Source organism: Oncorhynchus mykiss, chromosome 12, assembly GCF_057628025.1.
Source record: "Oncorhynchus mykiss isolate SJ-2025 chromosome 12, ASM5762802v1, whole genome shotgun sequence".
Taxonomy (NCBI): domain Eukaryota; kingdom Metazoa; phylum Chordata; class Actinopteri; order Salmoniformes; family Salmonidae; genus Oncorhynchus; species Oncorhynchus mykiss.
In genome coordinates, this window is record NC_143033.1 from 21,843,334 (window position 1) to 21,915,422 (window position 72,089).

The 72,089-nt window shown below is 42.5% G+C and overlaps 1 protein-coding gene across 1 annotated transcript; it reads right to left on the reverse strand.

Annotated features, from left to right (window-relative positions):
- Positions 1-22,036: 22,036 nt before the first annotated feature.
- Positions 22,037-59,863, reverse strand: LOC110537169 (reticulon-4 receptor). The gene is made up of 2 exons (XM_021623006.3): positions 58,700-59,863; positions 22,037-24,886 (listed from the first exon to the last, which is right to left on the reverse strand). Exons 1-2 carry the CDS (start codon positions 58,719-58,721, stop codon positions 23,496-23,498), a joined length of 1,413 nt encoding a protein of 470 aa, XP_021478681.1. The 5' UTR covers positions 58,722-59,863; the 3' UTR covers positions 22,037-23,495.
- Between the last annotated feature and the right edge of the window lie 12,226 nt (positions 59,864-72,089).

Below are 72,089 nucleotides of genomic sequence, written 5' to 3' on the forward strand. Positions count from 1 at the left end.
ATTCAAAACTCGCCACGAGCCCTCGCAAGTGCAGCAATTCGGAGTGCCATAAGTGATTCCTTAGCATTGAGTTTGGGCACCAGAGAGAGGTTGGTCACCCTGTCCCCTTCAGTGAGAATAAATGAAAAAGGAATGGCTTCAACTCCTGTGGTCGGGCAGCCGCTAACGGTGCCCCTGGTGTGAAAAATGCCACAGCAAGACATTTTCAATGCTTTCATATCGTAAAGAGAAGACTGCTGGAAGTCCCATGAGTGGAATCCAGTAATGAAGAGGCTCTTCCTCTCCTGCTCCTGCTATTGAGATGAGTCACAGTGTCTTTGGTGCTGAGAGGGTTGGAGAAGTCAATGATGAATCAGGATGCTGCAATTAAATTACCATAAATACGGAATTAATTTTTGCCTCAACAGCATGTTCCTTTCTTATTAGTTAGACATTGGTTCAGGTTTTTGTTAGGGTTAAAGAAACGTTTATTTTCCTCTAACAAATGTTGCTGCAACAGTTCACAGTTAATAATGGACTGAAAATTGACTTGGTAAGAATACTTACCAAGTTGTTATGTGTGTATAAAATGTGCAAATGTATTCTCATACTCAACTTTTGGTTGTCTTGGTTTTCATACTAGTAGGCTATGTTGGGCCATCTAGCATCCCACTTGGCACAGACTTCAGTTCAACATCTAGTTTTGATTTACATTTGATTAAGTTATCAACTAACGTGAATTCGACATTAAATCAACAGAAATGTGAACCATGTCATAGGATTTAGGTTATCATATGGGTGAAAAAATGATAACAATTCCTGAAACGTCTTCACGTTGATGACCAATCAGTTTTCCACATTGATTCAAAGTCGCCACCTATATTTTTTGTTGTTGAAATTACATGGATTTTTGTGCCAAGTGGGAGGATTCTTCTTTCACATGGATTTTAGCTGTGAAGTTCCACTGGAAGCTAGTTCAGGTGCAGGATCTTAATTTGAGCCAGTTTGCTACAGCAAGAAAATGTTCCTGCAGCAACAGGAAATGTGAATTATTATGTGGATTCTAATTAGTGGACATTTTTATATGGGTTGAAACATGACATTTCTAAGTGGAAAAGACACACTTCAGAAGCTTAAATGTTTAAATGTCCTGCATTGCAGGAAAGTTATCCTGCAACAGAGTGATCAAATTAAGATCCTACATCTGGATGTCTCTGAATGCGGTTACAGCTGTTGCATAATGGAAGCTGCTTTATTTCTTTACCCAGCTGAATGGTTCTGGGAGCTGTTTGAACTCATTGATCAAAATGAATTTCCTAACCAAAGGCTTCACTTCCTAAGTGAGGACTGTCTCATTTGTTTCTCTCAGTTTCATTCTCACATTGACAGCACCTTTGATTTGATCTCAGGATAAGTACCGTGACTTGTTATCATTAGACCATGTTTGAGAAGCTATGAAGTGAAATGTAATTTCACCAGTGACAAGCTGTCAGGGATGGCAGCAGGAGTGTTTGTAGGATCTGAAGATATTGGGGGTTTAGCCCAAAGCCATTAGTGGGGTCCCGGGGCATCCTTCCTCCGTCTCTCTTGTCTGACCTCTTCTCTTGCTGTCTCTTGTCTTCCTTCCTCTCTCTTCCTGTCCTTGTTGTAAAAAGTGTCAAAGTAAAACAAAAATGTAATATACATGTTTTGATCTCACCAGCTAATTCTATGTTTTACCATTTACCTTTTCACTGTCCTTATTTCACCTGTTATAATTTGTGCAAATAAATCCAACTTGTAAAAATCTACAGAGCAGCTTCAAGTGATATAAGCTGTGTGCGCAACCCACCTCTGTTCTCTCTCCATCTGCCATCTTCTGTCACTTTCTCTGTGTCTTGTCTGTTGCTGTCTCAGGTTCTTGTTTGTTACTGTCTCCTTTGTCTACCATCTTCTGTTATGCCTGTTGTGCTATTCTGGTGTCTCTCTATCATATCCTATTCTTCTTTATACAGTGCATTCGGAAAGTATTCAGACCCCTTGACCTTTTCCGCATTTTTCTACATTACAACCTTATTCTGAAATGGATTAAATTGTTTTTTCCCCTCATACATCTGTACACAATGCCCCATGATGACAAAGCAAAAACAGGTTTTTGGAATGTTTGCAAATGTATAAAAAATGTCAAATGTACATAAGTAATCAGACCTTTTACTCAGTACCTTGTTGAAGCACCTTAGGCAGCGAAAACAGCCTCAAGTTTTCTTGGGTATGACTCTACAAGCTTGGCACACCTGTATTTGGGGAGTTTCTCCCATTCTTCTCTGCAGATCCTCTCAAGCTGTCAGGTTGGATGAGGATCGTCGCTGTACAGCTATTTTCAGGTCTGCCCTGATATGTTCGATTGGTTTCAAGTCCGGGCTCTGGCTTGGCCACTCAAGGACATTGAGAGACTTGTCCTGAAGCCACTCCTCCATTGTCTTGGCTGTTTGCTTAGGGTCGTTTTCCTGTTGGATGGTGAACTTTCACCCTAGTCTGGGGTCCTGAGTGCTCTGGAGCAGGTTTTCATCAAGGATCTCTCTGTACTTTGCTGAGTTCATGCCACCACCATGCTTCACCGTCGGGATGGTGCCAAGTTTCCTCCAGACATGATGCTTGGCATTCAGGCCAAAGAGTTCAATATTGTTTTCATCAGACCAGAGAATCTTGTTTCTCATGGTCTGAGAGTCCTTTAGGTGCCTTTTTGCAAACTCCAAGCGGGCTGTCATGTGCCTTTTACCGAGGAGGGGCTTCAGTCTGGCCACTCTACCATAAAGGCCTGATTGGTGGAGTGCTGGAGAGATGGTTGTCCTTCTGGAACAACTCTGGAGCTTTGTTAGAGTGACCATTCTCCCCCAATTTCTCAGTTTGGCCGGGCGGCCAGCTCTTGGAAGAGTCTTTGCGGTTTCAATCTTCCTCCATTTAAGAATGATGGCAGCCACTGTGTTCTTTGGGACTTTCAACGCTGCAAAACTGTTTTGGTACCCTTCCCTAAATCTGTGACTTGACACAATCCTGTCTCGGAGCTCTGCAGACAATTCCTTCAACCTTGTCAATAAGATTTACATTTTTTTATTTAATTCATTTTAGAATAGAATATAATTACAAAATGGGAAGGCTTCTGAATCATTTTGGGATTGCACTGTATATATATATATACAGTGCCTTGCGAAAGTATTCGGCCCCCTTGAACTTTGCGACCTTTTGCCACATTTCAGGCTTCAAACATAAAGATATAAAACTGTATTTTTTTGTGAAGAATCAACAACAAGTGGGACACAATCATGAAGTGGAACGACATTTATTGGATATTTCAAACTTTTTTAACAAATCAAAAACTGAAAAATTGGGCGTGCAAAATTATTCAGCCCCTTTACTTTCAGTGCAGCAAACTCTCGCCAGAAGTTCAGTGAGGATCTCTGAATGATCCAATGTTGACCTAAATGACTAATGATGATAAATACAATCCACCTGTGTGTAATCAAGTCTCCGTATAAATGCACCTGCACTGTGATAGTCTCAGAGGTCCGTCAAAAGCGCAGAGAGCATCATGAAGAACAAGGAACACACCAGGCAGGTCCGAGATACTGTTGTGAAGAAGTTTAAAGCCGAATTTGGATACAAAAAGATTTCCCAAGCTTTAAACATCCCAAGGAGCACTGTGCAAGCGATAATATTGAAATGGAAGGAGTATCAGACCACTGCAAATCTACCAAGACCTGGCCGTCCCTCTAAACTTTCAGCTCATACAAGGAGAAGACTGATCAGAGATGCAGCCAAGAGGCCCATGATTACTCTGGATGAACTGCAGAGATCTACAGCTGAGGTGGGAGACTCTGTCCATAGGACAACAATCAGTCGTATATTGCACAAATCTGGCCTTCATGGAAGAGTGGCAAGAAGAAAGCCATTTCTTAAAGATATCCATAAAAAGTGTTGTTTAAAGTTTGCCACAAGCCACCTGGGAGACACACCAAACATGTGGAAGAAGGTGCTCTGGTCAGATGAAACCAAAATGTAACTTTTTGGCAACAATGCAAAACGTTATGTTTGGCGTAAAAGCAACACAGCTGAACACACCATCCCCACTGGCAAACATGGTGGTGGCAGCATCATGGTTTGGGCCTGCTTTTCTTCAGCAGGGACAGGGAAGATGGTTAAAATTGATGGGAAGATGGATGGAGCCAAATACAGGACCATTCTGGAAGAAAACCTGATGGAGTCTGCAAAAGACCTGAGACTGGGACGGAGATTTGTCTTCCAACAAGACAATGATCCAAAACATAAAGCAAAATCTACAATGGAATGGTTCAAAAATAAACATATCCAGGTGTTAGAATGGCCAAGTCAAAGTCCAGACCTGAATCCAATCGAGAATCTGTGGAAAGAACTGAAAACTGCTGTTCACAAATGCTCTCCATCCAACCTCACTGAGCTCGAGCTGTTTTGCAAGGAGGAATTGGAAAAAATGTCAGTCTCTCGATGTGCAAAACTGTGCAAAACTGATACATACCCCAAGCGATTTACAGCTGTAATCGCAGCAAAAGGTGGCGCTACAAAGTATTAACTTAAGGGGCTGAATAATTTTGCACGCCCAATTTTTCAGTTTTTGATTTGTTAAAAAAGTTTGAAATATCCAATAAATGTCGTTCCACTTCATGATTGTGTCCCACTTGTTGTTGATTCTTCACAAAAAAATACAGTTTTATATCTTTATGTTTGAAGCCTGAAATGTGGCAAAAGGTCGCAAAGTTCAAGGGGGCCGAATACTTTCGCAAGTATATGCCATTTAGCAGATGCTTTTATCAAAAGCGACTTACAGTTGTGCATACATTTTACATTTGGGAGGTCGCGGGAATCGAATCCACTGCCCTTACGTTACGTGCATCAGGCTCTACCAACTGAGCTAGGTCCTTACTATCTGGGATCCTTGGGATGTCCCTACTTCCCATTGAAGTTGACATTTGGTTACGTTAAAGGTTAGGGTTAAGGTAAGGGTAGGGGTTAGGTTAGGGATGTCCTAAGGATCCCAGATGGCACTAACCATTATTGTCTAGCTTGTCTTTCTTAACACATAGACTCATCTTTATATCTGTGTCATTACAGCATCTGTGACAGCATGGACAGTGCCATTAAGGCTGCAACCCATAGGATTCCCCACCCAGTTGACTACTTTAAAATGGAGGAAGCATGGTGGATGCTCTCAATGGCACTGACCATGCTAAAATTGCCTTTTGGCCGCTAGAGGCCTCTATCATTTTCAATGAGCTTAATGCTACTTGTGTTGCTAGTTAGCTATCTATCTAGCTACTTAGCTAGCTAGGTTTGTTATTTGTTGTAGCTAATTTAACTTTACATATAAATTATGTGTCTCTGCAAGCCTAACAGTCTCTCTGCCTTTCATGAACAAGGAAGCTAACTAACGTTACGAGTTTTTTGTTTAACGTTTGGCTACAAAGTTGCAGGTACAAACCCAACCGCATGTCTCCAACAACTGAGTATCTACAAAGTGACTTCCAATAAAAAAGGTATATCTTTGTTGTTTTCTTGGTTTTCAGTTCTTCTTGCTAATGTTTAACGATTATCCTTTACGAAGTGAATAGCAATTTATTTTTACAAAGATTTATTTTCAAACGTTGTGCTCTTGTGCACAGTACTTAAAAATCACACCTCACGAGCATCGCTGAGCAACTGCTTCATCAAGGCTTGGAATTGACTCTTAAGGACCGCTCGAGCACTCAAAGTTTCCTTCTTTTTAAATGTTTAGCTAACGTTAGCTACCGTTACTTTTATTTTGGTGTTGTGCATTTTCTATTTCGCTAGCTAGCTCTAATTTACCATCGTCAAGGTATAAACAGTACCTTGACGATGGTAAGGTAACGATAGCCAGGTAACGTTAGACACACTAGGTTTGCACAAGTTTGCTAGCAGAGCTGTGCTGACACTGTCCCCTCTACTTTGTTTCATATTAACCTTGGGAATACCCACTTAAACTTGAACCATGATGAAGGAACATAACGTTAGCCAATAGAATGGATGGCAATAGGAGTTTACTTGATCGTCTATGGATTCTCAGAAGGCAGCCTGACCTGCGGCCAATTTTTCACTGTATTTTCTTCACGCAAATAATAGGGATTTGTGCCGCCTGTTCCCGGGAAAACAGTATATCCTTCTTGTCAGACTCGTTTAAGGAAAAAGCTTCTTCCTGTTAGAGGTTAGTAATCGCTGTTCTGATGTTCAGCTGATATTTTTTGTCACAAGCAGCAACATTTTGTATAAATGGGTGGTGCAGTGGTCTAAGGCACTGCACCGCAGTGCTAGCTGTGCCACCAGAGATTCTGGGTTCAAGCCCAGGCTCTGTCGCAGTCGGCCACAACTGGAAGGCCCATGGGGCGGTGCACAATTGGCCCAGCGTCGTCTGGGTTAGGGAGGGTTTGGCCCGGCAGGGAAATCCTTGTCTCAAGTAAAGACAATTTCATAAGGGACGCAGAAAAAACAGTAAGATACAACACTTTAAGACATGGTGTTGAAGGTGCATCACCTCTCTTGCTTATCGACGCATTTGACATTGTCAAAACTTTTCCGGTTGATGTTATGCACTGTGTCCTCTTAGGTGTTACTAAGTAGATGACAAACTTGTGGTTTGACTCTGTACATCATATTTCCCCATGGTACAGTGGAAGAAAAGTTGGTCATGTTGACAAACAGTTGAAGAGTGTAATACCTCCAACGAATAAAACCTTTGTAGCTCAGTTGGTAGACTATGGCATTTGCAATGCAAGAGTGGTGGGTTCAATTCCCACAGAAGATCAGTTTGAGAAAGTATGAAAAATGCATGTACTCACTAATTTAAGTTGCTCTGGATAAGTATCTACTAAATGACTGAAAAGTGCAACTCCAAGGTCAATATCTGAAAAGCTTCTGAATGAAGAAGCAGGCTTTTGTTTTACTCACTCATTTGTGTTAATGGTATTCTTCCAATGATCTATCTAAGGCACTTTCTGCTTCAAGTTAAAGGTATTGACTTGCTGCTTCTAGAATCAATAAGTCCAAATTACCTGTTGAGAGCAAATTCTTTGTTGAGAACCTTTTCTCACAGAAGACCCAGGTTTGTATGGCATGAATCACATGACCTTTAATATTCATCAACTGTTTCATATTACGGAGTCGGTGGATAACTGAGGTCCGCTGTGGGGCACATCAAACTGTGTTTGAAACTGGGAACCACACAATATTAAAACATCCAACAAATTTGTAGAGTCACAAGCTTGATGTAGTCATTGTGTGCTATGAATATGGGACCAAATTAGTGATGCACCGATATTACGTTTGGCCTTTACCGATATCCAATGTTTTCCTTGCCAAAAAAACGGATACTGATACCGATAACTGATATTTAACATTTTTGCACCCCTTTTAGGATTCTAGTACAGTTAAGTAGTTAACACACAAACACAGATGCAGCAGTCCAAGGCACTGCATCTCAGTGCAAAAGGTGTCACTACAGTCCCTGGTTCGAATCCAGGCTGTATCACATCCGGCCGTGATTGGGAGTCCCATAGGGCGGCGCACAATTGGCCCAGTGTCGTCCGGGCCATCATTGTAAATAATTTGTTCTTAACTGACTTGCCAAGTTAAATAAAGGTTACACACACACACCACACTGACCAAAAAGTTATTTTGCTGGCATTTATGTATGTCCCCATTACCAGTAAAACATAATCAAAACCTATTTCTTTCACTTACTTACTGTGCTGTTTCGTTGTTCATTTGTTCAGTCGTTTCATTCTCAACCAGGATTTCTATGGAACGCCGTTTGGGTCGTTGCGTGTCCAAAAAATATATACGTCAACACTATTTGACGTGTCAAGTACCACTATTTGACCTGTCAAATAAGCTTGCTGACCAATCAGGACCTGAATATGGCTGTATGTCAGATAATCATTTAACTTATTCATACATTTACATTTACATAGTTATTACACATTGATTACACTATCAGTCACATTTCATATGTCACAACAATTCATCAATACATATGCTATGACGCTGGTAAAATAGTCTCGCACACCTACAGTGCTGGTCATGAGAAAAGGCAAACAATGTTCTTCCCCAAAAACTAGCTCAGGTAACTATAGAGCTAGGTGTCATCGTCTAACATAACTCTAATTTATAAGACAGTTCTTATTTGATTAATGGTGGTCAGACCCATCTATGTGAAGCTAGCCACAATAAAAAAATCTACTTCAAGGAGTTTGTGTCGCAATGGGGTTAGAAGTGCCTCCTACAATAGTGGACTTTGCGGTTAGCCTTAAAAATTAAATATGGCATAATTCTACTATTTGTATTCATTTACATCACTGTCAATGACATACTTTTATTTTGAAGGCAAACTGCAAATTCCACTATTGTGGCTAATCGTTATTGTGGGTAGCTTCACAACACATAACCCGGTCCGGTCGAGCCTCACTAGCCAGATGCAGCTAGCTGGCTGCTTATAACGTTAGCTTTGGGCAGCAGGGTTAAGTAGCTGGCTAGCTATTCATTTTCCTGAACTGAAGTTCAATTTCAATAAGCAAACAATACTTACTCACAAGGATTCCTAAATCATAATGAAAATGACAGCAGTTTCTACTGGTCATTGTTTCAGGCTGGTTGTATTGGTGCTAGCTAGGTACCAAGCTAACGCTATCCACCCCAGAAGTTGCGGTCGAACAAATGATGCTTTAATACCAACGCGGTATTTTAAACACATCGTTTGAGGCCGGTATTTGCTTGTTTGCAGACTTTTTTGTACAGCTTTGACAGTGCTACTGTATCTTTTTTGACACGCAAAGACCCAAACGGCGTTCCATAGTATGTATGTCATGAAGCTAATAGTGATGCTATTACTGTGTAACTCTGGTAGGGCAACATCTGAAAAATAGCACAGCAGCGAAAGCCAACATCACCCACGACAGAGAACGGTTGATTGTCAAGGGGAGTGAATTGGCTTTAATGGATTTCGCCTTGGATTTCGAGTTGTCTCGCTGAAATTGTCTTACTCTTTCAAATGACTGCTCGACTTTTTGACTGCTCGATCCGCACATCAGACATTGTGGGCTAGGTTAGGAATACTGTGTCGCACGTGCACTGTAATTTCTAAACAGTTCACCCAATATGAACGAAAATACCCTCAAATTAAAGCTGACAGTCGGCACCTTAACCTCATAGTCATTGTTTAATTTCAAATCCAAAGTGCTGGAATACAGAGACAAAACAAACAAACAAGCTACTGGAGTAAATCCTCCTGCTCCCTGCCATTTGCCCCTAGCTGCTCCACTGGCCTGCTGTTCTTATCTTCCTCCTCCTTGGCTCATCTGCAAGGTAGCAAGGTAGAGGTGCAACATGTCATTAGTTAGTTTTAAAGGGAGACTGCACTTCCTGTTTTGGCCTCGTTCTAGAGTTGGCTCACAAAGACATGCTAGCGGCCATGACTGAATTAAACTCCTAGCAACTAAAGACGATGTCATCATAGGATATATGTTGATATTGGCCATTGTGGATCTTCTTCTTCAGTGGGGTTTATCTGTGGTTGGCATTCAACGTTATGGTGCATTTCCTGTATCCCCTTCTCACTTATACTGGATTTCAGCCTCTATCTTTCCCCCCTCATACTGCCCACACAGTAGCAGTACATGCTCCACTCTCTCTGTTTCCTGGCAAAACTCACACTTTCTTGTTGGATGCTTTCCTTTGACATTTAAAGTCTTATTCAACCGGCTGTGTCCCACCCTTAGTCTTGTAGAAAATATCCTCCTCTCTTCTGTCTCTTCCTGCCGTCCTCCCCTCCCAACTTTCCTCTGTACTTGGAATAGACGCCTGCTCATAGTATCTCTATTCCACTGCTCCTGCCATCTCTGCACCACCACTGTCCATATCAGGCTTTTTGCTTCTGCCTTGCTGATAGCAAAAACTACAACATCAACATCCCCACTTCTAAGTGCTTGTTTAGCCAGTACATCAGCTGCCTCGTTTCCCTCCACCCCCACATGGGCTAGGACCCAAGTAAACCTTGTCTGTATTCCCATCTGTCTAAGCCTGCCATGGGTTTGTAGTACCTCATACAGCAGGTCTTGTCTGCTACGTGAGCTAAAGGACTGCAGACTCATCAACACTACACATAGGTCAAAGCAAATAACTACTCTGTCTGGCTTGACTTCTTCCACCCACTGCATATATACAGCCAGGGGATCTGTAATACGTTTCCTGACTGCCACCCCACATTCCCGCACTACAAATGTTGACACAGTACGTCCTGTCCGTGGATCTTTTGAACCACCTGTGTAAATGTACACAAAATCCTGATATACAGTATCCAGACTATTAAACAAATCAGATGGATCAACCACCTTCCTATCTTTCCGTGGTCTCTCCAACATGGAGGGCATGTTGTCCGGACCTCTGGCAGTCTCTATGGGGGAGCCACTGGGTTCCATCCTCGGGCCGACTCTTTTCTCTGTATACATCAATGATGTCACTCTTGCTGCTGGTGATTCTCTGATCCACCTCTATGCAGACGACACCATTCTGTATACTTCTGGCCCTTCTCAGGACACTGTGTTAACTAACCTCTAGACAAGCTTCAATGCCATACAACTCTCCTTCCGTGGCCTCCAACTGCTCTTAAATGCAAGTAAAACTAAATGCATGCTCTTCAACTGATCGCTGTCCACACCTGCCCACCCGTCCAGCATCTCTACTCTGGACGGTTCTGACTTAGAATATGTGGACAACTACAAATACCTAGGTGTCTGGTTAGACTGTAAACTCTCCTTCCAGACTCGCAGTAAGCATCTTCAATCCAAAATTAAATCTAGAATCGGCTTCCTATTTCACAACAAAGCATCCTTTGCTCATGCTGCCAAACATACCCTCATATAACTGACTATCCTACCGATCCTTGACTTCGGTGATGTCATTTACAAAATAGCCTCCAACACTTTACTCAGCAAATTGGATGCAGTCTGTCACAGTACCATCTGTTTTGTCACCAAAGCCCCACATACTACCCACCACTGCGACCTGTATGCGCTCATTGGCTGGCCCTCGCTTCATATTCGTTTCCAAACCCACTGGCTCCAGGTAATCTATATGTTTTTGCTAGGTAAAGCCCCGCCTTATCTCAGCTCACTGGTCACCATAGCAGCACCCACCCGTAGCACACGCTCCAGCAGGTATATTTCACTGGTCACCCCGAAAGCCAATTCCCCCTTTGGCTGCCTTTCCTTCCAGTTCTCTGCTGCCAATGACTGGAACGAACTGCAAAAATCACTGACGCTGGAGACTCATATCTCCCTCACTAGCAGCTCACAAATCACTGCACCTGTACATAGCCCATCTGTAAATAGCCCATCCAACTACCTCATCCCCATACTGTTATTTTTCAAATTTATTTTGCTCCTTTGCACTCCAGTATCTCTACTTGTACACTCATCTTCTGCACATCTATCACTCCAGTGTTTAATTGCTATATTGTAATTATTTTGCCACACTGGCCTATTTATTGCCTTATCCCTCCCTTATCTTACCTCATTTGCACACACTGTATATAGACTTTTTCTATTGTGTTATTGACTGTATGTTTGTTTATTCAATGTGTAACTTTGTGTTGTTGTTTGGGTCGCAGTTGGCCAGGTCGCATCTTGGCTAGGTCGCAATTAATTGTCAGCTGCTGTGTCCTAATCTGCAATGCATATCCCCAATGTCCACCTGTAATGCAGACACTGGGGACGTCTGAAATGCCCCACTACATATTCTGAGTCCTTGCTTTGCAGTTCTTTTAGTTTGCTTTTTCTTCTCTGTGGTTTCTTAATTTTTTAATCATAGAACCCCTTGTTGGTCACCATGGCAACCAGCAGACCTGGGAGCTACCACACCTGAGCCTGATGAGCTTAACGAGCCATGTGTACCATACAAAAAGGAGTTATCAGCTCACTTCCGGCAGCTACGCTGCATTGAAAAGTTGGCGAATGCGGACGTTGAAGTGGATTGTGAATTGAATGGCAGTAGAATTAAGGAGAATTTGAATATTATCCAAAAGAATGGAAAACGGAGCAAAGTAGTGGACAGTGCTGAGAAGGTCCCTTCGTATCATCTAGGAGTATGGTTTGTTAACGAGGAGCATCTGATCGGATTACCAATCTTGAAGAATCCGTTTGAGAGAGTGCTGGGTAAAGGGAAGGCTGTGAGGATCACGAGAGGCTGGCTTGTTCTGATTTTGTTGTACTTCTGCTTCTCATCTGATTTTATACATTTGACCTGTCGTGTGTGTCTCCTTGGAATGGGGCACCCCTCAAGGGGGTAATATCTGGCGTCTAGTGGGAAGTTGTTGTTGAAGAGATTAAAATTATTTGATTAATGCACGTCGGCTGAATCGTGTGGTGAATGATAACGAAGTTTAGAGTCTATCTGTTCTTTTGAGTCTCTACCTACTCAAGTGCAGTTGGGGTATATAAACTGCAGAGTCAGAGGATTTATCCCAAGACAAATGCAGTGTGGTCACTGTAAAGCTTTTGAACATGTTTCAAGTGTTTGCAGAAGGGAGAAGCAGAGATGTCCAAGTTGTTGAAAAGATAATGTAATGTGTTTTAAAAGTGATGAAAATGTGACATGTTGCAATTGTGGTGGGAAAAATGGAGCCACGTCTTTGGAATGCCTAACAGGGGTGAAAGAGAATGAGATGGCCAAAGTCAGAGCTGTCCAAAGCATTTCATATGCAGCGGCTGTTAAAAGGGGTTAGGGTTTGAATGGTGCTCCTGAAGAGTCCATGGTGGTGGATTGGCTTTCAATGCAAGCAGCAGGGGGTTGCCTTTCACCAGCAGAACACAGATATTTTAAAGGTTAAGAAGGTGGATTTTGTAGCTATGGTGATTAATGGCACTGCCCAGGTGGAGAGAATGTCCAGAAAAATAGAAATCATTGTGGATATGCATCGGAGCGTTTCCTGGGACTGAAAGATTTCTTGGTGGAGGAGTTGCATGGAGTATTGTCACAAGCCGCACCACCCTCTCAGGCCCTAGAGCCTGAAAAGGCAGATTTGTTTTGGTTTTGTCAATGTACTATTTTTATTTGGGTGGAAGTTGCTAACTGGTGCAACTAGCGTTACCCATAGCCTTCCAGTCATTGTGCTAACGCTAGTTATCATTGGCTCGCAAGACTACTAACTTCCTTCATACTGGACACAGACATATAAATGGTATCCACAAATTAATCTGACTATGGGGAAGTAAATAAAAAGCCTTATTGCCAAAATCTTGAAGTATCCCTTTAATGTAGATCATACCATGATTACAGGTAACCCTGAATGAATTGTGAATTAGTGAGGAAAGTTAGAGACTCAAGGGTCATACCCCCAAGATATGCTAACCTCCCCTGTTATTGGTAATGGTAAAAACATTATCAAATATAATTTCCCCCATTTTGCATATAATGTAGCTCAGTATGTGAATTATTTTATACAGCCATTGTTGGTCATCTTTATCAAGGGTGTCAATAATGTCGGACCCCACTGTGTATCTTGCTAGATACGAAGTGATATGTCGTTTCTGCTAACTTTAAAACAAATGATTAAAATGTTTTCTATATTAAAAGTGTTCACTGTAATAACCTTGTCCTTACAGAGCATAACAAAGAGAGAGTAATTGAGTTGGATGGGTGGATGGGGTGGCAGGTAGCCTAGTGGTTAGAGCGTTGGACTAGTAACTGGAAGGTTGCAAGATCGAATCCCTGAGCTGACAAGGCAAAAATATGTTGTTCTCCCCCTGAAAAGTCAGTTAACCCACTGTTCCTAGGCTGTCATTGAAAATAATAATTTGTTCTTAACTGACCTCCCTATTAATGGATGGGGCAGGAGCCAGGTTTAAATAGCAATCCTCTATGGAGCAGGACTAATCGTGTCACTTTATTCCATTAAACCATTCAACTCGGTACGAGACACGAGAGAGAAAAGTCCCTCAGCTTGAAAAGTTGGAGTGGTAGTACTAACACGTAACAGACTAGGCACAAATCGGCTCTCTTAGAGAGACAGGATAACTTCTGGAAGGATTCATGTTCTGAATATTGAATGAGTGTGAGATTGTGACAAGCCATTCGTGTTAGAAGTTTATCTACTGTGTTATATCAACAACAACAAAACGAATCAAGTGCGTTATTCAAAGAAGTCTAGCAGCAGGTAGGTAAAAAGAATAGGTAATGTTGATTGTTGAAAAGCTCTTGTTTGAACAGAACATCTGACGACATGGCCATCAGGCCCTAACTGTAGATACACTTCGGTTTCACAAAGGTTCTTAGACTGTACAGTACATATGCCTACTCACCGCGGTTTCTTTCTTCTATGCAAATTAGACTCCAGAAGAGAGAAATGATTGACAAATGATACCATCTAACTCATTATTGTAATAATTATTTGCGGTACACTAATGTGTTTTCAACAACCACAGTGGACAATATGATCAATATTTCATATGGCCTACATCATTTCAGACCAAGTGTCCTACAGTAACGATGAATGAATTAAAGATGGATGAAGAATGTGTTGCCCTTGGTGATACATTTCAATTAACAGTAGCTGGATATGTATGACACTTGCTGCAGTGCCAGGCCATATTCATGTCATCCAAACAGGAAGTGAATGATTATATCCATGAAAAATAATATTATTTAAAGATGGAATGGATGTGGTGGTTTCACCATTAAGGATTCCAGCTTTAATGTTCAGGTTTGACTAATGGCAATGATTGGTGGGCTAGGCTGGGACATTCAACTACATCAGCCATGCTCTGCAGTGAGGACATTGTCCATAAAGGGGTCAGACCTCTTGTTGATCAGTCTTTTTAAATGTCATTACACACCTTAAGAACATTGTAAATGTACTAACAGTGTTAAGGTTTTCTTCCGTCGGAAGAGAGGAGGACCAAAATGCAGCGTGGTTATCTCGATACATCTTTAATAAAGATAATAACGAACAATACAAAAACCACTAAACGTAACGTGAAAAACCAAAACAGCCCTATTTGGTGCAAACAAACACAGAGACAGGAACAATCACCCTCGAAACACTCAAAGAATATGGCTGCCTAAATATAGTTCCCAATCAGAGACAACGATAAACACCTGCCTCTGAATGAGAACCACTCCAGGCAACCATAGACTTTTCTAGACAACTATACTACACCACAATCCCGTAACCTACAAAAAAAACCAAGACAAAACACACCACATAAATAACCCATGTCACACCCTGACCAAAATACTAAGACCAGGGCGTGACAAACAGCAATAACAGTAGATAAAATATTTTTTTGTGAGGTACTGTATTGACCTCAATAAAAAGCATTTTAAATGATCAAATTAATGATCATTTTAAATGATCATTTTAAATGATTTACAACATATATAAACGGGGGTTCAATTATTATTATTTGAGCCATTGCAGTACAGTTGTTATAGCTAAAGCCATGGTAAAGAATAATGCAGCTAAAACGCACTTGGGATTTACTTGTGCTTTGTATTTCTGGAGCTATTCGAATAGGGATTTAATTTCTTACTTACAGTGCCTTGCGAAAGTATTCGGCCCCCTTGAACTTTGCGACCTTTTGCCACATTTCAGGCTTCAAACATAAAGATATAAAACTGTATTTTTTTGTGAAGAATCAACAACAAGTGGGACACAATCATGAAGTGGAATTACATTTATTGGATATTTCAAACTTTTTTAACAAATCAAAAACTGAAAAATTGAGCGTGCAAAATTATTCAGCCCCTTTACTTTCAGTGCAGCAAACTCTCACCAGAAGTTCAGTGAGGATCTCTGAATGATCCAATGTTGACCTAAATGACTAATGATGATAAATACAATCCACCTGTGTGTAATCAAGTCTCCGTATAAATGCACCTGCACTGTGATAGTCTCAGAGGTCCGTTAAAAGTGCAGAGAGCATCATGAAGAACAAGGAACACACCAGGCAGGTCCGAGATACTGTTGTGAAGAAGTTTAAAGCCGGATTTGGATACAAAAAGATTTCCCAAGCTTTAAACATCCCAAGGAGCACTGTGCAAGCGATAATATTGAAATGGAAGGAGTATCAGACCACTGCAAATCTACCAAGACCTGGCCGTCCCTCTAAACTTTCAGCTCATACAAGGAGAAGACTGATCAGAGATGCAGCCAAGAGGCCCATGATCACTCTGGATGAACTGCAGAGATCTACAGCTGAGGTGGGAGACTCTGTCCATAGGACAACAATCAGTTGTATATTGCACAAATCTGGCCTTTATGGAAGAGTGGCAAGAAGAAAGCCATTTCTTAAAGATATCCATAAAAAGTGTTGTTGGATGGTTAAAGATGGTTCAAATTGATGGGAAGATGGATGAAGCCAAATACAGGACCATTCTGGAAGAAAACCTGATGGAGTCTGCAAAATACCTGAGACTGGGATGGAGATTTGTCTTCCAACAAGACAATGATCCAAAACATAAAGCAAAATCTACAATGGAATAGTTCAAAAATAAACATATCCAGGTGTTAGAATGGCCAAGTCAAAGTCCAGACCTGAATCCAATTGAGAATCTGTGGAAAAAACTGAAAACTGCTGTTCACAAATGCTCTCCATCCAACCTCACTGAGCTCGAGCTGTTTTGCAAGGAGGAATGGGAAAAAATTTCAGTCTCTCGATGTGCAAAACTGATAGAGACATACCCCAAGCGACTTACAGCTGTAATCGCAGCAAAAGGTGGCACTACAAAGTATTAACTTAAGGGGGCTGAATAATTTTGCACGCCCAATTTTTCAGTTTTTGATTTGTTAAAAAAGTTTGAAATATCCAATAAATGTCGTTCCACTTCATGATTGTGTCCCACTTGTTGTTGATTCTTCACAAAAAAATACAGTTCTATATCTTTATGTTTGAAGCCTGAAATGTGGCAAAAGGTCGCAAAGTTCAAGGGGGCCGAATACTTTCGCAAGGCACTGTATGTGGGAGTATCCTATTCATCCCCGGTGTTCTTGACCTTCCGGAAGGTGTATCTTAATTTGACTCTGCTTCTCACAGCAGCAACAGAAATTGGAATCATTATGTGGATTACAATTGATGGACTTTTTTGTAAGGGTTGATACATTTTCCGTAAGGGGAAAATTAAGTCTGAAATTTCAAAGTGAAATTACAAACTTCAGAAGTGTTTTAAAACCTAAAATACACAACAAATGTTACATTTTCTGTATTGCAAGAAAGTTCTGCTCCAACAGGGTGATCAAATTAAGATCCTATCTCAAAGTTCTGAGTAATGAGTAATGCAAATAAAATCATGTGTCTATTATTGGTCCTGTAATGTTTCCGTAGACCTTTACAGTATCGTTCCTGAAAATGTTTGTGTTCCTGAATGATTCATGTGTTCCTAAAATTGCTTTATGGTATACAAATGGGATCTATTTCGAAAAATTGAGACACAATTACTAGTGTTCATTATATGCATAATTGCAAGTATATGTTGAAACCGTTAACAACTATTTTACTCAAAAACAGGTGTCTGTGGTCTAGTGAATATCATCTCAATTTATTTTTAAGGTTAAATATTTAATTGATTAAATATTCCTATTAGAAATGAGAATGGCTTACCAAGAACAACTTCCAAAAGGACTAATTAGAAGTAAAAATTAGTTGGAGTGGACCCCCTGAGTGGCGCAGTGGTCTAGAGTCATCACTACAGACCCAGGTTCGATCTCGGGCTGTATCACAACTGTCCGTGGTCGGGAGTCCCATAGGGCGGTGCACAATTGGTCCAGCACCTTGGGGGAGGTTTTGGCCGGGGGCTTTACTTGGCTCATCGTGCTCTAGCGACTCCTTGTTGCGGGCTGGGCGCCTGTAGGCTGACCCCGGCAGTCAGTTGAACGGTGTTTCTTCCGACACATGCGGCTGGCTTCTGGATTAAGCGGGCAGGTGTTAAGAAGTTCAGTTTGGCGGGTCATGTTTAGGAGGACTCATGACTCAACCTTCTCCTTCCGAGCCGGTTGGGGAGTTGCAGCGATGAGACAAGATTGAGTTGGAACACCCGTTTAAAAAAAGGCAGAGTGATTTATTTTGCTCATTTTATTTCACTGTACAGGATGAGAACAGATGACTGGCGTTTCGACGTCAAACTGACGTCTTCCTCAGTGACCTGATCATTGCACTTAACTCCTATTTATAGCCTAATAGCCCATTGTGAAACAACAATGTAAAACAAGTAGAATGATAATATGTTTCAAGGTAAAATAGTGTGTCTCGTTAGTCAATAGGCCATGTCAAAATATACTGTACATGGGTGATATTTGGGTGTCTATGAATCCGGATTCACAGAATATCACCAATGTATATTTTTACATGGCCTGTTGATTAACGAGACACACTATTTATGTAATTATTTTGTGCTGTAACCTGCCATTTACCTTGAAACATATTATCATTTAAAAAAAATACAAGTGTTGTGTCTCGATAAGCCAGTAGGCTATAAATAGGAGCTAAGTGCAATGGTCAGGTCACTCCGGAAGACGTCAGCTTGACGTCGAAACGTCAGTACTTCTGTTCGCATCCTGTACAGTGGATTAAAGTTAGCAGTGCTCAAACTCCTTTTTGCTTTGAATTAGTCCTTTCGGAAGTTTCTCTTGGTAAGCCATTCTCATAATTATTGTCATGGTTGTTGAGCAGCCCTCCTTTCCTTTGTTTGTTGAAGCGCGAAGACCCACCTGAACTCATTCCTATTAGAAAGTTAACCTTCATTGAGTTTGTATGATTGACTTGCCTTAAGAAAAATATATTGGCTGCAAAATATCCTGCATTTTTTTTGTTAATCTGTTTAACCCACTGTACATTATGCCAAGAAATGTGTGAAGGTATCTAAAATACTATATTCCTCTGAATGTAATAGTAATGATGACAATGATATCTTAGATGATACTATTTGGAAAGGAACCATATGCAAGAGGTACATTTACCATCACATTACTGCCTCTTTTTGCTATGTGCTGGCAGATGCCTAAAGCATATAATGTAGCTGTGTTCTCAAAGGTTTAATGCAGCACAGAAACTGTCAGAAGTGGACTAAAATGAATTATGGGGTGGCAGGTAGCCTAGCGGTTGACAGTCTTGAGTCAATAACCAAAATGTTGCTGGTTGCTGTCTGTACCCTTGAACAAGGCACTTAATGTCACGATCGTTATAAGGAGTGGACCAAGATACAGCGTGGTATGTTTCCATCCTTTATTTTGGAATAGAAAACTTTAAACAACAAAACGAACAAACGAAACGTGAAGCTACTATAATGCTCACAGGCAACTAACTATACATCGACAAGATCCCACAAAGCACAATGGCCAGAGGCTCCTATGGTCAGGGCGTGACAGTACCCCCCCCCCTTCGTCGTCGTCAGAGGCTCCGGACCGCAGACCGTCGCCGGACGCTCCGGACCGCAGACCGTCGCCGGACGCTCCGGAACGCAGACCGTCGCCGGACGCTCCGGAACGCAGACCGTCGCCGGACGCTCCGGAACGCAGACCGTCGTCGGACGCTCCGGAACGCAGACCGTCGTCGGACGCTCCGGAACGCAGACCGTCGCCGGACGCTCCGGAACGCAGACCGTCGCCGGACGCTCCGGAACGCAGACCGTCGCCGGACTGGGAACTGTCGCCAGAAGCTCCGGACTGGGAACTGTCACCAGAAGCTCTGGAATGTGGAGGCGCACTAGAGGCCTGATGCATGGGTAAGATACAGGTGGCACCGGGCTGATGGCATGCCCTTCAGGGCGAGTGCGGGGAGGAGGCACAGAACGTACTGGACTGTAGAGGCGCACTAGAGACACAGTACGTATGGCCGGCGCAGGATATACTGGGCCGTGGAGGCGCACTGGAGGTCTGGAGCGTAGAGCTGGCACAACGCGTCCAGGCTGGATGCTCACTTTAGCCAGGCAAGTGCGGGGCGCTGGCACAGGATTCACTGGGCTGTGAAGGCGCACTGGCGACACAGTGCGTAGAGCCGGTACGGGATATCCTGGACCGAGGATGCGTACTGGAGACCAGGAGCGCTGAGCCGGCACAACCCATCCTGGCTGGATGCTCACTTTCGCACGGCAAGTGCGAGGAGCTGGCACAGAACACACCGGGCTGTGGATACGCACTGGAGACACATTGTGTATCTCCGCAAAACATGGTGCCATGGTCCCATGCTCCTCACGGCGACTGTCTTTCTCCAGACACTCAAAACATCCACTCTACCTCATTACTCCCCTCAACTATCTCACAATACTCCTCACTCAGTCTATCCCAATATTCCTCTTCGCTCTCAGATTCGCCGACCAACCCGTGTACCCCCCCCCCAAAAAAAAATGTTTTATGGGCTGCCTCTGAGGCTTCCGTTGTGGTCGTGAACTTCTGAGTCGCCGTTGATCCTCCTGCATCTGCTTCCATGGAAGGCTTTCGTCTCCTGCCATTATCTCCTCCCAAGTCCAGGATGTCTTCTCCTCCTGGCCACGCTGCTTGGTCCGTTTGTGGTGGGATCTTCTGTCACAATCATTATAAGGAGTGGACCAAGATGCAGTGTGGCATGTTTACATCCTTTATTTTGGAATAGAAAACTTTAACCCTCTTAAAGATCGGGTGAATTTTTTCAACTTTTTGTTAAAAATCGCGCAAAATTTCAACGTCCTGCTACTCATGCCAGGAATATAGTATATGCATATGATTAGTATGTGTGGATAGAAAACACTCTGAAGTTTCTAAAACTGGTTAAATCATGTCTGTGACTATAAAAGAACGTGTGTAGCAGGCAAAACCCCAAGGAAAACTGTTCACAAAAAAAAAGAAAAAAATCCCTCCGCCAGTTCTCTGTATTGTCTATGGCAAGGGAAAATAGATAGCGCCCAGTTTACAGTTCCTACAGCTTCTGCTCACAGGCAACTATACAAGATCCCACAAAGCACAATGGGAAAATGGCTACCTAAATATGATCCCCAATCAGAGACAACGATAAACAGCTGCCTCTGATTGGAAACCATACTAGGCCGACATAGAGATATAATTCACCTAGATAACCCACTCTTAAATCACACCCCGACCTAACCAACATAGAGAATAAAAGCTCTCTATGGTCAGGGCGTGACACTTAACTCTAATTGCTCTGGATAAAATCTGAATGAATTCCTTCATTAAAACAATATAATAAGAATCTTCACTGTAAGGTATTGAAGTGAACTATTGCTATAATATGTTACATTATTCAGATTTTCTGTACTAAGTATCATGTTATTGCTGTTATATTGGCTAATACTACTGGGATTGGTGCGATTAAATTGGTTTGAAATCCAGCAACAATTGGACTAAAAATATGAATTTGAAAGTCCATTTAAATTAATGGAGTCAGTCATACCCTTCTATGAAATCAGATATGCATCATTAAACTTAATAAGTTGTCAATATCCCTCCGATTGACCTTGAATTGACCGGTGCATCAGCGACCCCACATTGATTTATGTCTGTGTCATCGTGTTTCCAGCAGGTCTCGCTCATGGGTTTTGACATAATTAGATCTTGTATTTACGCATTCCATCGTGATCAAGAAAAATTAGTGGTTTGCTCTCAGCAAGTGTTATTATGTTATGTTACAAAGCTGCCAGAGACAAGACAATCACCACCTGCAATGTTGTCTGTCCCCTGTGTAGACTTGATAATCAATATATTTTTTTAACCTTTATTTAACTAGGCAAGTCAGTTCAGTACAAATTCTTATTTACAATGACGGCCTACACCGCTGGGCCAATTGTGCGCCGCCCAATGGGACTCCCGAACGCGTCCAGTTGTGATACAGCCTGGATTCGAACCAGGCTGCAGTGACGCCTCTAAAACTGAGATGCAGTGCCTTATACCGCTGCCCCACTCAGGAGCCCACAGTAGGAGGCTATATTTCCTACTCATACAAAGCAAGCTGGTGACTATACATTTCTCTATTTGCTTGAATAAATAGCATAACGAATGTAAGAAAAAGAATACTTTATTTGCAATATATTTATACTTTTACACAAGTAAAATAAAATGCATATCTATAGTACACAGCAACTTCAGTGAACAAATAGACAGTACTCTTTTGAGAATGCTACCCATAACCACAGCGTGACAAGAAACATTAAGTATTTGTCTTACGTTTACACTTATAAACATAAAAATAGCATTTAAATCAATGTTCCACTCTAAAAAAAGATTAACAAAAATAAATGGAGGAATACGATCTATCACATCTTTGGGGTTGTCATGAAGGAAACCTCAAAACATTCTTAGTTTTAAACAGCTTGTGCTGTTTCAATGTCTTTGTAATAACCAATCACCACCATTGGCAGAGTAAACCTAGAGAGGATAGGGCCTCCCAGAGTAAGTGCTTTATATCTGGGCAGAACATACAGTATCACCTGGGAACAAATCCATTACATATATACATTTGGAATGGACATACTGTAGAAAGGCATCCATTTGTTGATTTGTCTTTTTTTTAGCTCTTCCAATTCTTTTTTCAAATTCATATCATCAGATCTACATGTAACTGACAAAATAAAGGAAACACGGACATAACGTGTCTTAATAGGGTGTTGGGGCACCACAATCCAGAACAGCTTCATTGCACCTTGGAATATATTATAGTGTCTGGAACTCTATTGGAGGGATGCAACCATTCCACGAGAAATTCCATAATTTGGTGTTATGTTGAATCTACCATAAGTGTTCAAATGGGTTGAGATCTGGTGACTGAGACTGCCATGGCATATGGTTTACATAATTTTCATGTTCAACAAACCATTCATTGACCACTCATGTCCTATGGATGGGGGCATTGCCATCCTATGGGGGCATAGCCATGGTAGCCAAATTATTTGCCAAAATAAAGGCCTGCCCAGTCATTTTAAAGATGACTCTAAAGGCCAATTTATGCTTGCTCCATAAATGAGGAAGGCTTGCGAAGATCAAATTGAGCTCTGTACAGCATCGCTGTGCGCTCTGTAATTCTCCGTATAGCTCTGCATTAAGATGATTGGTTGACAGTAGCTGGGGGTGAGAGGTCCTATATAAATACAAACTTACTTCCTTGACAATTTCCTTCACAACAGCTCTGCTCTGCACCGCAAAGTGCAAAAAATATCAATGCCCTGACTTCTGGTGAGGCCATATCACACTAAATGCTGTACGGCCACTGCAGATGGCAGATTGATCATGCAGAGCCTTTGAGCATGACGGGATGTTAAGTGCCTAATTAAATCAGGAACCACACCTGCGTGAAAGCCCCTGCTTTCAGAATACTTTGTATCCCTCATTTAGTCAAGTGTTTCCATTATTTTGGAAGTTACTTGAATGAAAGTTCTGTTCCCCTTTCCCACCCTTGGCACTTAGCAGGGCCTCCTGCACTGGCCTTACACTGGCCCATATTTTCCCTCTGTTATTGTAACTTCTAACAGAAGTCTAAGGATAGCCAAAACACAGGCAGAAAGACAAGCCTCCATGCTCCAATTGTAGATCCGTGGGACTTGAGACACAGAGGGTCTGACATGTTCTCCTTTGCACACCTTTTCTTCTTTTCAGGGTCATTGGAGGGGCTTAGATGCTCTGAGGACTGGTCCAGGTTGTTAGATAATGTTCCCACTGGCCCATCGTTCAAACTCTGTTTGTTCTGGGGTTTGTTGGGGTCAGCTTCCAACAGCTTAGTTTTGGAGATGTTCTCTTTCTCCTTCAGAGGATTGTTGGTGATTTGTCTGCTGTTGTAGGAGGAGGGATCTGGGAGACCCTTGCTGGAGATGATGGATGACTTGTCTTTATCTGAGAGGCAGCACCTGGGAATACCAGCCCTAAGTGGACTCTCCGTGGTGAGTTTTCCAGATCGTGTCTTGGAACTGAACACGCTAATCCAAGTATGGTCAGAGCTGTCATAGCAACCTTCCAGGTCAGGGATCTTTAGCTGTTTCAGGTCTTTTCCGGACAGTCTGGCCGGAACATGGCACTCAAGCTCTGAGCTAGACCCTTTAAATCCCTTAAACCAGTCCCACAGGGTCCTGGCCCGGCAGTCACAGATCCACTGATTCCCATTCAGACGCAGGTACTGGAGGGACACCAGTGGGTCCATGGTCTCCCCTGTCAGCACTGTTAGATTATTGAAGAACAGAAACAAAGTGGTCAGCTTGCGTAGGTCATGAAAAGAATTGCGCTGGACGAAGGTCACTCGATTCTGATGCAGCAGCAAGCGGTCCAAGCTCACCAAGCCTCGCAGCATGTGATCCGTCACAGTCTTTATCTTGTTGTTGTGGAGGAACAGGTAGGTCAGGTTGGCCAGGTCCAGAAAAGTATCGTCATGGAGAGTCTGTAAGTTGTTGTCCTGGAGATAGAGGTGCTGCAGGGAAAATAGTCCCCTGAAAACGCCTACAGGCAGCACAGACAAGCCACAGCTGTGCAGGTGCAGGGTGTGCAGTCTAGACAGGCCTCGGAAAGCAGTGGGGCTGATGATCCTCAGGTCATTGTCCCCTATGTCCAGCTCCTCCAGCCTCTCTAGGCCGTAGAAGGCACCAGCCTCGATGTGGCTGATGTTGTTGGAGTAGAGCCAGAGTACGGTGAGGTTTCTGCAGGGGCTGAAGCTGGTGGAGCGGACCACGGTAAGCTTGTTGTTCTGGAGGAAGATGCGCTGGCTGTGGATGGGGATCTCTGTGGGGATGGAGTAGAGGCCCTGCTGTTGGCAGGCCAAGGTGGGTCGTGGCTCGCTGTGGCATATGCATGGCGCTGGGCAGCCCTCCACCCAACCTTCCATCCGAGGCACTGACTGAAGCCAAAGGACCAGAAAGTAGAGTTCGCCAACTGCAAAAGAGGAATAAACAAGTGGGTAATGAGAATATGTTGGTGTTCTGCTGGATTTAGAAGAAAAGCATTTGTGTTAACTTCCAAACACCCAGTCTGCTCTAAATCATACAACATGAATAGAGTCTTGTCCTTGAGGCAGAACTGAGCAATTTCCTTTAAGGTAGGCCAGGTGCAAAGTTAAAATTGGCTATATTGTAAAAATGTATGAACCCAAAAAATGTGTTCTTTGTTTCTAATTTAAGGTTCGGGTTAGGCATTAGAGTTAACAGTGTGGTTAAGGCTAGGGTTAAGGTTAGGGTTATGTTTAAAATCATATTGTATGTCTTTGTTCTAGCATAGGGTTTCCCAAACTCAGCCCTGGTTGATTATTTGAATCGCCTGTGTAGTGCACCCAGGGGGGGCCCCAGGACCAAGTTTGGGAAAGCTGATCTAACACATACTGTAGAATATTTAAACAGTCTCTTAAACTACCTCACAGTACATTTATAAAGTTTGAATTTACCTATTAAAGCTAGAATATATTTAAACAATGGAAAATAAAACACAACAATAGTAGAAGCATGGAATTCATGATTTTACAAATGTAGTGCTCTTTAGAGCTTTACGTTTTGGGATTTTGTTGAATGAAGCAGCAGAACACAACACCCTCTATAAAATGGCGATATTTACAATCCTTAGAAGGAATCAGTTTTGCAAGTCTAATCAGAGCAGAAGATCCTGGTTTAGTTTTCACTGACTGTGCCTCAACATTTCATCTCTGTTCAGCTCTCCAACTACTACAGTATCACAGTCACTTCCTCTGTCTCTACTATATAATCCCCTTATGATGTCTTCAAATTTAGTTTTTATTTACTATAGAAAACAACATTTATTAAGTGAAATGGATATAATGCACACATGATGTACTCACTCAGTCAATTCACATAAAAATCCACATTTCCCTGTATGAGTAAAGCATACCATATAAAGTGGATAGCGGCTGAATACACACCAAATTTGGTAGCTTTTGACCACTTCATTTTGATTCCTGTTCTGGAAGCACATGCCAGAGAGATAGGGAAAGAGACAGAGGGGAGCGAGAGAAGGGGGGGGTGTAGGGAGAGAATGCAGGAGTGTGGGGGGGGGGGGTGGACTATTTGACAAATTAACAAAACATTAGTGGGTTGAGAAAAATTGCTCCAGCCTAACAGAGCAAATCACATTTGAGGATAGCTGGGAATTGCCACTTGGCCTGTGCTAGAGATCTCAGAGTGGATTTTCTTGCTTCAATGGTAGTGATGGAGTGATGGGGTGGAGAAAGGAAAGTTGGCATAGGGCTCTCACATCAGTACTGACATCACATGAGTGCCTACAGTAGAACTCGTGTCCAGTGCAGAATGCACTTTCCTCCTACAGTTACTATACTTTACTCTTATAGTAAAGGACAACTCAATTTGATAAAACAGATATGTTTTCTTAAACATAATATCCATAAAAAACATAAACAAACTGTGTGCTGAAAAGTCTTATATTGCAGGACTATGCCACCTCACCAAAATATCATATGGACTACAGGTTTTTGCCAATTGATGTTCATTGTAATTTATTAGCTTATTAGAAGAAAAGAAGAGAAATGTAATATGATTTTAATAAATACCTTGAATCAATTTAAAATGTGTGAGATTTGCGAAGGCTGTCAGACTGGCAACATGGAGGCATTTTTTACATTTTTTTTATTAAAAAAAAACTTTATTTCACCTTCATTTAACCAGGCTAGTTGAGAACAAGTTCTCATTTACAACTGCGACCTGGCCAAGATAAAGCAAAGCAGTGTGACACAAACAACAACACAGAGTTACACATGGAATAAACAAACATACAGTCAATAATACAATAGAAAAACGTATATACAGCATGTGCAAATGAGGTAGGAAAAGGGAGGTAAGGCAATAAATAGGCCATAGTGGAGAAATAATTACAATATAGCAATTAAACACTGAAGTGACAGATGTGCAGAAGATGAGTGTGCAAGTAGAGATATTGGGGTGCAAAGGAGCAAAATAAATAACAGTATGAGGATGAGGTAGTTGGATGAGCTATTTACAGACGGGCTATGTACAGGCGCAGTACATCTGTGAGCTGCTCTGACAGCTGGTGCTTAAAGCTAGTGAGGGAGATATGAGTCTCCAGCTTCAGTAATTTTGTTGGAGTGTTGGAGGCTATTTTGTAAATGACATCGCTGAAGTCAAGGTTCGGTAGGATAGTCAGTTTTACAAGGGTATGTTTGGCAGCATGAGTGAAGAAGGCTGTGTTAAGAAATAGGAAGCTGATTCTAGATTTAATTTTGGATTGGAGATGCTTAATGTGAGTCTGGAAGGAGAGTTTACAGTCTAACCAGACATGTAGGTATTACAGACGTGGTCAGGGAGAGGTTGAAAATGTCAGTGAAGACACTTGCCAGCTGTCCCGTTCATGCTCAGAGGACACATCCTGGTAATCCGCCTGGCCCAGCAGCCTTGTGAATGTTGACCTGTTTAAAGGTCTTGCTCACATTGGCTACGGAGAGTGGGATCACATTTGTCCAGAACAGCTGGTGCTCACATGCACGCTTCAGTGTTGCTTGCCTCGAATTGAGCATAAAAGGCATTTGGCTTGTCTGGTAGGCTCACCTCACTGGGCAGCTCTTGGCTGGGTTTGCCTTGGTAGTCTGTAATAGTTTGCAAGCCCTGCTACATCTGACGAGTGTCAGAGCCGGTTAGTAGGATTCCATCTTAATCCTGTATTGACTCTTTGCTTGTTTGATGGTTCGTCTGAGGACATAGCAGGATTTCTTATAAGCAACCGGATTAGTGCCCTGCTCCTTGAAAGCGGCAGCTCTACCCTTTAACTCGGTGCGGATGTTGCCTGTAATCCATGGCTTCTGGTTGGGATATCTACGTACGCTCATTGTGGGGATGACGTCATCGATGCACTTATTGATGAAGCCTGTGATTGAGGTGGTATACTGGTCATTGCCATTGGATGAAACCCGGAACATATTCTGTATTGAGTGAGTCACTGGTACTTCCTGCTTTAGAATTAGCTTGTAAGCAGGAATCAGGAGGATAGAATTATGGTTTGATTTGGCAAAAGGAGGGCGAGGGAGAGTTTTGCATAGATCTCTGTGTGTGGAGTAAAAATGGTCTAGTTTTTTTCTCTGGTTGCACATGTGACATGCTGGTAAAAATGAGGTAAAACGGATTTAAATTTGCCTGCATTGAAGTCCCTGGCCACTAGGGGTGCCACTTCTGGATGAGTGCCATCTTAGTGCCAGCATCGGTTTGTGGTGATAATTAGATGGCTACGAAAAATATAGATGAAAACTCTCATGGTAGATAGTGTGGTCTATAGCTTATCATGAGGTACTCTACCTCAGGCGAGCAATACCTTGAGACTTCCTTAATATTAGACATTGCGCACTAGCTGTTATTGACAAAAAGACACACATACCCACCCCTCGTCTTACCAGACATAGCTGTTCTATCCTGCCGATACACAGAAATCCCAGCCAACTGTATATTATCTGTGTCGTCAATTAGCCACGACTCGGTGAAACCTAATATATTACAGTTTTTAATGTCCCGTTGTTAGGATAGTCTTGAACAGAGATTATCCAGTTTATTCTCCAGCAATTGCACGTTGGCCAATAGAACGGATGGTAGAGGCGGTTTACCCACTCGCCAACAAATTCTCACAAGGCACCCCGATCTCCGCCCCCTGTATTTCTGTCTTTTCTTCACGCGAATGACAGGGATTTGGGCCTGGTCTCGGAGAAGCAGTATATCCTTCGCATCAAACTCATTAAAGAAAGAATCTTCATCCAGTTCGAGGTGAGTAAATGCTGTTCTGATATCCAGCAGCTCTTTTCGGTCATAAGAGACGGTAGCAGCAACATTATGTACAAAATAAGTTACAAACAACGCAAAAAAACACACAAAATAGCCCAGTTGGTTAGGAGCCAGTAAAACGGCAGCCATCTCCTCTGACACCATTATTAATTAACACAATATAATCTATTTGTATTCTAGGATTTTTTTAGAGCCATTCCAACCAGACAGTTATTTCATCAACATTGCCCAACGTGTTCTGGGATGTGGGCATTGCCCATCGGTCCTCAGTGTGATAAAGGCAGGCCTTAGTCATCTAAGTTAACTATTCCTCTGGCACAGGTGCCAGCTTTGGGACTAGGAGACCTCTCAGAAGAGATGCTCACAGCTTCAGCATTATGTTCTCTCTCGTAAAGGTCCCCACAGCTACAGTAATTATCCTGTAAATGAAGCCATCCTCATTTCAGGAACTGAGAGGTGACTCCCAAATGAACTGCCGCCACATAGCGTATTTACTCACAGTGAAAATGGCACGTGTGCATTTTCCGACACTAAAACGAAACCTGAAATTGTACAATGCACTCATAAAGATGTTCGTCGGTATTGACATACTGTACATGTATTTACAGTACATTCATAGAAACTCATAATCAAATGTCTTAACAGGGTTTAATTTATTATTGGTATAAAGATTTTCAGGACACCCATTGTTTCTGAACTGCTTGGGAGTCTATGGCTATTATAGTTGGCAGCAATTCCGCTGGTTCTTTTCAGAGGGAGAAAAATAGCATAGCTTTCAGCATCGAGCCATGCAAGAAGAAAAAGCTGATGCTTGCTAGACAGGACACCACAGTACAGACAGTCACAACAAGTCATTAAAACTGCAAAGCATTGAGATCAGCTCAGGAAGAAGTGTTTGCAGTAAATATACAGTACATAAAGTCAACTCGACACCCAAGCATACGGTATCAGTATTTATGAAAAATATGTTTTTCCTCCAGATGTTTCAGAGTTTATAACACATTTATTCACCTTTATTCAATCATACAAATCAGTTAGAATGAACTTAAAACGTTCAATTCCATTATAAAACTGGTTGTTTAGATCCCGGTTGCTAATGGGGCGAGCTGTCTACCTATAGTAAACTGTAGTATACCGTAGAATACTATACTACACACTGTACTATCCCTCGATCATGATGGAAACTCTATTCACAGTAGGATACTATAGTGAACACTACAGTATTATGCTAAAAAAAACACTGTAGTAAATACTACAGTATCTAATTTGCATATACCCTGCCCATTCCCCTTCCCCATATCACAGTTTGTACCACCCATAAGTGAGAAACCTACATGCCAAGTATAGATGATATATTGTGTTCCCTACAGATAATATGAAAGAACAGAAGCACTGAACTATCTGTTCAGATCTACCTACCTACTGGTTATGGAGAATGTGCTCTTTTAGTATTTCTCCAGTAGTTTCCCTCAAGGAAACAGGCTCTGTTTCTATGTCAAATGTAATAATACCAAAACACTATAGTAAATACTACAGTACAATAGATTCTGCAAAAACACTACAATAAATACTACCGTTTTGTAATGTCTGCAGAAATGTGACAGTAAATACTACAGTACACTACAATCTGCAAAAACAGTATATTAATTACTATAGAATAATATATACTACAGTTCTTTTACTACAGTATTTATACTATAGTTAACTGTAAATACTACAGTATACTACAATATACTACACTAAATACTATAGTAGGCCTAAATACTAAAGTAATGTCCACAAAAACACTCCAGTGAATACTACAGTATTTATACCATATTATAAACTGGGTGGTTCGAGCCCTGCATGCTGATTGACTGAAAGCCATGGTACATCAGACCGTATACCACAGGTATCACAAAACATGTATTTTTACTGCTCTAATTATGTTGGTAACCAGTTTATACAGTGCATTCGGAAAGTAATCATTTTCCACATTTTGTTACCTTACAGCCTTATTCTAAAATTGATTAAATTGTTTTTTTCCCCTCATCAATCTACACAAAATACCCCATAATAACAAAGCAAAAACAGGTTTTTACACATGTTTGCACATTTATATACATATAAAAAATATATATATATATCACATTTGCATAAACATTCAGACCCCTTAGTACTTTGTTAAAAGCATCTTTAGCTGCAATTACAGCCTCAAGTCTTCTTGGGTATGAGGCTACAAGCGTGGCACACCTGTATTTGGGGGTTTCTCTCATTCTTCTCTTCAGATCCTCTTAAGCTCTGTCAGGTTGGATAGGGAGTGTCGCTGCACAGCTATTTTCAGGTCCCTCTTGAGAAGTTCGATTGGGTTCAACTCCGGGCTCTGGCTGGGCCACTCAAGTACATTCAGAGACTTGTCCTGAAGCCACTCCTGCGTTGTCTTGGCTATGTGCTTAGGGCCATTGTCCTGTTGGAAGGTGAACCTTCGCCACAGTCTGAGGTCCTAAGCGCTCTGGAGCAGGTTCACTCTGTACTTTGCTCCATTCATCCTTCCCTTGATCCTGACTAGTCTCCCAGTCCCTGCCGCTGAACAAAATCCCCACAGCATGATGCTGCCACCACCCTTCTTCACAGTAGAGATGGGGCCAGGTTTCCTTTAGACGTGACGCTTGGCATTCAGGCCAAAGAGTTCAAACAGATCAGAGAATCTTGTTTCTCATTGTCAGAGTCCTTTAGGTGACCTTTGCATACTCCAAGTGGGCTGTCATGTGCCTTTTACTGAGAAATGGCTTCTGTGTGGCCACTCTACCATAAAAGCCTGATTGGTGGAGTGCTGCAGAGATGGTTGTCCTTCTGGAAGGTTTTCCTATCTCCACAGAGCAACTCTGAAATGCTGTCAGCATCGGTTTCTTCCTTCCCCAGATCTGTGCCTCAACACAATCCTGTCTCGGAGCTCTACGGACAATTCCTTCAACCTCATGGCTTGATTTTGCTCTGACATGCACTGCCAACTGTGGGACCTTATATAGACAGGTGGGTGCCTTTCCAAATCATGTCCAATCAGTTGAATTTACCACAGGTGGGCTCCAATCAAATTGGAGAAACATCTCAAGGATGATCAATGGAAATAGAATGCACCTGAGCTCAATTTCGAGTCTCATAGCAAAGGGTCTGAATACTTATGTAAATAAGGTATTTCTGTTTTTTATTTTTAATATATTTGCAAAACATTTATTATGGGGTATTTTGTGTATGTTGATAAGGAAAAACATGTATTTCATAGATTTTAGAATAAGGCTGTATCGCAATAAAATGTGGAAAAAGTCAAGGGGTGTGAATACTTTCCGAATGCACTGTAATATTTTAATTTAATTTTACCTTTATTTAACTAGGCAAGTCAGTTAAGAACAAATTCTTATTTTCAATGACGGCCTAGGAACAGTGGGTTAACTGCCTGTTCAGGGGCAGAACGACAGATTTGTACCTTGTCATAAATAAATAATGCACTTCAGGTTTTTGTGGTATATTGCCAATATACCATGGCTAAGGGCTGTATCCAAGCACTTGTGCAAAGGAACAGCCCTTAGCCGTGGTATATTGGCCATATACCACACCCCCTCGGGCCTTATTGCTTAAGCATACCATAGTAGTCATGTGGGCAACCTCGGAAACAATGTTTAACTTTTGAGTTTTGATCTCTGTACCACCAGAGGCTGTGTCTACACTTGACACTTACATGCGGTTGCTGCTATCAGATTTTTGGGGGGGAGATATGCTAACCTGTTTGCAATACCCTTAGCTTTACTAGCTAGCTTGCTGGCTAGTTACAGAGGTTAGTTGGCTAGTGCCATCAAGTTGTTGTGTTATTTTCAGATTTAGCCTGTTCCACCATTTGCAGAATGCATACTGGTATTTCAATATAGTGTGGGAAAAGGGTATATGGACACTATAAATGCACTAAAAGAGTCAAATGAAAGCAGACGGTTCCATCAACCAGTTTGGAGCACATTCATCAAGTCTGATCTACTAAGTGGATTTTGCTAAAATCCGTTATGATTGATTTATTGTAGAAAGCCCACAATGTGGTTACTTATGTCTGATTTGGATATATTTGGCTGTTTTCACTGCACAACATTTGTATACATGTAAGTGGTCCCTTTTCAGGTTTAGAAGAAGTGACTGCTAAATGCTAACTACAGTTCGTATAAACTGGTTAGCATAGCTAGCATACAGGAATCGGTAGTCAAAGTCTTTTTTAACTGTAATGCAGTTGATTGGCGACGATGACATGAATATGTGTTGGGGTTGACAGCCATACAAGCATTATACTCAGATTTGTATCAACATAATGTGAAATACACATATAAACAATAGCCTAAATATGTCAATTCCATTGTTTTGGTTGAGTTCGATTGACCTCTTTAACACGTCTATAACCATTTTCCATATAAAAATATTAATGCGCTAGAACTGATGCGCATCAAGAAATAACGACGACAAATGTACTGGAAAACTGCTTAAATCAACTTTAGGCGCACTAGAGCACATAAGATACATTTGCTTGTAAGAAGTGATTTTAACTCCATTTTAATGTAAACTTTACTTTGAGAAACCGAATCAAGAGAGTTAAGGGTTTTATGCATGCTCAGTTGTTGGGTCTCGAGCACTGGGCGAAAGGACATTTGAAATGGAAGTTATGGAGCTCCCTTGCGTGCTTCTGTTATGTGCAAAAGTTACAGGAAACTGATATGTGGAGAATGATACATTTGCATCTGATGGCCATCACGTATAAACTCAGCAAAAAAGAAATGTCCACTCACTGTCAACTGTTTTTATTTTCAGCAAAATTAAGATGTATAAATATTTGTGTGAACATAACAAGATTCAACAACTGAGATATAAACTGAACAAGTTCCACAGACATGTGACTAACAGAAGAGGAATAATAATAATACCTGAACAGGGGGGGGGGGGTGTCAAAATCAAAAGTAACAGTCAGTATCTGGTTTGGCCACCAGCTGCATTAAATACTGAAGTGCATCTCCTCCTCATGGACTGCACCAGATTTGCCAGTTCTTGTCGTGATACCCCACTCTTCCACCAAGGCACCTGCAAGTTCCCAGACATTTCTGGGGGGAATGGTCCTAGCCCTCACCCTCTGATCCAACAGGTCCCAGATGTGCTCAATGGGATTGAGATCCTGGCTCTTCGCTGGCCATGGCAGAACACTGACATACCTGTCTTGCAGGAAATCACAGACTGAGCAGTATGGCTGGTTGCATTGTCATGCTAGGGGGTCATGTCAGGTTGAGCCTGCAGGAAGGGTACCACATGAGGGAGGAGGATGTCTTCCCTGTAACGCATAGCGTTGAGATTGCCTGCAATGACAACAAACTCAGTCTGATGATGCTGTGACACACCACCCCAGACCATGATGGACCCTCCACCTCCAAATCGATCCCGCTCCAAAGTACAGGCCTCGGTGTAACGCTCATTCCTTCTACGGTAAACGGAAATCCGACCATCACCCCTGGTGAGACAAAACCGCGACTCGTCAGTGAAGAGCACTTTTGCCAGCCCTGTCTGGTCCAGCGATGGTGGGTTTGTGCCCATAGGCGACGTTGTTGCCGGTGATGTCTGGTGAGGACCTGCCTTACAACAGGCCTACAAGCCCTCAGTCCAGCCTCTCTCAGCCTATTGCGGACAGTCTGAGCACTGATTGATGCATTCCTGGTGTAACTCGGGCAGTTGATGTTGCCATCCTGTACCTGACCCGCAGGTGTGATTTTCGGATGTACCGATCCTGCACAGGTGTTGTCACACGTGGTCTGCCATTGCGAGGACGATCCGCTGTCCGTCCTGTCTCCCTGTAGCGCTGTCTTAGGCGTCTCACAGTACGGATATTGCAATTTATTGCCCTGGCCACATCTGCAGTCCTCATGCCTCCTTGCAGCATGCCCAAGGCACGTTCACGCAAATGAGCAGGGACCCTGGGTATCTTTCTTTTGGTGTTTTTTAGAGTCAGTAGAAAGGCCTCTTTAGTGTCATAAGTTTTCATAACTCTGACCTTTATTTCCAACCGTCTGTAAGTTGTTAGTGTCTTATCGACCGTTCCACAGGTGGATGTTCATTAATTGTTTATGGTTAATTGAACTAGCATGGGAAATAGTGTTTAAACCCTTAACTATGAAGATCTGTGAAGTTATGTGGATTTTTACGAATTATCTTTGAATGACAGGGACGTTTATTTTTTTGCTGAGTACATACTGAACAAAAATATCAATGCAACATGCAACAATTTCAAAGATTTTCTTGAGTTACAGTTCATATAAGGAAATCAGTCAATTGAAATGAATTCATTAGGTCCTAATCTATGGATTAGGGCAGGGGTGCAGCCATGGGTGGACCTGGGAGGGCGTAGGCCCACCCACTGGGGAGCCAGACCCAGCCAATCAGAATGAGTTTTCCCCACAAAATGGCTTTATTACAGACAGAAATACTCCTCAGCACAAGGTGTACCTGTGTAATGATCATGCTGTTTAATCAGCTTCTTGATATGCCACACCTGTCAGGTGGATGGCCTATATTGGCAAAGGATAAGTGCTCACTAATAGGAATGTAAACACATTTGTGCACAGCATCTGAGAGAAATAAGCAATTTGTGCATATGGTAAATTTCAGGGATTTTTTATTCAGCCCATGAAACATGGGACCAACACTTTACATGTTGTGTTTATATTTTTGTTCAGTGTCCATTTCTATGCCATTGTAGGCTACTGTAGCTTGCATTTGATTTGGAGCTGGTAAACAGATTCAATAAATAGCCTATAAATTCAGTTTATTGCTGTAACTTTCTGTTATTATGCAATTATGAATGGCAAAGTTTAGTTTAAATGGGAAGTTATCAATCGGGAAGGGAAAGGAGATTGGGCCTATTGAAATAGCCTAGGCCCATTGAAAATACAAGTCAATCACGCAAATTGGCCTAACTGTTGCATTATCCATTTATAATGGTGTGTATAACTTCTGGCACAATTGCCAGAAAATATAATGCGTTTTTTTTTCTTTGGCAGAGACGTCGAGATCCTCTGTCCAACTTTCATCACTCTTTCGTGACCGATTCATCCATAGCTATGCAAATGCAACAAAAAAAACATATATTTACAATCACTAGCAGTCAAAGAAATCAAATCGACATCCATTGATGGAAAATGATATGGCAAATATAATAAGGAACAATTCTATTTCATTTTGCAACCTATGCAAATTCTTTATTAAGCTTTTTTTTCATGGCAAAAACTTTTTTTAAATTTGTTTTATGTCGCTACAGGTTACATTGACTTTCCTTCTTAATTCGCTATGAAAAAAAAGGTTAATGTGGACACGGTAGACACATTTAAATATAGCTGTAGACTCATGACGTGTTCGCAATTCCATGATCAGAACTCAATGATCAGAATACAAAAGCTGTCTAGACATAGAGAGTGAATGATGCCTAGGCTAGACTAGATGAGAAAATAAAAAAAATTCTGAGACAAACGAAATCACGCATCAACGTCATTCTCATGGAAATATCTAAGTAAATGCCCAATAGAAAAAAATTTACGAAAATGCAGCTAGTGTACTGTCATTCCAGGTGCAATGTTTGACATGATTGAGTGACTGGCTGTCCGCTATCGTGTCGAGTAGAACAACGCCATTTACTTTTGACTGTATTCATGATATAGCACTGCCTCTTGTACCGTATTTCTTAAATTTACTTTAGTCGAAAGCCCTGATTTGCAGAACACTGAGACAAAACCCTGTCAAATGATGACAACCAACATCTGGCAAACAGCAAATGAAAGCATGGGAGCTACCGAGTTGGTGGCAGGGGGGTTTATAAACAAAATGACAATCTCCAGATATTAACTATACAGTAATTGCAGATCTGGCAGCATATTGTAACAACTATGTCCTTGTTGAAGTCAAATTGCAGGCAGGTGCAGAACATCGCTCAGTCACAGACTATGCTAAAAAAATGAACTGCAAGAATATCCCAAATTAATTAAAGGTGTTAAGTGCATCAGTGTGCATAGACTATGTGCATAGACATAGGTGTATCGTTGTGCGTCATCTACATTCTTGACAGACTGGTGCTTTTTTCATCCTCTTTGACGTGTCACGAAACAGTGTGAAATTGTTTTATCTGACTGTGAAGTGCACGTCAACAGAAAAAAAGATAAAACAACATTTTTTGGGGGGATTACATTTGCACTGACATGCAAGAGAGAGAGGGGGGCCCCAATCCATCACAAAGAAATACAGAAAAGTTTGACTGTGCCCTTAAAGGTTTTCTTTATACATGCCTGTGTTGTGGGGCCCATGTTGTGCTGAACATCCTATGGAGGGGGAAAAGGTCCTGCATTATTGACAAGCTGCTCTTGTTCGGGTGCTCCTGGGTGCACTAAGCCCTGTGGTGGAAAATAGATTCTGCAGTAAATAGTAGCGATAAGGCACGAGGCCACTAAACCCTGGCGCTCTCCACCTCTAGATCATTGCACGACGCGCTCTGGAGCTTCTCATTGCTCAGCTGAATGGACACTTCTCAGCCACAGCCTTTTATTGATCCATCACCTTTTCATTTAGAGGGCTGTCCAGTCTAAGCCCTGCCTTGCTCTCCACAGCACAGCACAGCTCCTTTGCTGGCCAGCCCAGACAGCCATCACTCTTGGTCTTGTTCCCTTCCCCTTTTCTCATCCCCTTATCTTACCGCTGCTGAACAACAACCGAAATGCAAGCAGACATGAAATTAGTTTGTGTACCTCACTCGACGTGGCCCTGAAGAAAGGGGTAGGGGGTGTTGAGTAAGCTGAAGGCAGCGTTAGCGGTGATTTGATAAGGGTCTGTGTTCGACAGGCGGCAACTGCGAAGGTGGAGGATCGCACAGCTGTAAGGGCCCCTATCTGCTGCCTACCTCCACTGTTCAGGCGGTCACAGAGAGGAGTAGGAGAGGCTGAGCCCACACTCCTCCTGCCTGTCACAGACAGTCTGAGCTGCCTTGGTACTGCTGTATTGAAGGGGGTAAACATGCCTGCAGCTGGAGAACAGAGCCTGCTCTCTGGCCCCACCACAGCCTGGTGGTACTCGAATACTGGCTATGAATACTGTGCCTATTAAAACCATAAAACCTGCCGTAGCAATATTTATGGATCAGCTTTGTTCACAATAGTGTCAGTGCACACACTTGTTTTCTTACGAAATCTGGAAGGATCTACTTGTGACTCCTGTGCCTACACTCATATGTTCCATTTGGAATGAAGCCTAGGATTATGTAAGCTCAACCTGCTTTTTGTTTGTTCAAATGAGGTGCTGCCTTGAATTCATCCTATTTTGGATATTTTCCATGGGTACACTCCAATTTTCAAATATCTGTGAGAAGAGCCCAATTGGTATTTTCACAATGGCCAAAATCATTTCACGATTTTATTTGACAATGGGTAACAAGGGTATGCATGCTACAGCATGTATTTCATGAAAACTTCTGATTCCATTGGGTCCCATATAAGCCAAACCTATTGTCTCAGCTTTCATCCTCCCATTGATAATAGAACAAAGCTCTAAATGTATATGTTCTTCATGGAGGCTGAAGGGTTGAGTCATAAATCACCACTTTCCACCTTCACTGCAAATAGTCTCACATTGCATCTATTATGCAGCTATGTTTTCCAAGAAATGGGGATCTGAAGTTAACATGTTAGCGTGCCTTTTGAATCCATCCAAAATCAAAGTTTATTGGTTGCGTACACAGATTTGCAGATGTTATCGCAGGTGCAGCGAAATGCTTATTTCTAGTCCCAACAGTGCGGTAATACCTAGCAAAAAAAATATATGAAATAATAATAATACTAATATCAGAACAAGCAATTGTTCTTCTGTCTCGTGGTTGTTGGTAATCAGGCCTACTACTGTTGTGTCGTCAGTAAACTTGATGATTGAGTTGGAGACATGCATAGCCACGCATTTATGGGTGAACAGGGAGTAGGTTCCTGCTATGTATGCCTTGCATAAATACACAAATAAAAAAGTTACAGAGAAAGATGCCATACAGCAGAGAAAAAAGGATGAAAGTGATTTCACACAGATGTGACGTTGCATCTTAACGGCCCTCATAAAAACCCCGCGTATCTTCCATAGTTCTTCCATATGGTTTATTATGTGGCTTAGCCTATTCAAATATATTGTGGGTTTTGTATGTCACATACACTGAGTGTACACAAACATGTACGAAGCATTAGGAACACCTGCTCTTTCCATGACAGACTGACCAGGTGAACCACACCTGTTAAATCCACTTCAATCAGTGTGTATCAAGAATGGTCCACCACCCAAAGGACATCCAGCCAACTTGACACAACTGTGGAAAGCATTGGAGTCAACATGGGCCAGCATTGCTGTGGAAGGCCTTGTAGAGTCCATGCCCCGAGGAATTGAGGGCAAAAGGGGGTGCAACTCAATATTAGGAAGGTGTTCCTAATGTTTTGTACACTCAATGCATACACACACAAATATGAATAATTGTGTTAGATCGTTAAATTCTACTGATCAAACAACATTATATTCAGATATGAATAAACTCTGTCTGTATAAAATATTTTATGTACTTTGGCAGATTAAATTTAAGCGGTACATTGCCAAGCGTCTATGAATCAGCAACGACAACTTGATAAGCATTGCACACTCTCCATTTCTCTCGGCTTCTCTCCATCCCTCTACCATCCCACCCTCGGTTTCTTACTTCCATAAGTCTCCTCTACCTTCCCACTCTGAGTGTCCTTGCATCTATCATCTGCCCTCCCCCTCCTTTCCTTTCATCTTTGTGTATTCACAACCACAAACTCAAGAGGGAAATCTGTTTGCACATGGGCGCCTTTGACGATCTGAACTGGGATCTCCTCTGCCCACCCCCCTCTTCTCTCTCTCTCTCTCCCTCTCTCTCTTTATCACTTCCCCCCTCTCTCTCCCTCTCTTCCCCACTCCTCTCTATCACACACTCCCCTCTCCCCCTCCCCTCTCTCTCACACACACCCCTCCCTCTCTCATCAACTGCTGAAGATGTCACACATTGTATTCACAAGAGGAACACACCGTAGATGAGCTATCTGTGAAAGTAGCCCCAACGCTACACTGCCGTATGTAGGCATCTAATGATCAGAACAGTACAGTGTCAGAGCATAGCACCCCTCAATTAATACTAATTTAAACACTAAATGATTGTGTAGAGCCATATGCGCGTTGTGCCCGTAGAATCTTATTCCCCATACACATTATGCAACTTTCTGATCACCCAGTTTTAATTTGCATACTAGTTTAGGCTATATGGTATAAGCCCAAACTCTTAGAAAAGGGTTCTTCAAAGGGTTCTCCTATGGGGACAGCCGAAGAACGCACAGTTGTGTCAAGTTGCCTGGATGTCCTTTGGGTGGTGGACCATTTTTGATACACACAGGAAACTGTTGAGTATTAAAAACTCAGCAGCGTTGCAGTTCTTGACACACTCAAACCAGTGTGCCTGGAACCAACCACTATACCTAATGCAAAGGCACTTCAATATTTTGTCTTTCCCATTCACCATCTGAATGGCAAAACACAATCCATTTTTCAATTATCTCTAGGCTTAAAAATCCTTCTTCTACCTGTCTCCTCCCATTCAACTACACTGATTGAAGTGGATTTAACAGGTGACATAAATAAGGGATCATAGCTTTCCCCTGGTTTCACCTGGTCAGTCTATGTCATGGAAAAAGCAGGCGTTCCTAATGTTTTGTACACTCAGTGTACATTCTCAGAAAACAGGGCAAATACAGTTGATCTGCCTCTTGCAAAGCCTGCAGTCTAGAAGCTGATGTTCTAAACCATATTATGGGAAAACATCAAAGTGAGAAGGTAATCCTTTTGGAAAAAGCTCCTGACTGTGAATATGTGGAAAGCTGCACCTTTAAACTGCTTTAAGCTATGCTATCATAATGTTTTATTCTGTAAACATGTGGGTGACCTGGTGTCTTTGTTCCTCAAGTGATTTGTGATCGGGACTTGAAACAGCGCTGACAGAACTGCCTGGAAGTTCAAACTCACTTAATTATGCCATTAGCTCCAGTCAACATAGCAAATGGGTCATCCCACTGAAATGGAGAGAGAGATAGAGAGTAGGTGAAGAGAGGGAGTCTGTAGTAAAACAACTACTTGAGACTGCCAGGCTTAAAAAGCTACAGTACTGATGACATAATTGTCCAACACAGTTATCACCATGACATAAACAATAATGACAGCAACTGACTTAGTTATGACACAAACAGTTATGTAGGTAACCTAAGCTTCAATTAGTCAGCTAAACTATTTTCAGAGTCAGCAAAACTCAAAAAGTCCATAGTTATCTAAAAGGAAACAACCCCAAAAAATGAATCCGCACAACACAAATGAACATTGCAAACTCAAGACAAGCATCTGCTATTTACAGCTGATAATGTGTGTCCAAAATATTACATTAATATACATTGAAGAGGAACCGCAAAATCTAAGACGAAAACTAATTTAGGAGATCTATTTTAAACTGAACCCCAAAAAGGGAAAGCAGGGAAGGAAGGAGGAAAGAAAACAATGGCTTGAAATAGTTTAGAAATGTGTTCCTTTGTGTGGCATTAATCCACATGCAAAGCAAGATTGTCTTCTGTGTTGGGCAACTTGTCCTTCCATGAGACAGGATTTGCTGAAGATGGTTTTTTTTGTTTTTTGAGAGGAAGATGCTCCGAGTCCTCTGGCCAACAGGGATAAATACAAGAACAGAATGCCGCCAGACAGACTAGTGGAAAACAGACAGCAGAGATCCAATGTAAAAGGATTTGATCCCGTTTCCTGTCAGATTAAGCTTGATCATATTAATGCACCATACTGTGGTCCACCCCGTCAATATAGTCTATTGGATTAGCTCGTACATAAGTCACATTTAAAGTCATTGGAGCTCCATTAAGAAACTCAGATTCTTCCCCATCTATTCTTAGTGTTCCTGACTGAAAAGTGAGCAGCGATATCACTATCATTATGTCACTCCTATCAATAGGGCCTGCTAACATACAGTAGAGGTTGCTTTGGGGAAATCTCATAATATCTGAACTAATCACAATTCCACAAAAATGTGGTTACGGAGCAGAGTGATATTAGAGAGGGCAGGGACAGTGATTCACTACAGCTTGCTGTATTTTAGCTATGGAAAATGTTTTACTGAGGAAGATAGATAGAACACTCAATGCTGATTGGTTTACACATACACACAGTTCAGCAGGTCTCTTGAGCAGCCAGGCTTTTCATGCTCAATGGAAAATGTCTTAGACTATGAATTCCAGTCTTGGTCCTCGAGCAAGTCCAACCCAGCTGGAGGCCTCCAGGCAGAATTGAAATAACCAAATTAATAATTGAATTCAAACACCCAATCAGACCACAGAGAGGACATCACAGAGATTAAATGGGCAAGTCAATTAGATTGAAATAACTGTCTGACTTTGAGTGACAAGCAAAGCTGTCTTTCTGTGAACAATGAACTCATTTTTGAGTTTGTATGGTTCTTGACATATACAAAGTAGGCCTAAGGCAAGCTACCAAGGTAGAACAGACACCTGATAGGTCTTAGGTCAGTTAGGATCACCACTTTATTTTAAGAATGTGAAATGTCAGATTAATAGAAGAGAGAATTAATTATTTCAGATTTTTATTTTTTCATCACATTCACAGTGGGTCAAAAGTTGACATACACTCAATTAGTACTTGGTAGCATTGCCTTTAAATTGTTTAACTTGGGTCAAATGTTTTGGGTAGCCTTCCACAAGCTTCCCACAATAAGTTGGGTGAATTTTGGCCCATTCCTCCTGACAGAGCTGGTGTAACTGAGTCAGGTTTGTAGGCCTCCTTGCTCGCACACGCTTTTTCAGTTCTGCCCACAAATTATCTATGGGATCGAGGTCAGGGCTTTGTGATGGCCACTCCAACACCTTGACTTTGTTGTCCTTAAGCCTTTTTGCCACAACATTGGAAGCATGCTTGGGGTCATTGTCCATTTGGAAGAGCATTTGCGACCAAGTTTTAACTTCCTGACTGATGTCTTGAGATGTTGCTTCAATATATCCACATAATTTTCCTGCCTCATGATCAACATGATGCTGCCACCCCCATGCTTCACGTTTGGGATGGTGTTCTTCGGCTTGCAAGCCTCCCCCTTTTTCCTCCAAACAACGATGGTCATTATGGCCAAACAGTTATATTTTTGTTTCATCAGACCAGAGGACATTTCTCCAAAAAGTACGATCTTTGTCCCTATGTGCAGTTGCAAACCGTAGTCTGGCTTTTTTCATGGCGGATTTGGAGCAGTGGCTTCTTCCTTGCTGAGCGGCCTTTTAGGTTTTGTCGATATAGGACTCATTTTACTGTGGATACAGATGCTTTTGTACCTGTTTCCTCCAGCATCTTCACAAGGTCCTTTGCTGTTGTTCTGGGATTGATTTGCACTTTTCGCACCAAAGTACGTTCATCTGTAGTAGACAGAACCCGTCTCCTTCCTGGGAGGTATGACGGCTGCGTGGTCCCATGGTGTTAATACTTGCGTACTATTGTTTGTACAGATGAACGTGGTACATTCAGGCGATTGGAAATTGCTCCCAAGGATGAACCAGACTTGTGGAGGTCTACAATAATTTTTCTGAGTTCTTGCATGATTTCTTTTGATTTTCCCATGATGTCAAGCAAAGAGGCACTGAGTTTGAAAGTAGGCCTTGAAATGCATCCACAGGTACACCCCCAATTGACTCAAATGATGTCAATTAGCCTATCAGAAGCTTCATGACATCATTTTCTGGAACGTTCTAAGCTGTTTAAAGGCGCAGTCAATTTAGTGTATGTAAACTTCTGACCCACTGGAATTGTGATACAGTGAATTATGAGTGAAATAATCTGTCTGTAAACAATTGTTTGAAAAATTACTTGTGTCATGCACAAAGTAGATGTCCTAACTGACTTTCCAAAACTATATTGTGTTTACAAGAATTTGTGGAGTGGTTGAAAAACAAATTTTAATGACTCCAACCTAAATGTATGTAAACTTCTGACTTCAACTGTATGATAGACAGGGACACAACACTGAGTTGTATAAAGGATAGATATTACTGAAACCATGCTATTATATATGGGGTAGGGTAGGACGGTATCCAGATTTTCACACTTCATATCGTTTCTGTACCGTATACATTATTACCTGAAGTACCCACAAGGGGCGCTTTTTATTAAATGGTATTGAAAATCATACCATCGATATTTTTAAATACCCCAGTAGACAATACAAATGGTATATTGCCCAAGGCTAATATGTGGTGCCAAAAACTTGAGAACTTCTCATTCTGTCCTCTAAATCGTCATGGTAAGTTGCAGCTCTTGTTAAGGGCAGGCTAAATGTGTGGGCTAGACAAAGAGAGGGGCATCATTATTATATGTGACCCACCACCTGGATTCGGTCCTATGCTGCAAAATTTGAAGTAGTGTATTTTACATTGGCTAAAAGTAGAGACTCCAAGCTAGAAAATTGTAAATCATACACTGCAGTTGAGGAACAATGAGAAAGTTATTCTGCTTTGAAAGTTGATAAACTTGTAACCCCAAATGTCCCATGAATGTTTTGGTACACCTACTGGAGTGCTCTTTGTTTACACCCATGCAGCGTCATTCACACCCTCTTAAGCCTCAGTCCCACCCATCTCGTTAAGGATTCACAGTGTAGTAAAAAAACTAAGATTTCAAACAAAAAGTGATGAAAGTAGTAGCAAAAAGTAGTAGTAAACATTAATTGTATCTAGTACTTGGCCTATATCCTAATCTGACTTTGGTGCAGGTCATGTTGTTGCTAACATTACCATCTCTGGTCAACACACGCCATATCAAATAAAATCTAAGTTTATTTAACACATGCACGGGACACAGAAGGTGTAAACGGTACAGTGAAATGTTTACTTGCATAGTGGAGTCTTTTGTTTAGACATGTAGCTAGCTAGCTAACTAAACAATAACCATAATCCCAACTCTGATGCCGCGTTCAAAACAACTGGGAACAAAAAAATAATAAACTCAGAATTTCATTTCGGGACCTCGGGCCTCTTTCTAGAGCTCCTACAGAGGTCATACATGTAATGTTATCTAGCGAGCCAGCCTGCTAAAGTTAGCTACAGTAGATACCTAACAGTATGCTTTAACTTGCAATGAAAATGACTTTCTGACCAAATTAGAAGCATTTATATCTGAAAATGTAGCTAAACTCTTACCCATATACATGGATGAACGCTTCTCCCTCATGGATGCCATGGTTGCCCTTAGTTTGATGTGATCTGGAGACAGGAGTTTTATACAACAGCCTTCTTTCTGTGTTTTCTTTTTGGACTCTCTCTGCATTTGGCAATAATCTCTCTGCTTCCACCGGTCAAAGAGAGTGAGCACTGCACGATCATCCTCCAGAATGTAGTCCATCACAACGTTTTCACACTGTGCTTTGTCGATAGCGCTATTACCTTCAGGGCAGCAATGTTGAGAACAGTAGCTACATTGATTCAGTTATATATTATATATTTTTTAAGCCGTGGAAAACAGGATTATCCACACATATTTAGCAGCTCATGTTATAGACAGAAGCATGCTACATAGCAGACCAATCCGAACTCATCTCTCGGCATGTCCAACTCATCCATTATCTCAGCCAATCACGGCAAGCAGGAAGGTTCCTGTATTTTTCGAGGCTAAGCCAACTAGGCTCGTTATTTAGCAATTTTATTCGTATTTACAGATGGCATACAAGTTCGTTATTAAGGCACATGAAAGTTCACATGTTCCACATGTTCCATTTGTGCTCAAAAATGTATTTTGATACACATTTTTACAGAAACTTCAAATGCCTCTCCTGTGAAGTAGTGACGTGCGACATATGAACTATTTTCTTCAGAATTTTCCTTTGTCTACACACATTCTTCGAGAGTGTCACGTGTGTTCCCTCTCCGGCCTCTAGGTCACCAGGCTGCTCGTTATGGCGCACACCTGTCACCATCGTTACACGCACCTGCGTGTCATCACTCACCTGGACACCATCACTTCCTTGATTACCTGCCCTATATATGTCACTCCCTTTGGTTCCTTCCCCAGGCGTCATTGTTTCTGTTTCCTGTCTGTGCGTTGTTCGTGTTTCTTGTTTAGTATTATGTTTCATTTATTTATTAAAACACTCACTCCCCAAACTTGCTTCCCGACTCTCAGCGCACATCATTACAGAGAGGGAGCTTTTGAGCATCCTCTGTTCTCTAGCCGAACCTGTCTCCCAGAGAGGCCTGAGATGTCCCACTCTCTCTCAGGCTATGTTTGTGCAGTATTTTTAGGGAGGAATTCATTCAAGTGAAAAACAAATGCTCTGGCATTATTTATAACATGCATTGTCAGGACTGTCTGGTAAAGAGATCCCTCTGCATGGGCTGGAAAAGGAATGTGGTTGGAATAGGAATCCCGATTCTAAGTTTTTACATTAATGGAGATTAAGATTACTGACATTTTCTTCTCCCACCATACATTCTATAGGTTCCTCATGCTAGCTTTAACAGCAGTTGTCCATACTAAACAGTTAATTGATAGAGTACTCTAGCAGGAAAATATTGGATAGCTCATTGGGGTGCTAACACATCATGGAGTAGAAATGGACCATGCTTCTGGCCTTCCTGATTTATCGCGTTCAGCAAGTTAGGCCATCAAGTATTCTTGGGAGAGACAGAGTGATGCCATATTTTTTCATGCGTCCGTACAGCACAATGCAAATCTACAGGTACAGTAACTGCCAAAATAAAGGAAACACTAACATAGTGTCTTAATAGGGTGATGGGCATGGAGTCTACAAGTGTCTGGAACTCAATATGAGGGAGTTTTCAGCCCTGCATAGATCATTTGGTGTTTTGTTGATGATGGTGGAAAACGCAGTCACAGGCGTCGCTTCAGGATCTCCCATAAGTGTTCAATTGAGTTGAGATCTGGTGACTAACACACACACACACACACACACACACACACACACACACACACACCCAACCCCCTATCCTCCTTTAAAACCTATCTTTCAAAGTCACTGATAGCTCTTCTTCTAGCCATGGTAGCGAAAAATAATAGTCAACTGGGCATTTTTATACATGACCCTAAGCATGATGGTTAATTGACTCAGGAACCACACCCGTATGGAAGCACCAGCGATTCATTCTGCAGACAACTCTGCATACATTGTAATTCCTCACAAAGCTAAGCCTGACCATTGGAAACACCAATAAAACACTTTACATGCTGTATGGGTGTAGTGGTGAGGTTGGACCCAGGCGCAGAGAAGTGACCAGACGAGGAATTGGTGGTTCAAGATAAACATAATACTTTACTGAGGAACGGTAAACAAACGATCACAGTAACACTGGGAAAACAACAAACTCTAAGTCTCGAAAACTGACTCAGGAGACAAACGCACACAGCAAACAATTCAAGCTTCTGCAAAGGAAACCAGAAAACCCCCTCTTTTAACAGGTAAATCATAATGAGTAGTAGGACACATCTGAGTGTCATTAATATCTCTAGGACTGTCTCTGCCGCCCTTTGGTGACAGGTGAAACCATGACAATACCCCCCCCCCCCCCCCCCCCCCCCCCCTTCTAGGAGTGGCTCCAGTTGTGGAGCCAGGGCGACCACCAGGTAGTTGGTTGAAGTCCCGAACAGGTGCTGGATGTCCCGGGCAGGCCCCCATGCCCGCTCCTCGGGACCATAGCCCTCCCAGTCCACAAGGGTACTGCAGGGTGCCTTGGACCCGACGAGTCTCCAACAGACTCCGGACAGTGTAGGGTGGATGGCCATCCATAAGTCAAGGGGGCGGAGGAGCAGGTGTGGGCAGAGAGAAGGGACTGGTCCTTACCATCTTGAGACGGGAGACATGGAAGGATGGCCAGACCCTCATAGACCTGGGAAGCTGAAGACGATAGGAGACCAGGTAGATGCGACTCAGGAGCTTGAATGGTCCCATGTAGCGTGGAGCGAGCTTCTGTGAGTCCACCTTAAAGGGAAGATCATGGGTGGAGAGACACACCTGATGACCCGGTCAGAGGAGCCAAAGAGGCCTTCGGTGTCAGTTTGCCTGGTATTGGTGTCGGGCAGAGGAGTGGAGCAAGGAGGATCCTGCTCTGATTGCTCCAATTGCTGGCCTGAGAGGAAATGAAACAGTGGAGGAACTTCTCCAGCTCTTGGTTGGCCCGCTCAGTTTACCCATTAGACTGTGGGTGGAACCCCGAGGAGAGACTCACCGACGCCCCCAACAGGGAGCAGAAGTTCTTCCAACACCGTGTGACGAACTGGGACCCACAATATCCTGAGGAAGTCGGTGTAGTCGAAATACATGGGTAATCCTGAGATCAGCGGTCTCCTTCGCTGAGGGCAACTTGGGTAAGGCGATGAAATGGATTGCCTTGGAGAACCGATCGACGACCACCAGGATAGTGGTAAGCCCTTGGGATGGAGGTAACCCTGTGATAAAGACTACGGACAGGTGGGACCAGGGCCGGCTGGGGATGGGCTGAGGTTGGAGCAACCCAGCCGGTCGCTGTCAAGAGGACTTGCTTTGGGCACAGGTGGAACAGGCCGCAACAAAGGATCTCACATCCTCAATCACGTTGGGCCACCAGAATGTCTGCCTCAGGAACTCCAGTGTCCGATTAACCCCTGGATGCCCAGTTAATTTAGAGGAGTGTCCCCATTGTAGCACTCCAGAACAGGCTGATTGCGGAACATAAAGTCTGTTAGTGGGACCCCTGCCGGGGTCAGGTTCTCAGGTCTGGGCCTGTTGTACCATGTTCTCAATACTCCATATCACAGGGGCCACAATGCGGGAGCTGGGGATGATGGGCTCAGAATCCCTCTCCTCATTAAAGACATCATGTTGGCGGGACAGGGCATCTGCTTTCTGATTCTTGGATCCAGGGAGATAGGCTAGTGTGAAAACAAACTGTTAAAAACAGCCTACCTAGCCTGGTGAGCGTTCAACCTCTTGGCTTCTTGAATGGAGACCAAGTTCTTATGGTCCATCCAGATCACGAAAGGATGAGGTAACCTCCGCAGTAGAGATTCAGCACCCTTCGCACATTCACCTGTCATGCTCCTGTGGGTTCAGATGTGTGTGTCCCAGCTGCATGGGCTCCACAATGCTGTGTTCGGGGGGGCTTGGGGTGCTCAGGAAACTGGGATACTGGGGTAGTGTCAAAAAGACGCTGTCTCACGTTCTCGGAGGCGGTTGTAGATCCTGATTGCCAGCGTTATCAGCGACTCGAGGTCCTTTGCCAGTTCCCGAGAGGCCAGTTCATCTTTGATAGAGTTAGACAAACCCTGGTGGAAAGCGGTAACCAGGGCCTCCGTATTCCACCCACTCTCGGCGGCGAGGGTGCGGAACTCAATGGCCAAGTCAGCCACTGGTCTACCCTTTGGCGGATGTTGAACAGTCAGCTGGCAGCTTCTCGCCCGCTGACTGGGTGGTCGAAGACTAGTTGCAGCTCGGCAGGGAAGGCTAATACGGCGCTTCAGGATGGTGGCTCTTGTTCCCACACCGCCGTTGCCCACGCCAGAGCCTTGCCCGAGAGTAGAGAGATGTAGGCGATCATGGTAAGGAACGAGGAGGACTGTAGCTCAAACACCAGAGAACACTAATTGAGGAACCCCTTGCATCCTCCCGGGTGGTCATCATACCTTTCGGGGGCTGGGATCTTGGGTTCTTGGTGCAGGGTCCCTGGAGGGGCTACGGCAACGCCTCCTCGTGGAACCATGACAGTATGTCTCCCTCTTCACATCTTTTCATCATACCTGACTGGTTGTGTGCAGGCTTTTCTTACACTAACTTCTCTCACTGAATTCACTTATGCACTTGCCAATATTCAGCGAAGCTCACAGCTTCACGGCTTAACCCATTAGGACTATGTATAAATGACTGAGCTATATGGTGCAAACTCCAAATGTTACATTTTTCCATTGCATCAAAATGTAACACCATTGTATTTCAGGGAGGAATACAATACCCTTGTCTGTACATTATGCCCTGTATCTATCCTACCACACCCAGAAATCTGCTCCTTTTATTCTCTGTTCCCAATGCACTAGACAACTCGTTCTTATAGCCTTTAGCCGTACCCTCATCCTACTTCTCTTCTGTTCCTCTAGTGATGTAGAGGTTAACCCAGGCCCTGTGTGTCCCCAGGCCCTCTCATTAATTGACTTCTGTAACTGTAAAAGCCTTGAGTTCATGCATGTTAACATCAGAAGCCTCCTCCCTAAGTTTGCTTTACTCACTGCTTTAGCACACTCCGCCAACAATGATGTCCTAACTGTGTCTGAATCCTGGCTTAAGAAGGCCACCAAAAATTCTGAAATTTCCATCCCCAATTACAACATTTTCCGACAAGATAGAACTGCTAAAGGGGGCGGAGTTGCAATCTACTATAGAGATAGCCTGCAGAGTTCTGTCATACTATCCAGGTCTATGCCCAAACAGAGCTTATATATTTTTAATCCATCTCCCCGGAAATAAGTCTCTCACTGTTGCCGCTTGTTATAGACCCCCCTCAACTCCCAGCTGTGCCCTGGACACCATATGTGAATAGATTGCCCCCTATCGCCAGAATTCGTACTATTAGGTGATCTAAACTGGGACATGTTTAACACCCCGGCCATCCTACAATCTAAGATAGATGCCCTGAATCTCAAATCCGTAAACATGGGCACCCTCATAGATATCATCCTGAACAATTTGCCCTCTAAATATACCTGTGCTGTTTTCAACCACGATCTCAGTGATCACTGCCTCATTGCCTGCGTCCGTTATGGGTACGACCACCCCTCATCACTGTCAAACGCTCCCTAAAACACTTCTGCGAGCAGGCCTTTCTAATCGACCTGGCGCGGGTATCCTGGAAGTATATTGACCTCATCCCGTCAGTAGAGGATGCCTGGTTGTTCTTTAAAAGTGCATTCCTCACCATCTTAAATAAGCATGCCCCTTAAATAAATAAAAAAACTAAGAACAGATATAGCCCTTGGTTCACTCCAGACCTGACTGCCCATGACCAGCACAAAAACATCCTGTGGTGTTCTGCATTAGCATAGAATAGTCCCCGCAATTTGCAACGTTCAGGGAAGTCAGGAACCAATATACAGTCAGTTAGGAAAGCAAAGGCTAGCTTTTTCAAACAGAAATTTGTTTTTGTTTCTGACCTAGAATATGTGCACAACTATAAATACCTAAGTGTCTGGCTAGACTGTAAACTCTCATTCCAGACTCACATGAAGCATCTCCAATACAAAATTAAATCTAGAATCAGGCTTCCTATTTTGCGAACAAAGCCTCCTTCACTCATGGTGTCAAACATATTATCGTATAACTGACTATCCTACTGATCCATGACTTCAGTGATATAATTTACAAAATAGCCTCCAACACTCTACTCAGCAAATTGGATGCAGTCTATCACAGTGCCACCAAAGCCCCATATACTTTGTCACCAAAGCCCAATATACTACCCACCACTGCGACTGTATGCTCTCGTTGGCTGGTCCTCACTACATATTCGTCGCCGAACCCACAGGCTCCAGGTCATCTATAAGTCTTTGCTAGGTAAAGCTCCGCATTATCTCAGCTTACTGGTCACCATAGCAACACCCACCCGTAGCACGGTCTCCAGCAGATATATTTCACTGGTCATCCCCAAAGCCAACAAGGACTTTGGCCGCCTTTCGTTCCAGTTATCTGCTGCCAATGATTGGAACGAATTGTAAAAATTGCCAAAACTGGTTTGTTAACAATACATTTGTGGAGTGGTTGAAAAACTAGTTTAATGAGTTTAACATGGCTCACTCGAGACATCTGATCTGAGTTGGTACAGCCACCTCGTTTCTTCACGCATCGCGCCAACAGAAACAAGCATCTCTCTCTGGTAAGAAGAAGAGCGGGGGTGTATGCCTTATGATTAACGAGACGTGGTGTGATCATAACAACATACAGGAACTCAAGTCCTTTTGTTCCCCTGACTTAGAATTCCTCACAATCAAATGCCGACTGCATTATCTACCAAGAGATTTCTCTTTGATCATAATCACAGTCGTGTATATTCCCCCCCAAGCAGACACATCGACGGCCCTGAAAGTACTTAATTCGACTCTATGTAAACTGGAAACTACATATCCTGAGGCTGCATTTATTGTAGCTGGGGATTTTAACAAGGCTAATCTGAGACGAGGCTCCCCAAATTCTATCAGCATATCGATTGTGCTACCAGGGCTGGCAAAACCCTAGATCACTGTTATTCTAACTTCCGGGACGCATATAAGGCCCTCCCCCGCCCTCCGTTCGGAAAAGCTGACCACGAATCCATTTTGTTGCTCCCAGCCTACAGACAGAAACAAAAACAGGAAGCACCCGCGCTCAGGTCTGTTCAGCGCTGGTACGACCAGTCAGATTCCACGCTTCAAGATTGCTTCGATCACGTGGACTGGGATATGTTCCGCATTGCGGCGAACAACAACATTGACGAATACGCTGATTCGGTGAGAGAGTTTATTAGCAAGTGCATCGGTGATGTTGTACCCACAGCATCTATTAAAACATTCCCCAACCAGAAACCGTGGATTGATGGCAGCATTCGCACAAAACTGAAAGCACGAACCACTGCTTTTAATCAGGGCAAGGTGACCGGAAACATGACCGAATACAAACAGTGTAGCTATTCCCTCTGCAAGTCAATCAAACAAGCTAAGTGTCAGTATAGAGACAAAGTGGAGTCGCAATTAAAAGGCTCATACACGCGAGGTATGTGGCAGGGTCTACAGTCAATCACAGACTACTTGCTCCCAGACAGAATAAAAACAACTTTTTTGCTCGCTTTGAGGAAAATACAGTTCCACTGACACGGCCCGCTACCAAAACCTGCGGGCTCTCCTTCACTGTAGCCAACATGAGTAAAACATTTAAACGTGTTAACCCTCGGAAGGCTGCAGGCCCAGACGGAATCCCTGGCCGCGTCCTCAGAGCATGCGCAGACCAGCTGGCTGGTGTGTTTACAGACATATTCAATCAATCCTTATCCCAGTCTGCAGTTCCCACATGCTTCAAGAAGGCCACCATTGTTCCTGTTCCCAAGAAAGCGAATGTAACTGAGCTAAATGACTACCACCCTGTAGCACTCACTTCCGTCATCATGAAGTGCTTTGAGAGACTAGTCAAGGACCATATCACCTCCACCCTACCTGACACCCTAGACCCACTCCAATTTGCTTACCGCCCCAATAGGTCCATAGACGACGCAATCGCCATCACACTGCACAGTGCCCTATCCCATCTAGACAAGAGGAATACCTATGTAAGAATGCTGTTCATCGATTACAGCTCAGCATTTAACACCATAGTACTCTCCAAACTGAGTGTGAGTGTGGTGTCAGGAAAATAACCTCACACTCAATGTCAACAAAACAATGGAGATGATCGTGGACTTCAGGAAACAGCAGAGGGAGCAGCCCCCTATCTACATTGACGGGACAGTAGTGGAGAGGGTGGAAAGTTTTAAGTTCCTCCGTGTACACATCATGGGCAAACTGAAATGGTCCATCCACACAGACAGTGTGGTGAAGAAGGTGCAGCAGCGCCTCTTCATTATCAGGAGGCTGAAGAAATTCGGCTTGTCACCAAAAACACTCACAAACTTTTACTGTATCACCGCCTGGTACGGCAACTGCTCCGCCCATAACCGTAGGGCTCTCCAGAGGGTAGTGAGGTCTGCACAACGCATCACCGGGTGCAAACTACCTGCCCTCCAGGACACCTACACCACCCGATGTTACAGGAAGGCCATAAAGATCATCAAGGACATCAACCACCCGAGCCACTGCCTGTTCACCCCATTATCATCCAGAAAGCGAGGTCAGTACAGGTGCATCAAAGCTGGGACCGAGAGACTGAAAAACAGCTTCTATCTCAAGGCCATCAGACTGTTAAACAGCCACCACTAACATTGAGTGGCTGCTGCCAACATACTGCCTCAACTCTAGCCACTTTAATAATGGAACATTTTAAGTTATCAATCTATCACTAGCCACTTTATATAATGCTTACATACCCTACATTACTCATCTCATATGTATATACTGTACGCTACACCATCTACTGCATCTTGATGTAATGTATCACTAGCCACTTTAAACAATGCCACTTTATATATTGTTTACATACCTACCCTACATTACTCATCTCATATGTATATACTGTATGCTATACCATCTACTGCATCTTGCCTATGCCGTTCGGGCATCACTCATTCATATATTTTTATGTACATATTCGTATTCATTCCTTTACACTTGTGTGTATAAGGTAGTTGTTGTGAAATTGTTAGGTTAGATTACTCGTTGGTTATTACTGCATTGTCGGAACTAGAAGCACAAACATTTCGCTGCACTCACATTAACATCTGCTAACCATGTGTATGTGACAAATACATTTGATTTGATTTGATTTGGATATCACATGATGTCAATACAATGATAAGGCATTCAAATGTTTTTTTATTGATTATTATGATTGCCGGCTCTGCTCCAATCACTAAATACTGCCAAATTGCACAGCCATGACAATAATCACAATGACATACAGGCTTCAGTTTATTACTGCTTTTATAAAAACATTTTTTTACATCAACAATCAATAAATTGTTCAGGCAACAACCCTCATGTAAGCATTTATTTTTTGCAGCTCGTCATTTTCACACCTAGTCAATAATTATTGGCTTTATTAAAAAAAGCTGATGATTGCTTTAACTACAGGTTTGACTTGCTGAGGGTATTATGAAACCTAAAGGCTTCGTCTGCAAGGAAGGCAGATGATCCATTTTCAAACCTACACTGAGAAAAAACACTGAAATATTGCTGAAGCTCTGCATTGTCTCTATCGATCACTTCTATGAAACTTTCTACAGAAATATGCCTACAGAATTGTAATTTTCATGAATGTTTGCAGTCTAAACCTATACAGTCGTGGCCAAATGTTTTGAGAATGACACAAATATTAATTTCCACAAAGTTTGCTGCTTCAGTGTCTTTAGATATTTTTGTCAGTTGTTACTATGGAATACTGAAGTAGGATTACAAGCATTTCATAAGTGTCAAATATTTGCAGTGTTGACCCTTCTTTTTCAAGACCTCTGCACTCCACCCTGGCATGCTGTCATTACATGTACTGTAATTGGGATTTTTCCTGGGATGCATTTACGATGCAGAGGAGAGGTATGAACCATTACCTTCAAGCTCTTCTGAAAAGCCCATCAGCGTCAGAATAACTAAGTAGCTAGTAGCTGTGCAACCTTTTGAGTCTGACTTTCTTCAGAATAATTATGAACATAAAATATTCTCAGTTGACATTACTTTAATTGGCATAAATACATTTGTTAAGATGCTCCCTCTTTCCCCTTACCCAGTCAGGAAGCTCAAGCCTGGGGTATCAGGGCCTGAAATCAGCAAGGATAGATTACAAGTTGAAAGTCTTAATACTGCATTACTTATTTATTGAAAGACTGATTATTGGCTTACTGGTACATGCTCCTTTGTCATCAATGTCATAATAATCATCAAACTCTCACAGACCCATTTACCATCACAAAACGCCTTATTGCATTACAGAGCTCTGCCTATAATAACATGAATGGACCATGAACCAAAATTTGTTCTAAATTAAAAGGAAGTTACAGATTAAGCTAAGTAAATCCCATCGGTTTATTTCGAACTCCATTGAGCAGCAATGTTCAGTTTATGTGGAAACCATTCACAGCACAGTCAATGGTCTGTGACTTCACGCTACAATACCCAAGCAAATAAAGTAAAAACACAGGTTTAACCATGCAGGTGTGTGATATCTAGTTGATGATGTACATTTGCCACACCCTAATTCCCCCCTAAAATGGCTGCTTCCATGTGGCTCAATTATCAATCAACCAAGCCATTCCTCCCTTCCTCTGCAACACGAATAATAATGAGAAGAACATGCCTTCCACCAATAAACCACCAACATACCCTCCACCCTCCCAGACACTTTCATGGTAGATACCACCCGTCCGTGTCCACGACTGATTGAACCATAAAGTCTCCAGCGAGCTAATGGAAGGGGCCCACCCACAGCATGCTCACACACAGGAATGGATTCAACCCTTCTGCAATTAAAGCTAATCTGAGGCCAAAGGCGTAGCCTAATGGATTTCAATAAAGGAGGCTGGCTGCACCAGACAATTGGGACGTTGATTTATGTGTGCTGAGCTGTGGAGGGAGAGTGGTTGATGTACAGGAAGCACTGTGAGGAGCTGTGCACATCTCAGTGGTTGTTTCTCCTAGAGGGACATCATGCACTGCTGAGTGTAATAACTACAGGCTCAATCTTTCAAAGGTGATGGGTTTGGGGATGGATTGACCTTTACACTGACGAGATTCCTGTTTCCACTCAACATACCATATCATATGAGCATTTGTCTGATCTTTAAACCTGACCAAACACAGCAGAGCCATAACAGAGGAGTTATGATTATTTTATTGGATAGCAAAGGATTCGTGCCTTGTTCTCATTTGCAAAAACATTCTATATTTACAGTGTAGACTGTTCAGGGTCTTTCCTACAGTAAGTAAGAATGAAAAATACACAGTACATCACTTACATGATTTATAAACAATTGCCAGTGGATTCCAGATTATTACTCACTTCCTACAGACAATGGTGTAACTATGCACACTATAGGAAACAGAAACAATAGCTATACCTGTCATGCTTGTCATATTACATAATACCACAAACACTATGTCTATACAGACATATATAACAACCTCTTGATAACCGGCTATCCATTCCTCCTGCATCCTCACTGTCTTTTATCCCATAATCTTTGCTCTTGCTTCCACACACACCAACAGGCACGACAACGCCTCTTCCCCCTCAGGAGGCTGGAAAGACTGCTAGGCACTACAGAGGGTAGTGCATACTGCCCATCACTGGGACCGAGCTCCCTGCCATCCAGGACCTCTGTACCAGACAGTGTCAGAGAAAGGCCCTAAAAATTGTCAAAGACTCCAGCTAGCCAAGTCACATACTGTTCTCTCTACTACCGCATGGCAAGAAGTACTGATGTACCAAATCTGGAACCAACAGGACCCTGAACAGCTTCTAACCCCAAGCCATAAGACTGCTAATAGTTAACCAAATAGCTACCCGGACAATCTGTATTGACCCTCTTTGCACTAACTCGTTTGATTCATCTTTATTATCTATCCTGTTGCCTAGGCACTTTACCCCTACCTATATGTATATATCTACCTCAATTACCTCATACCCCTGCACATCAACTTGGTACTGTTACTCTGTGTATATAGACAAGTTACACTCACTGTGTATTTGTTCTTCATGTCACTATTTTTTCTATATTTTTCTCTCTGCATTGTTGGGAAGGGCTAGTAAGTAAGCATCTCACTGTTAGTCTACACCTGTTGTTTACTAAGCATGTGACATAACATTTGATTTGATGGTTTTCACCATCTGCTCTCAAGTATTCTCCATGTCTCTAATGAGTCTAATCCAACACCCTGTTTGCAATATCTCGCATATTCTCTCTCTCTCTCTCTCTCTCTCTCTCTCTCTCTCTCTCTCTCTCTCTCTCACTCGCTCTCTCTCTCTCTCTCTATCTCTATTTCTCTCTCTCTCTTTCTCTCTCTCTCTCTCTCTCATTCACACACACTTCACACCCTAGTTTCTTGCTGTCTAGATTTCTAACACACACTTAGACACTTCCAACCTATGCTCTCTCCCTATCTCTCTATTCTTTCTCTGCTTCCTTTGAGCTATGGATCGTTTGATGTATTTTCATCACACTGGGCATTTGGTTGGGATTATTATTCATTATTCAGGACTGTTCTCCTCTACCCCCCAGCTGGTGTGATAGACAGGGATCCAGCCTGGCAGCCTCCCTCCCTGGGTCTGGTGGTGAATCACACTTTATGTATTGTGACCTGGGCTCTCCAGGAATTAACATTTAAGAGGTGTGCAGTGGCAGCCCACATGCACAGACAGAAAAAGAACAAAGACAAAAGTAGGCATGCACTCACTCATAAAAACAAGAAACCATATTATTTAATTGCTATTAGGTAAGGCAAACACCCCGCCCAATCCCCAACTCTCCAGTCCCCAAATCCCCACTGCGTGACTAGATGCGATATACAAAATGAGCAGTGAACACTGATAAATCATTTTCATGAGCTCTGGTGGTCTTCGCCAACATTTAGGACGACATGGGTGATTGGTCACCGTGCACAATAGTCTCAAAGGCGCTGGTAAAAAAGAAAGAGAGCGATAGAGAGAAAGCTTAGTGCAAACAGAACCCCCCCCCCCCCACTTTTTTATCTGACAAATGGAGCCCTTGGGATGTCACGTGTTTACACATTGATTATTTTGGGGTAACTATAAAACAACATTACATGTTTACTATGCATGTTTTATGTGTTCCAACTATCATGCAACATTAGGCTACAATATCATTTTAAAAGATAAACGTCGAAAAAGACTTTGCTTATTATATATCTATTAGCCTACATTGGCATGTTACAGGCTGTATCTTCTCATTTAAACAAGTTAAGTACACATTAAGTAGGCCAAGGCTATACATCAATACGTTGTGTTCAGACTTACAATAGCAAGCACTGATATTTAAATAATATGTTTCTGCAAATCAACATAAAATCGTCTGCAAATTGAATCGGAGTTTTCTAAACCGGTAAAAGACTAACAAACAAGCAAACACACGACACATTCGGATCTGATGTAAACGTATCCCATACGTACCTCGGATAAAAACGGACTTCATTTTGGAGATAGATTCCAAAAGAAGGCACCTCTTGTGTGCGTGGTAAAATACTTGTTCTCTGCTTGAAAAGCAAAGACCCTGTTCAGAGGGATAGCAGTGGAAAATCCAGGGCACCGTCCATGAAAACTTTAGCCCAAGGTTTTAACATAGAAGCGAGATGGAGAACGCAGTCTCCTCTTAGCGCCACGCTTAGTCATTTGAGAGGTGCGCAGGGAACAAAACCTCCGATTTACATCCGAATACAGGCAACCCAAAGGAACGTCTCCAAACGGACCACATAAACGCACGGGTGGCAGCAATCCAATGGGCTACAGAATTAAAACCAGCAGCTGTCCACGGTTAAGAACAGTCATATATCCAATCATCCTTCGTGTGGTTTCCAACGCAGAGTTATCCTAGATGAGTAGTTCATTGTCGGTTGGCTTGTGAAGGTGGGGATCCAAAGACCTGTGGATCTCTAGCAGCTTAGGACAAGACAGGGCAGTGGGGAGATGCAGGCGCGCGGGCGTCTTTTTGAGCCAGAACGTGAGGAGGCAACTGAGATCATGGACTCATTTACACAGGCAGCCCAATTCTGATATTTGTTTTCCACTAATTGGTCTTTTGACCAATCACATCATATCTTTTGACATCTGATCTAGTTCAGAGCTGATCTGATTGGTTAAAATACCGATTAGTGAAATAAATATCAGAATTGGGCTGTTTGTGTAAACGCGGCAAATATGTTGGTGTTGCTGAACTTCTCTGTACCCTTTGATCACAACCCATATCCTTGAACAACAACCACATACATACACGCAGAACCGATGATCGCAACAAACGACATCCACTTGGCAAAAACTGGTTGTATCAACGTTGTTTCCACGTCATTAAAAAACACACAAAGAAACAATATGACGATGAATCAATGTGGAAAACTGATTGGATTAGTGAAAAGACTACAATTTTTTTTACCCAACTTTTAACCGAAATCCAATGGCATTGTGACATTTGTTGTTGATTTAACGATACATTCATGTTGACAACTCAATCAAATGTAAATCACAACTAGACGTTGAAATGATGTCTGTGCCCAGTGGGTAATACGCATCTCAGTACCGTTATGTGATGGACAGCAAACAAATTGCATATTTTTATTTAGTGATAGGTGTTGGTAGTGCTCTTGATTTATCTCGACCCGTTTAATTGATTGTAACACGACATAAAAAACGAGCTTATATCATAGGCTAGTCGTAATGATAGGTGAGAATGAGATCTTCCTATCAGGCTATTCTAAATTAAGAGAGAGAGACGCCTCCCAGCGGTGGTGTGAACACTTAAGTTACCGCACCTCCCTGACTGTACTGTCTCAACAAGCCTATAGTATATAACTATTATACATGTTGCTGTAAAAGAAAAAGCACACCATTTAATAGAAGCATATCAATCGTTGTTTCATGAAATGTTTGCCACAGAGAAGACAAACATGTTTTTTCTTTGAATGTCTGTAAAACACACTTCAAAAGAGATTTATGTTTTTGCCTTTTCCGCCTTGCCTCATTGTGTTTATGCTAATCAGCACCATGGACAGCGCACGTATCCACCGCGCTCTTTCCCCTCGAGACGAGTAAACTTGAGGCTATCCTGCAGTAAGGAGTGCAGACGAGAACACTGGCTGTTGTAATTACTAGTCCTGTTTCCATGATAGATGGATGATTTGGCTCCATGTGTTTAATGAACACTGTGTGCAAGTAACAGCAGGCCTAGCTCATGCAATGCTAAACGGAACACCATTTTGCGCCATAGAAAACATAAACTCATCAAAAAAAGAAATGTCCACTCACTGTCAATTGCGTTTATTTTCAGCAAACTTAACATGTGTTCATACAAATATTTACACAAGATTCAACAACTGAGACATAAACTGAACAAGTTCCACAGACATGTGACAAACAGAAATTGAATAATGTGTCCCTGAACAAAGGGGGGGGGGGGGGGGGGGGGGGGTTCAAAATCAAAAGTAACAGTCAGTATCTGGTGTGGCCACCAGCTGCATTAAGTACTGCATTGCATCTCTTCCTCATGGACTGCACCAGATTTGCCAGTTCTTGCTGTGAGACTTTACCCCACTCTTCCACCATGGCACCTGCAAGTTCCCAGACATTTCTGTGGGGAATGGCCCTAGCCCTCACCCTCTGATCCAACAGGTCCCAGACGTCCACTATGGGATTGAGATCCGGGCTCTTCGCTGGCCATGGCAGAACACTGACATTCTTGTCTTGCAGGAAATCACGCACAGAACGAGCAGTATGGCTGGTGGCATTGTCATGCTAGAGGGTCATGTCAGGATGAGCCTGCAGGAAGGGTACCACATGATAGAGGAGGATGTCGTCCCTGTAATTTACAGCGTTGAGATTGCCTGCAATGACAACAAGCTCAGTCCGATGATGCTGTGACACACTGCCACAGACCATAACGGACCCTCCACCTCCAAATCAATACCCGCTAAAACAGTAAAAACATCATGGTTGGGTGTAGGCATTAATTCTGACTGGTTAAAGGTGCAATATGCAGAAATCACCATTTCCTGGTTGCTACAATTCTAATAGTTTTCCCAATTTCAGCTTTTCTGACATAATAAGCTATGTATAGTGTAGAGAATCATTGTACCGAATCATACCAAAATAACTTTTCAATAACCAGAAATATAGTATTTTCAGCTGTTTGAAGCTGGTGTACACAACTGAAAGTAAAAGACACAAAAACAAAACTTAAAAACAGGAAGCATTGAAATGGCTAACATCTACCGCTTCTTAGACTTGCTTTCAATGAGAATGACAGATATACAGTGGGGCAAAAAGGTGTGTCTCATCATAGCTCTTCAAATCAAATCAAATCAAATTTTATTTGTCACATACACATGGTTAGCAGATGTTAATGTGAGTGTAGCGAAATGCTTGTGCTTCTAGTTCCGACAATGCAGTAATAACCAACAAGTAATCTAACTAACAATTCCAAAACTACTGTCTTATACACAGTGTAAGGGGATAAAGAATATGTACATAAGGATATATGAATGAGTGATGGTACAGAGCAGCATAGGCAAGATACAGTAGATGGTATCGAGTACAGTATATACATATGAGATGAGTATGTAAACAAAGTGGCATAGTTAAAGTGGCTAGTGATACATGTATTACATAAGGATACAGTCGATGATATAGAGTACAGTATATACGTATGCATATGAGATGAATAATGTAGGGTAAGTAACATTATATAAGGTAGCATTGTTTAAAGTGGCTAGTGATATATTTACATCATTTCCCATCAATTCCCATTATTAAAGTGGCTGGAGTTGAGTCAGTGTCAGTGTGTTGGCAGCAGCCACTCAATGTTAGTGGTGGCTGTTTAACAGTCTGATGGCCTTGAGATAGAAGCTGTTTTTCAGTCTCTCGGTCCCAGCTTTGATGCACCTGTACTGACCTCGCTTTCTGGATGATAATGGGGTGAACAGGCAGTGGCTCGGGTGGTTGATGTCCTTGATGATCTTTATGGCCTTCCTGTAACATCGGGTGGTGTAGGTGTCCTGGAGGGCAGGTAGTTTGCACCCGGTGATGCGTTGTGCAGACCTCACTACCCTCTGGAGAGCCTTACGGTTGTGGGCGGAGCAGTTGCCGTACCAGGCGGTGATACAGCCCGTCAGGATGCTCTCGATTGTGCATCTGTAGAAGTTTGTGAGTGCTTTTGGTGACAAGCCAAATTTCTTCAGCCTCCTAAGGTTGAAGAGGCGCTGCTGCGCCTTCTTCACAATGCTGTCTGTGTGAGTGGACCAATTCAGTTTGTCTGTGATGTGTATGCCGAGGAACTTAAAACTTGCTACCCTCTCCACTACTGTTCCATCGATGTGGATAGGGGGGTGTTCCCTCTGCTGTTTCCTGAAGTCCACAATCATCTCCTTAGTTTTGTTGACGTTGAGTGTGAGGTTATTTTCCTGACACCACACTCCGAGGGCCCTCACCTCCTCCCTGTAGGCCGTCTCGTCGTTGTTGGTAATCAAGCCTACCACTGTTGTGTCGTCCGCAAACTTGATGATTGAGTTGGAGGCGTGCGTGGCCACGCAGTCGTGGGTGAACAGGGAGTACAGGAGAGGGCTCAGAACGCACCCTTGTGGTGGCCCCAGTGTTGAGGATCAGCGGGGAGGAGATGTTGTTGCCTACCCTCACCACCTGGGGGCGGCCCGTCAGGAAGTCCAGTACCCAGTTGCACAGGGCGGGGTCGAGACCCAGGGTCTCGAGCTTGATGACGAGCTTGGAGGGTACTATGGTGTTGAATGCCGAGCTGTAGTCAATGAACAGCATTCTCACATAGGTATTCCTCTTGTCCAGATGGGTTAGGGCAGTGTGCAGTGTGGTTGAGATTGCATCGTCTGTGGACCTATTTGGGCGGTAAGCAAATTGGAGTGGGTCTAGGGTGTCAGGTAGGGTGGAGGTGATATGGTCCTTGACTAGTCTCTCAAAGCACTTCATGATGACGGAAGTGAGTGCTACGGGGCGGTAGTCGTTTAGCTCAGTTACCTTAGCTTTCTTGGGAACAGGAACAATGGTGGCCCTCTTGAAGCATGTGGGAACTGCAGACTGGTATAGGGATTGATTGAATATGTCCGTAAACACACCGGCCAGCTGGGCTGCGCATGCTCTGAGGGCGCGGCTGGGGATGCCGTCTGGGCCTGCAGCCTTGCGAGGGTTAACACGTTTAAATGTCTTACTCACCTCGGCTGCAGTGAAGGAGAGACCGCATGTTTTCGTTGCAGGCCGTGTCAGTGGCACTGTATTGTCCTCAAAGCGGGCAAAAAAGTTATTTAGTCTGCCTGGGAGCAAGACATCCTGGTCCGTGACTGGGCTGGATTTCTTCCTGTAGTCCGTGATTGACTGTAGACCCTGCCACATGCCTCTTGTGTCTGAGCCGTTGAATTGAGATTCTACTTTGTCTCTGTACTGACGCTTAGCTTGTTTGATAGCCTTGCGGAGGGAATAGCTGCACTGTTTGTATTCGGTCATGTTACCAGACACCTTGCCCTGATTAAAAGCAGTGGTTCGCGCTTTCAGTTTCACGCGAATGCTGCCATCAATCCACGGTTTCTGGTTAGGGAATGTTTTAACCGTTGCTATGGGAACGACATCTTCAACGCACGTTCTAATGAACTCGCACACCGAATCAGCGTATTCGTCAATATTGTTATCTGACGCAATACGAAACATATCCCAGTCCACGTGATGGAAGCAGTCTTGGAGTGTGGAGTCAGCTTGGTCGGACCAGCGTTGGACAGACCTCAGCGTGGGAGCCTCTTGTTTTAGTTTCTGTCTGTAGGCAGGGATCAACAAAATGGAGTCGTGGTCAGCTTTTCCGAAAGGGGGGCGGGGCAGGGCCTTATATGCGTCGCGGAAGTTAGAGTAACAATGATCTAAGGTCTTTCCACCCCTGGTTGCGCAATCGATATGCTGATAAAATTTAGGGAGTCTTGTTTTCAGATTAGCCTTGTTAAAATCCCCAGTTACAATGAATGCAGCCTCCGGATAAATGGTTTCCAGTTTGCAAAGAGTTAAATAAAGTTTGTTCAGAGCCATCGATGTGTCTGTTTGGGGGGGGATATATACGGCTGTGATTATAATCGAAGAGAATTCTCTTGGTAGATAATGCGGTCTACATTTGATTGTGAGGAATTCTAAATCAGGTGAACAGAAGGATTTGAGTTCCTGTATGTTTCTTTCATCACACCATGTCACGTTAGCCATAAGGCATTCGCCCCCGCCCCTCTTCTTACCAGAAAGATGTTTGTTTCTGTCGGCGCGATGCGTGGAGAAACCCGTTGGCTGCACCGCCTCGGATAGCGTCTCTCCAGTGAGCCACATTTCCATGAAGCAAAGAACGTTTCAGTCTCTGATGTCCCTCTGGAATGCTACCCTTGCTCGGATTTCATCAACCTTGTTGTCAAGAGACTGGACATTGGCAAGAAGAATGCTAGGGAGTGGTGCACGGTGTGCCCGTCTCCGGAGTCTGACCAGAAGACCGCCTCGTTTCCCTCTTTTTCTGAGTCGTTTTTTTGGGTCGCTGCATGGGATCCACTCCGTTGTCCTGTTTGTAAGGCAGAACACAGGATCCGCGTCGCGAAAAACATATATATTCTTGGTCGTACTGATGGTGAGTTGACGCTGATCTTATATTCAGTAGTTCTTCTCTAATGTATGTAATGAAACCTAAGATGACCTGGGGTACTAATGTAAGAAATAACACGTAAAAAAAAAAAAACTGCATAGTTTCCTAGGAACGCGAAGCGAGGCGGCCATCTCTGTCGGCGCCGGAGTGGGTGGTCTGGCAGAAAGCCTCCGTCTCATTGCGCGCGGTCACGAGAGAGTGTTCTTGAGTTCCTATGCATTTCTTCAGACAATGAAATTCTCCGGTTGGAACCTTATTGCTGATTAATGTTTAAAACATCCTAAATATGGATTGCATACATCATTTGACTTGTTTCTACGACCTGTAACGGAACTTTTTGAGTTTTTGTCTGGAGGAATTGCTCGTGCTTTTTGAGGATTGAATGCTGGGCTGAACAAGCTAACAACAAGTGGCTAAATGGTGGGCTTTATGGAACTTTATGGAACAAATCAGTCATTTATTGTCGAACTGGGATTCCTGGAACTGCCTTCTGATGAAGATATTCAAAGGTAAGTGAATATTTATAGTGTTTTTTGTAGCTTCTGTTGACGGCAAAATGGCGGCTATTTCTTTGGGTTCTGAGCGTCGGTCTCAGATTTTTATTTTTCCGTAAAGTAAAAAAAAAAAATCTGACACAGCGGTTGCATAGAGGATACGTTTATCTTTAATTCTGTGGATAACACTTGCATCTTTTATCAATGTTTATTGTGAGTATTTCTACAAAATCACCAGATGTTTTGGAATCAAAACATTACTGCACGTAACGCGCCAATGTAAACAGAGTTTTTTTTATATAAAAATATATGCACATTATCGAACAAAACACACAATACATGTATAACATGATGTTCTATGAGTGTCATCTGATGGAGATAATCAAAGGTTGGTGATTCATTTTATCTATATTTATGCTTTTGTGACTGTAAAAAATCACTGTGTGTGTTTTTGAATTTGGTGGTCATCTAACATGGTCATCTAACATCTAATATGTTGTGTTTTCGCTGTAAAACATTTTAAAAATCAGACACGATGGGTAGATTAACAAGATGTTTATCTTTAATTTGCTGTATTTGTCACGGCTTTCTTCCTGGGAAGGAGAGGCGGACCAAAACGCAGCGTGGTTAGGGTTAAACATCTTTAATAAAGACGAATACCGAGAAAACACTACAAATATACAAAACAATAAATGTGAAAACCAAAAACAGTCCTGTGTGGTGAAACAAACACAGACACGGAAATAATCACCCACAAAAACCCAACACAAAACAGGCTACCTAAATATGGTTCCCAATCAGAGACAATGACTAACACCTGCCTCTGATTGAGAACCATATCAGGCCAAACACAGAAACAGACAAACTAGACACACAACATAGAATGCCCACCCAGCTCACGTCCTGACCAACACTAAAACAAGGAAAGCACACAATAACTATGGTCAGAACCTGACAGTATTGGACTTGTTAATGTGTGAAAATATTATAAATATTTCTAAATAATATAATTTTCAGCTGAATGGGAGGGGGTGTTCCCTTTAGGGAACTCCTTGTGCCCCCTAGCCCCAACAGGTTATATACCCTTTGTTGGCAATAACAGAGGTCAAACGTTTTCTGTAAGTCTTCACAAGGTTTTCACACACTGTTGCTGGTATTTTGGCCCATTCCTCCATGCAGATCTCCTCTAGAGCAGTGATGTTTTGAGGCTGTTGCTGGGCAACACAGACTTTCAACTCCCTTCAAAGATTTTCTGGGGTTGAGATCTGGAGACTGGCTAGGCCACTCCAGGACCTTGAAATGCTTCTTACGAAACCACTCCTTCGTTGCCCGGGCGGTGTGTTTGGGATCATTGTCATGCTGAAAGACCCAGCCACGTTTCATCTTCAATGCCCTTGCTGATGGAAGGAGGTTTTCACTCAAAATCTCACGATACATGGCCCCATTCATTCTTTCCATTGCACGGATCAGTCATCCTGGTCCCTTTGCAGAAAAACAGCCCCAAAGCATGATGTTTCCACCCCCATGCTTCACAGTAGGTATGGTGTTCTTTGGATGCAACTCAGCATTCTTTGTCCTCCAATCACGACGAGTTGAGTTTTTACCAAAAAGTTATATTTTGGTTTCATCTGACCATATGACATTCTCCCAATCTTCTTCTGGATCATCCCAATGCTCTCTAGCAAACTTCAGACGGGCCTGGACATGTACTGGCTTAAGCAGGGGGACACGTCTGGCACTGCAGGATTTGAGTCCCTGGCGGCGTAGTGTGTTACTGATGGTAGACTTTGTTACTTTGGTCCCAGCTCTCTGCAGGTCATTCACTAGGTCCCCCCGTGTGGTTCTGGGATTTTTGCTCACCGTTCTTGTGATCATTTTGACCCCACGGGGTGAGATCTTGCGTGGAGCCCCAGATCGAGGGAGATTATCAGTGGTCTTGTATATCTTCTATTTCCTAATAATTGCTCCCACAGTTGATTTCTTCAAACCAAGCTGCTTACCTATTGCAGATTCAGTCTTCCCAGCCTGGTGCAGGTCTACAATTTTGTTTCTGGTGTCCTTTGACAGTTCTTTGGTCTTGGCCATAGTGGAGTTTGGAGTGTGACTGTTTGAGGTTGTGGACAGGTGTCTTTTATACTGATAACAAGTTAAAACAGGTGCCATTAATACAGGTAACGAGTGGAGGACAGAGGAGCCTCTTAAAGAAGAAGTTACAGGTCTGTGAGAGCCAGAAATCTTGCTTGTTTGTAGGTGACCAAATAGTTATTTTCCACCATAATTTGCAAATAAATTCATTAAAAATCCTACAATGTGATTTTCTGGATTTTTTTTCTCCCTTTGTCTGTCATAGTTGAAGTGTACATATGATGGAAATTACAGGCCTCTCTTATCTTTTTAAGTGGGAGAACTTGCACAATTGGTGGCTGACTAAATACTTTTTTGCCCCACTGTATAACTCACATTTCTATGTGAGTTATGTTTGGCATAGGTTTGAAAAAAAATAAAAATAATAATGCTTGGCACTGGGATTGAACCCGCAATCCTCGGAGCCGGAACGCACAGGTAATAGGAACTCACGTTGCCCCCAGTGGAGGGTATTGAAGGAATCTCCCGATGTCCTGGATACCTGGCCGAACGTTGAATACTGAAGTCTATCTGGTGTGATGTAGCTACTCTTCCCTACTTATGGGATATGGCTAATTTGCCTCTGGAGGCTGAGAAAATGCTGCACTCCACTGCATTGTTTTTCAGAGAAAACACAAACCTCATTAACATCTTGCAGCCGGGACAATGTGAAATTGCTTATGTTAAGCTGCAATTACATGGCAACCTACTCTTTTTACTCACACTCACATTTCATCATTTAATTGGATTTCCTAACACTTCCTGCTGTTTGCAGGCTGCAGGATGGAGGGGTGTAAGTGTAAGTCTCTCTAAAATGCATGTCTAAATCTGCCTACCCCTAACACTGTGAATAAGAACTTTTGTCAGTAACTCAGTATAATGTAGAAGTAATTCTACCTGTTATACATGTTCCTATGATTGTCAGGGTTGGCAATCTGTTTATTAACCAATACATTTTAGCTGAAGTAATCGTGTATCCAATTGACTTGCTCCTGCCATACAGTACAGCTATGACTGGGCTGTAAAGTATTTCCTTGACATTACAACCAGACAACAAGCACAATGATGCAACATGCTCTTCTGCTTCTTGCATACACACGTTTATATGAAGCTTCATGAAAACTTAGTAGCTTATAAGCTGTCTATAATATTGGTGAATGCTCATGGCATGTTTGCTCTGGTCATCGGCTGTGTTTGTACCATCCCTTTGACTCTTGTTCCACCCTAATGTTGAGCATTAGTAAACAACAGCCTTTGCCAGGTCATTTTTTCTGATGCATTAAGTAATGATACCTTAGTGAATTAGGCATGTTCCCTATGGAGTTTTTATAAAGAAGCCAACATGTGAAGGTATGCATGCCCTGTCTGACGTATTACATATAAATAATAAAGTATCTTAATATGCTGCAGGCATTTATCAAAAGACAATCACTTTATTAAATGCATCACTTTATCCTGTTGATATTTTTCTGTTCAGAAACATATTTCTTTTTTAAGTCCACACTTAAGACATGTTATATAAATCTTCTGTGCTCTGTCTTTTGGTATTAGGCTTACTGTGAGCTTGGGGATACAGACAGTTCTGTGTTTCTCTAAACTGGTTGGTTTGTACAAAACAAGTACAACAGATCTGTTTACTCTATTTACTGTGCCTCAGAAAATTCTAGGTCATATTTTCTGCCAGATGTCTGAAATTATACATCAATACAAGGAAGGTAATATAACTGTTACAAGTTTTGGCCTGAGGCAAGAAAATGTTATGGATTTTGAATCAGCTTATATATCTTGCAGAGAATTCTCCTCGGCATCACAAAAACAAGTTATCTTTATGTACATATACAATCTATCCACAGAACTCTACCCATCTCCCACTCGCTCCCAATTATATATGGAGCCTGTAATTAAAAGATGCAAATCACTGTGGGCGTTTCAACTGTCAGGGAAGGGGGTGAAACAGGAAGGGCTTTGTGATTCAGACATTCTGAAGTACCTGTGACACACGGTTTGTAGTCAGTTGATTAATTCTATGCTCCGTGGACTCATTCACTCCGCTTTTAGAAAGCTTTCCGGGTCTATTTGAAGACATCTCCAAAAACACTTTACATCTCACCAAGATGCCCTAACCCTACAGAAATATGCACCTTTTATGGCACAGACATGTACTGCAACATCAGGTTTCAACAACAGAGTTTTATTTAAAATCATAAATCATCCTAGTACTGTCTTGGTACTGTTGGAAAGAGCTGTGAGCAGGTTCAGCAAAGGTCTCTTAGGACAGGCAATTTTCTGTACAGTAAACTTGAGCAGGAGCCATATGATGGACCCTCCAGCACCACAATCTATGTTCTGATTAGAACTTAGCAGAGATTGAGTGATGTAACAACTCTGTTTGGAGATGTGTAGGCAGCTATTAATATTCTTGAGACAGTGTTCCGGAGCAGGAACCCAAAGCTTCTTAGCTGTGGGATGAAAAAGTCAATATGAACATGAATTAATGATTCCTAAGCTCATCAGCAGCGCAGTGTTCACCAAGGCCGACATGTTGTGTACAGTCATTAATTACCTCTGTGCATACATCAGGCAGGAAGGAACACATTCGTGTTTGACATTGTGGGACTTCCAATATGGGTGGAAGACACTGATGGGCCCCAAGTCCAAAGAGGAGAAAGCTTGCCATCTGCCAATGAAAGAGAGTAAATGACAGTCACATCTGCTCTTTTCACCAGTTTGTCATTAGCGTCAGACATCTATGCAGGAGACACACAGACACAAAACATTTAGCAAAATGACTGAAAACGTATTTGTCATCTTATTACCGGTGATACTTTTTCAACAAGCTAAAAATTCCTCCTGCAGGATTGATGCCCCTTATTGAACAAAGCATAGCTCAAGTTTTAAACTCATTCATTAAGTGAATGGTAACAGACCCCTTCTGCCTTCAATGAACAATAAGAATGAACACAAGAATAGGAGGACCTTTCAGCATTAATAATCACCTGTTCCTGCAATTCAGGAGTACAAAATATAAGTCATCCAAACAAAAATTAGAGTGTTATGATTGAAAAGTAATGCTCAAAATACAAGTTTATGATTAAAAATGTATTCTCAAAGTAAAGGGTTATGATTAAAAAGCAATGCTCAATGTACAGGTTTATGCTTGAGAAGCAATGCTTAAAGTGGAGGGTTATAAATGAAATGTAAGGTTAGGTTTCACTATCACCAGCATGATGACAATGATTTAAGTATAGCACGGGAGTCTATTTCAACTGAAAAAGTAATGAAAAAAGGAAACTCAGAGTGATGCATCAACCTCACATATCCACATTTATAAAGCAATGGTTCAACATAATTACCCTTGTCGAAGTCATTGTCCTTGTGTATTATCCTCTAATACTGAAAAAGTTCACACCACAAAGCAAAATATAACATGTTATGCTTATTGCCACTCAAAAATTTTCACATTTCAACAAGGGCTAGAACAGTGAAGGTAAGGTAAAGTTCAGCTATTTCTCAACCCTGACATAGAAGTGACATTGACGTGTGGCCTAGCGGGCACCTTTCTCACAGTACACCTTCGTCAAGGTGCTTTGTCTATATTTGTTGACAGACCTTTCCTACATTCAGATAAATGGGAAAGGTATGGTGTTCTCTGACAGGGACTCTTTTAAACGTTCAAGACAATGACAAGACTGAGTCTCTCCAGCATATTGCATTACCATATATAATACTGTACTGTATATTGATACAAAGACTTATGATTAATTTCTTCCATTGCTACAGTATCGTGTATTACATGTATTTGAAAGTGTAAATATCCCAGGTAAAAAAACAGAAATCATATATTTTAACAGCACGATTACTGTCTCAGTGGTTACTAGAAAGAGCAGAAAGAACGGAGGCAAAAAAGCCATTACCTTGTCCTGGAGAGGGCTCTCTCTGGATGCTTAGCTGACTTCTGATGAGCAATTAAATCCTCAGGTTTCTTCTCTGTTGGTACAGCATTTAGAATAGCAATGGGAGGAAAGAGGGAAATGCTTCTGGATCATTATTTTCACAGATCTACTGCAGATGGGATTTTCAGTCAAGTCTTGTCTACCTACTCAAATAGCTTGCTCTTGCCTGGGTTGCTCTTTGGGGGGAGGGGGGGCTGAAGAGATCACGTCTCACCACCAATCTGACATTCCTCAGAATTCACACCCACCTTAGCTGGGTGAGAAGCAAGCAGACCTGTAACGACAGGTGAAGAAGGGAGAAGGCCAAACACACAATAGAGTACTTTCTCCAATCTGTGCCTGAGGCACCTACACTCCAACACCACCATATTATGTGTCATCCTATATCTTGTCTAATATAGAGGTGACTGCAGTCTGAATGGCCCTAATAATGTAATAAATCCTGTTGTCGTTTTGCGAAAAAAGCGGTCTCAAGGGTCTGACAACTGTTGTGCGATCTGGAGCTGATGCTGTTCACACCTTGGTTCTCAGTGTTAAATAGAAACAGTCTCTCTCTCTCTCTCTCTCTCTCTCTCTCTCTCTCTCTGTCTGTCTGTCTGTCT

Coding starts and splice junctions, on each gene's coding strand:
- LOC110537169 (XM_021623006.3), bottom strand. CDS start 58,721: ATGAAGTCCGTTTTTATCCGAG. Junction 24,887..58,699: donor GAAGTCCGTTTTTATCCGAG/GTACGTATGGGA, acceptor CCTCTTTTGCAG/TTGGCGAACTCTACTTTCTG.